This window comes from Myotis myotis, unplaced genomic scaffold, assembly GCF_014108235.1.
Source record: "Myotis myotis isolate mMyoMyo1 unplaced genomic scaffold, mMyoMyo1.p scaffold_m19_p_2, whole genome shotgun sequence".
NCBI lineage: Eukaryota > Metazoa > Chordata > Mammalia > Chiroptera > Vespertilionidae > Myotis > Myotis myotis.
This window is the reverse complement of record NW_023416324.1, coordinates 128989212-129061300: the sequence shown is the minus strand read 5'-3', so window position 1 is coordinate 129061300 and position 72089 is coordinate 128989212. Positions and strand designations below refer to the sequence as shown.

General features: G+C 38.9%; 2 protein-coding genes across 5 annotated transcripts in view; one reads left to right on the top strand and one right to left on the bottom strand.

Annotated features, from left to right (window-relative positions):
* Positions 1-4716, top strand: part of POU1F1 (POU class 1 homeobox 1) — a 16391-nt gene extending 11675 nt beyond the window's left edge. For both annotated transcript variants that reach the window (XM_036350736.1, XM_036350735.1), the window contains exons 4-6: positions 2630-2794; positions 3545-3605; positions 4506-4716. In XM_036350736.1, coding sequence (XP_036206629.1) covers positions 2630-2794; positions 3545-3605; positions 4506-4716 — 437 coding nt within the window. The remainder of the gene's footprint in view (positions 1-2629; positions 2795-3544; positions 3606-4505) is intronic.
* A 7204-nt stretch (positions 4717-11920) lies between these two features.
* CHMP2B (charged multivesicular body protein 2B) lies at positions 11921-50198 on the bottom strand. Of its 3 annotated transcripts, XM_036348016.1 has the most exons (7): positions 49923-50198; positions 49621-49681; positions 32898-32989; positions 24471-24665; positions 18923-19025; positions 13826-13932; positions 11921-13624 (listed from the first exon to the last, which is right to left on the bottom strand). In XM_036348016.1, exons 1-7 carry the CDS (start codon positions 49923-49925, stop codon positions 13514-13516), a joined length of 672 nt encoding a protein of 223 aa, XP_036203909.1. In that variant the 5' UTR covers positions 49926-50198; the 3' UTR covers positions 11921-13513. The 3 variants fall into 3 exon arrangements, with proteins under 3 accessions (XP_036203909.1, XP_036203910.1, XP_036203911.1); XM_036348017.1 differs by lacking the exon at positions 49621-49681 and having other exon boundaries at positions 49923-50197; XM_036348018.1 differs by lacking the exons at positions 32898-32989; positions 49621-49681 and having other exon boundaries at positions 49923-50196.
* Positions 50199-72089: the final 21891 nt, after the last annotated feature.

The following is a 72089-nucleotide window of genomic DNA, read 5'->3' as shown; positions in this document are numbered from 1 at the left end:
CCATCTCTACTGTGGATTTAATTAATCCAAGTGTGAAAATTCTACAAAAACCTGTATTTCCTTGTAAATTTTTGAGAGCCAAAATACATAGATTTTTAAATTAATGGCACTTATTTTCAACTTAACCACCTCAAATTAGTTTAGAAGTACCCAGTTTTCTCTACACAGTATTTTATTTGAACTTTTGAATAAATGATGCATTCATATTATTCAAAATCATAAAACAATATATATAAAACATATCCATTTTGCTTGATTTTCCTGTTTTTCAATGTTGTTAGTTTTTTGTGTATCCTTTTAGAGGTATTTATGCATATATAAGTCAATACATATTTTTATTTCTTCATACAGATTTTTTTTATTTAACTATTTTGGAGAGCTTTCCATATTAGTTTGTGGTTTTCTTTTTAAAGATTGATTATTTATTTATTTATTTATTTATTTATTTAAATTCTCACCCAAGGATATTTTTTCCATTGATTTCTAGAGATTAGGAGGGAGAGAGAGAGAGACACATCATTGGTTGCTTTCTACACTTGCCCCTACCAGGGCTACAGAACCAAGGTACATGCCCTGAACAGGGAATTGAAGTAGAGACCCTTTGGTCTGTGGGCCAACACTAACCACTGAACAAACTGGCCAGGGCTTTATTGATTTTTTCTTCTTTTTTTTAGAGCAAGAGAGGAAGGGGGAAGGAGAGAGAGAGAGAGAAGAAACATTGATGTGAGAGTGAAACATTGATTAATCAACTGCCTCCTGCACACCCCCTACCAGGGATGGAGCCTGAAACCTGGGCCTGTGCCCTAAACAGGAATCAAACTGGCAACCTTTTGGGATGACAAACAACCAACTGAGCCACTCCAGCCAGCTTTCTTTTTAACAAATGAATATGTCATATTTTACAATTTATTTCACCAGTCCTCTAGTGATGGTAAATTTATGTGGTCTCTGATATTATTCTGTTAAAAACAATACTACAGTCGTTAACTTCATAAATGTCATTTTGTACCTACACAAATATATGTGCAGGAAAAAGTGCTAAAAACAAAATTGCTTGATCAAAAAGTAGGAGTACTTGTAATTTTGATAGACGTTGTCAAACTTGTCTGTGTCGGCATTGTACCAAATTTACTGCCATCAAGAGTGTCCCTGGTAAGGGTCCCTCAGATCTCCATGAAAGCGGGGGTGCTTTGTTGCTGGTTTGTTTGTTTGCTTTTGTTTTCTCCTTAATGATATATCCTCAGTACTTAGAACAGTGACTGGCACATAGGATAGTTAAATAGTTATTGAAGGAAAAACTGCAGTTCATCTTTTAGATCTTTGCAAATCAAATGGCTCAGAGTTGGACCGCATGGCAGTTTCCGTCATGTGTTTGACAGTCGTTTGCAATTTTGTTTCTGTGAATTGTCTGTTCATAGCCTTTGCTTACTTTCTATTGAAAAGTGTTTTTAACAAAATAACTGAAACAACTAACCTTAATTTAAATTCATGAAATAGTGAATTTTTCAAAAAGGGTTTGAAAATGATAGTTCAAACGTCTGTAGTTGTGGAATGAACCACAGGTTATTTTGTAGTAATATTTATCCATGGGTGTCATATGTAACCACTTTATGCATATAGGTATATATATATATAGCCGTAGGCCCTGAATTAATATGTAGTTACAATATGCAATAAACATGGCAGCAGGCAATTTAAAACATTCATTTGCAGTTTGATATATCTATTGCTGTGAATGGGTCAAATTCAATATTGATGGTTCATAGTAACTTGAACTCTAAACATGTTCCAGACAATCAATGAGAATCTTTTGCCAGGAGATAGAAGCATTACCAAATGATGTAACAAATGTGCTTGGAGGTGTTTATAAAATGTTGGGTGATTAAAGTCTCATAATAGACATGTTTTTAGAAAAAGTAAGCATAATTTTTAGTTTTACTTGGTACCCTTCAACATATAATTCTTTTCACTCTTAATAGTTGAGATAAAAATATTTATGATAAAGCACCATTTATTTTATGCATTATATTCAATATACAATAGACTTTTAAGCATATCCATCAGATATTTAATAATAACAAAGAATACAAGAATTTTTAAGTATCTAATGCAGTGATGGCGAACCTATGACACGCGTGTCAGAGGTGACACGCGAACTCATTTTTTTGGTTGATTTTTCTTTGTTAAATGGCATTTAAACATATAAAATAAATATCAAAAATATAAGTCTTTGTTTTACTATGGTTGCAAATATCAAAAAATTCTATATGTGACACGGCACCAGAGTTAAGTTAGGGTTTTTCAAAATGCTGGCACACCGAGCTCAAAAGGTTCGCCATCACTGATCTAATGACTCATCTATCCAATCTGGCTAAAAATTGTGAATGGCAGATATTCCTATCTGAATGATTTTTACTTCTAGAAAAAATAATTAACTAGAAATAATATTTTTTTGAAGTACAGGGCAATTTTACACTGACCCTTACAAAAAAAATTATCATTTGCCAACAAATATATGCTTAAAAGTGGTATTGACCAATTGACAAAGATTCGCAGATGTATGCAGTCTTGCACCAGAAGAAATGATTCCTGACAGCTGAAGCTGATGGCCTTCCTGTTCCTTTCGCAGGGTACACCCAGACAAATGTTGGGGAAGCCCTGGCCGCTGTGCATGGCTCGGAATTCAGTCAAACAACTATCTGCCGATTTGAAAACCTGCAGCTCAGCTTCAAAAATGCATGCAAACTAAAAGCAATATTGTCTAAGTGGCTGGAGGAGGCTGAGCAAGTGGGAGGTACTAACGCTGCATCTCTGAAGGCTCTGGGACGTTTTAACCTAAAAACAGTGGCATCGATTGGTAGGAATAATGCTACAGCGAGAGGTTTGAGGTTTAGTTTTGTCTTTTTTTCTTTGAGATAAAGAATAACTGTCTTGTTTCATCACACTAAAAGGAAGGAAGGCTAATGCAAGTGCAGGAATAAATTTACTGCGATGGTAAACGGTGAGAGGATCAACTGCGTGAGGACGGCTTTCTGGACTGTGTGGCATAGATGAGAAGCGGTGAAATGAAAATTTTAAAACACATTCAGGCTTTTTTCTTACCTTTATGCTATGCTGTAGTGATTGTACATGCAATCGTTTTTATAACCTAATACTAGTGTAACCAGAGCATTTTCACACACGAGTCTTCCAAGTGAATAGCACAAGCAATTGTCAAATGAGCGATTTAATGTGAGAAAATGATCTACTTATACTAATATGTCAAGGCTGGATAAAGAGCAAGTTTTGAGAGCAAGAGTTCCAACAAAAGCAAATAAAGATATGATTTATAGACAATTGTCTTTGCAAAGTTAATATTTGTTTCTGTATTAACGTTGTTATCTAGGACTTGTAATACAAAATGTCATAGGTTGCAAAAAAAATTAAAAAATGTATGGTGATTTCATTTTGCATAGTTTTATAATGAACATTTGAAATCCAAATCTGACTTGTTGTTTTAAACCCTACTTGGTTTCTGTAATTATCCCTCTTTTCCCCATTACAGCTTTATACAATGAAAAAGTGGGAGTAAATGAAAGGAAAAGGAAACGGAGAACAACTATAAGGTATGCTTTTGAATATTAAATGTCTCTAGAGGAAGAAAAGGACATTTTACAAATGTAATAAGCTCTTAGCATAATATAGGTGCAACCTAACATATAAATTTAAGATGGATATAGCCAATTGAAAAATACAAAATATATTTTAAAAAGCAGATTTCAATAACTTAATAGTAAGAAGTGGAGAGCTATTCATTTTAAACATTTGTTGGAATACTATGTATTGTTTGATTCAAGAACACGTTTGCTCTACAAGTTTTGAATAAAACAGAAACTGAGCCATCATTTCTAAAAATAGTGACTATTTCTACTTTCCTGTTATATATAAGTCTTGCTCTGGCAATATGGCATTTGTGTTATTAAAAATAACAAAATTAGTAATCAGTATTTTAGAATCTTAAAGTCCAAGATGACTTCTTACAATTTAAACCAGAAAGATTGTTGTTGATTTTTTTGTAATCTCCATGAGGCTCACAGAGGAAATGCTAAAATGTCGGTTTTGTTTTGGTTGGTGAGTTGTTCACTGAACATTTCATCTATTGTAAATAACAAATGATTTCTGGGGGACCTTTAGAAACGCCTACAGAAGTGTTCCTTTCCATCTCAGGAAGTCAGTGCCCTCTTGTGGTGCAAAGCGGGATAAACATAGAAAGTCTGTCCCTCCACTTGTTTCTTCCCGTGACTGGTAATGAATGGTACCCTGCAAAAGACAAGTATCTAAAAATATGAAAAAAAAAAGCATACACCTATCTTTGTCGAAGAGTTTTAAAATGTTTTAAGAGTCTTTAAGTTTTATTTTCATGTTAATACTTATAAATTCAAACTAATTTAATTTTGATCTGCCAAAAACATAATCTTACCCTGTCTCTCCACCCCCACCGCCTGCTCCCCAACCCGGTCTCCCAGTATTGCTGCAAAAGGTGCCCTGGAGAGACACTTTGGAGAACAGAATAAACCCTCCTCTCAAGAGATCATGAGGATGGCTGAAGAACTGAACCTTGAGAAAGAAGTAGTAAGAGTTTGGTTTTGCAACCGAAGGCAGAGAGAAAAACGGGTGAAAACAAGTCTGAATCAGAGTTTATTTGCTATTTCCAAGGAAAATCTTGAGTGCAGATAAGATTTTCTATTGTGTAACTGCAAATTTTTCCATTTTTCGTTCTTTTCTGTTCTCCCAACACAAATAGAAATTTGTTATTTGGTTCACTTCAAAAATCATTCTATATCAATAACTTTGCAGAAGCTTTTCTTTTCTACATTCTTAAACTTCAATTTAAATTATTTTGATGAATTGTTTTATTTAAAAGAATTATTCTCAGAGGCCACATTGTATATTTTAAGAAAAAGATACTAGCAGAAGTAAAACAATGATTCCTTCTCTCCCAGTCTCTCTCTCCCTATCTATTTATCATCTATCTGAACACACACACACACACACAACACACCTACACATACATGCACACACGAGTGTACACACAAGTCTTTTAAATGTTCCTTTTCCAAAGACTGTATGTTAGCTTTTTAATGTTTCAGAGTAATGTCACATAGTTAAAGAATATCATCAGAGAAAATCCAATTAGATAATTCCTTAGCCAATGTCCTGCTTATCATCAGCTTTAATGGTTGGCTTGAATTCAAGTTTTTGCACTTAAGAGCTAGAGGTGCCTTAGAATTTTAATATTGCGTTTATGAATACAACTAGGGGCCCCGTGCACAAAAATTTGTGCACTCAGAGGGGTCCCTCAGCCCAGCCAATGCCCTGACCACCTGCTGGCTTAGGCTCGCTACCCGGGGGATTGGGCCTAAGCTGGCAGTCAGACATCCCTCTGGAAGCCCGGGAGCCCTCTGGGGATGTCCACTTGCCAGCGGGGAGCAGGCCTAACCTGCAGTCTGACATCCTTAGAGCTGCTGAGGAGGTGGGAGAGGCTCCCACCACCACCTCTGTACTGGTAGCCGTCAGCTTGGCTTGTGGCTGAGCAGAGCACCCCCTGTGGGAGCGCACTGACCACCAGGGGGCAGCTCCTGCATTGAGCGTCTGCCCACTGGTGGTCAGTGTGTGTCATAGTGACCAGTCATTCCTAGTTGTTCTGCTGTTAGGGTCAATTTGCATATTACTCTTTTATTATATAGGATATTATGACATCTCTGAAACTAACATGTTATGGCATGTTAGTACCCAAAAAAGTCTTTCAATAGAGATTTGTTGAAGCATTAATTTATGACCTTTGCATTATTCCTAGACATTGTTTTGATGCTTAGCTATAGAAAATATGCTTTATTGATTCTTGAGCCTCAAACTGCTATTCTGTAAGCTACACAGGTACAGGGGAGATGTCTGCTTGTTTGCTGTTGTTTCTCCAGCATCTTGGAAAGCATTTGCTTATAGTGGAATGCATTCTTTAATTTCATTGATTAATGATTTGTTCATCATTAAATGAAGGAGGGGTGTGCTGTTAATAATGATTACAAACATGAAGGGTGATTAAATTTAATAATGTGATTTATTTTTTAAATCTCATAACCCAAAAATCATCTGGGTCCTCATAAAAAGAGACTATCATTTTTTGTTTAACTTATTAGAATATAATTTATTATTAATAGTTTGATATATTGAGGTTTTGAATTCAGAGAACTGTAGCTCAAGAAACATTTAATCTATAAGAATGTACTGCTTTGAAAATCTCAAGTAGAAGCAAACTGTAATGTGATATCAATATGAAATAGTGACATTTTGCATTTTGAGTGTAAACCTACTGGCAATGTTTAATTTATTTTATATAGAAAAAATGGGAACAATTAAAGCAAGTTTTATTATTTAGAATGCTTATGAAATTATACTGTCTAGTCTCTTATTTTTGTGTGACATTAATAAAGACCAAATATTATATAGGTAGTCTATTTAGGTCATATATGTTTGTATACACATAATCACTGTCAATTGGATGATAAAACCTTTGATATATTAACAAAAAAAGTTTTCAGGGGCCTGATAATTTATGCTTAAGTACACAGCTAGCACCCAGAAAGTGTTCAATACAATCTATACTAATAAAAGCATAATATGTTAATTAGACTGAACGACCTTCCAGATATCATTCTGGACATCCTTCCAGAAAAGCCATCGTGGCAAAGGCCGAGGCAGAGGAGGTTAGGGGCGATCAGGCCAGCAGGGGAGCAGTTAGGGGTGATCAGGCCAGCAGGGGAGCAGTTAGGGGGTGATCAGGCCAGCAAGGGAGAAGTTAGGGTGATTAGGCTGGCAGGCAGAGGTGGTTAGGGGTGATCAGGTCAGCAGGGGAGCAGTTAGGGGCATCAGGCCGGCAGACAGAGGCAGTTAGGGGCGATTAGGCAGGTAGGCAGAGGAAGTTAGGGGTGATCAGATAGGTAGGCAGAGGGGTAAGGGGCAATCAGGCAGGCAGGCAGGGGAGTTAGGGGTGATCAGGCAGGCAGGTGAGAGGTTAAGAGCCAGTGGTCCTGGATTGCGAGAGGGATGTCCGACTACCTACAGGATTGGGCCTAAACCAGTAGTTGGACATCCCCTGACGGGTCCCAGATTAGAGAGGGTGCAGGCCGGGCTGAGGAAATCAACCCTTCCCCCCCCCACCCCCCTGCATGAATTTCATGCACTGGGCCTCTAGTATACATATAAAGGCTTTTCTTATTCAAGAGAAAATTTCAAATTATTCTGCTATGTAGATGTCTAAGTTCCTTCTCTTGACAGATCACCTGCATAAAACATAAATTGGGGAGGGGATTCTTTAGTTTGAAAAAGGCAGGGCGGGATGCACATATATACCTGCATATATATATATATATATATATATATATATATATATAATCTTTGAAACTTGCAAATAGAAACAAAATGTAATTCAATATAAATCTAGACAGTGACTTTTTTACACTTTAAGTATGAATCTACTGGGAATGTCTAATCTGACTTTGTATAACAAAAACAAGTATGTATATATGCTTAGATCAGCAGTTCTCAACCTGTGGGTTGCGACCCCTTTGGCAGTCGAATGACCCTTTCACAGGGGTCATCTAAGACCATCCTGCATATCAGATATTTACATTATGATTCATAACAGTAGCAACATTACAGTTATGAAGTAGCAATGAAAATAATTTTATGGTTGGGTCACAACATGAGGAACTGTATTTAAAGGGCGAGAAGGTTGAGAACCACTGGCTTAGATAATTATCACATATACTAGAGGCCCCATGCATGAAGATTCGTGCAAGAATGGGCCTTCCTTCCCCTGGCTCCTGGCACCACCTTCACTCTGGCCAGAGCCGCCTTTTTGCCTTCGTTCTGGCCCAGAGCCACCTTTCCACCTTCTCACACTGCCCAGAGGCCCGGAGCAGCTGGGGTGGTGCGGAACGCCTGCATCGTCACCATGGCGATGATGCAAGCATCCCACCCCACCCCTGGCTGCTTGGCACCTGCGTATGCAAATTAACCCACCATCTTTGTTGGGTCAATTTGCATACTCACTCCTGCTAGGCTGGTGGGTGTCATGGAGGTACAGTCAATTTGCATCTTTCTCTTTTATTAGTGTAGATAGGTTTATACCATATTATTCAATATTCATCCATAAGGTCACTCTTTTCAAGTTTAGATACAACTAGCATTGGGAACCAATTTTTCTCTCTAAAAGGAATTATTTTTAATCAGTATTTAATATTGAAATAGCAATTATTTTTTCTCTTTTTATCTTTATTGTTGGAAGTATTACATATGTCACCCTTTCCCTCCATAGACCCTTTCTAGCCTGCCCCCATCCCCAGGCCTTCACCACACCCTGTGTCCATGGATTATGCATATATGTATACAAGTTCTTTGGTTAATATCTTCCCACCCACCCACACTCCAGGGCCTTCCTTCTAAGATTCAACAGTTTGTTCCATGCTTCTATGTCCCTGCATCTATGTTGTTCACTAGTTATTTTGTTCATTACATTCCACAATTGAGTGAGATCATGTGATACTTGTCTTTCTCTGACTGGCTTATTTCACTTAGCATAATACTCTTTACTTAGCTAGTCAAAAATTAGTTTAGTAAATGCACTGCTATTTACTATCAACTCATTTGTATTACCTAGTTTTAGAATTATATTTTCTATATTGATATTTTTTAAAAATAAAAAAGTGTTAATGTCATTTAGAATCCTAAACTGTAATTAAATAACAATGTAAATTACTGTGTAGTATCTATGTGTTCCTTCTTTCAGGAGTCAATACCAAGAGCCTACTTTAGCCATACAGCCTTTTGATCTGATGTTCTTGTGAGCTCTTCCATGGAGATCCTTAGGATTTAGTAGAGTAGTCCATTAAAATGGAAACATTTATTTGTCATTTGTACTGATTGGTACATTCAACTTTACGGGGTAGAAGTGGCTGACAAACTCATTCACAGAATTGACCTTTTCATCTCTAATGGTGGAAAGATTTATTTAGTTAAAGAAATATGTTCAGTGTTTGGGGATGGGAGGAGTGTGTGTGTGTTTTCAAGTTCTTGGGAGGATGGTGGAGGCTGGGGAGGGGAGTGTGTATCTAAAGTCAGACTTCACAATCCTCAGGCTTCCTCTAAGGCAAATTCAATCCAATTGACTCTTGGAGGAATTAAGGTGAGTCCCTGTGGGACCCAGCTTGTACAGAGAGGAAATTGAAAGCTGATTTGTTGTTCTATGGCTGCAAACACCTATTCATGCAGAGTAATACCATCAAAGGAGAAAGTCATCATAGGTCTGTTTTCAGACCTGGACACACACCATTGTAGTTTGGGAGTGTCTGAAAGGAATACATATTTAAATTAGGCCTAGGCGATCAGGCTAGAAGTGTGGCTTCTGGGCTAGAAAGGAATGTGCATGTGGCCAAGGCGAGAGTGCAGGCTTCCCCTAAAGGTGTTCAGATGCAAATAATAAAATACATGTCACTGTGCAAGTCACATACTACACAGCCCTTGGCTGCCAGATTCCCCCTCCCATCTATAGGTCACAATATTAAGCCCCTTTCCACCAGGCCATGCCATAAGCAGGTACTCCCCTCAGGCATGGGTCTACAAACACAGTTCTCTGAGAGATGGTCATCTTAGGTTTTCAAAGAGTAGGTGCTATTGGTATTGACACCCTTGTACCACATTCTACTGCTGTGATACTCTGACATCTCCATCCACAAATATGCCACCACAGAAAGTGACACTGAGCTGCATCCTCTTTAGTAATACAAACCGGTATACTCTTGTGCTCTCTTTCCATGGGTAACCGCTTGTTTGAAAAAGTTGTTAAAGAAATACTTATGCCAAAAATGGGAAGTTAGGGAAAGTTTTAAAAGAAGTCAATATTTTCATCAAACTCAATGTATAAGAATCCTTTGAAAGGTTAATGTGGGGGTGCACAGGCAGGCCAAATAGCCATCTCAGATGGTGGATAAAAAAAGTTGAATTTGAGGAAAGGGGGTGGGGATGGGATATCCAAAGAGAAGGGCTGCACAGCACTGAGCCAAAGGGTCACTGGGTCGATAATGGCAGCAAAAATGTACTGAGGTCAGTGAAACAAGGAAGGGAATTGAAGAAGCAATAGGAGGGCAGCTGGGCTGCTTTGATTCAGAGAAGTCAGAGAAAAGGGGGCTTTGTAGACAGGTTCAGGGTTTAGCCCAGGATGAGCTGCCACTACCCATTGCTCCCCTGGTTTCAAGTCTCCTGGGGCCCCTTAAAGGTTGGAGGACATGTGCCTGTGGGGGAATGGCACAGGTGTGCTCCTTGGAGAGAGCATGCGCCCTGGGTCGTTTGTCCTGATCATATTTCTCTCTCTCTTGCAGGTGGAAATCTTAGGAAGGTCGCACAGGAGGGAGGGTCTTAATAGAATATCCATCAGCTTTCCAGGGTCCAGGTATCCACTGATTGGTTGGTGCCAAGGCAGGGGGGTCACTAGTCAATGTAGCAGGTCCAGAGGCAGCCAGGGTGCCATCGGTCTGATTTTGCTGCTTTTCTGGGCCAGGAGCTGAAATAAAGGGTGTCCCAAAATTCACACAAGAAGTAGTTTTGATAGAAAACACAGGTTTATAATTAAAAATTGTAAATTTTTTATTGATTCATAAAGTATATAGTATAGGGTTATGTATGGAATAGCATATCGGGTAAATGGCCTCCACGGCTTTGCTGGCACATACGCACTCTTTTGTTGAAATTTTCCATGACCGTTTTGCATAAATGTGGCTGAATTTCGATGAGGATCATTTTCATCTTGATGGCTTGGTTAATCGACAAAATTATCGCATTTGGGATTCAGAAAATCCACGAGTGACTGTTGAGAAACAAATGCATCCACAACGTGTCACTGTTTGGTGCGGATTTTGGGCTGGAGGCATCATCGGACCATTCTGCTTCGAAAATGCAGCTGCTCAGGCAGTAACAAAAGAGTGCGTATGTGCCAGCAAAGCCGTGGAGGCCATTTACCCAATATGCTATTCCATACATAACCCTATACTGTATACTTTATGAATCAATAAAAAATTTACAATTTCTAATTACAAACCTGTGTTTTCTATCAAAATTACTTCTTGCGTGCATTTTGGGACACCCTTTACAACTGAGGCCGAGATATTATCTGTAAGGAGGAAAAGGTCAGGGGTTCTAAACCACCTGACCATCAATATGAAAGATCAGGGGTTCAAACTGCATGACCAGTGATATGCTAGGGGAGGAGAGGTTACCCTGGGGGCGAGGTTCTTGTTTTCCAAGTTTGCCCCTTGCTAGGCATCCAGGGCTTTCTGTCCTGGTGAGTTTCTGCACCTCCTCCATGCTCTGTTCATTTCTAATGTCCTTGCTTCCTAATCTTAAGGGACCTAAAGGTTAAGTTTTTGTTTTAGTAAAGGGTACCTTGGTATTATAATTTTATAGTGCTTGTGAAAACTGCCATTGAGCATTTTATAAATTTAGCCAAATCATGACTCTACTTTCTCCTCTGGGTTCCCAGTCTCCCGTGGCAGCCACGTTTGACTGAAATAAAAGAAATCACTAAGACTTGTCTGTTTTAAAAATGTATTCTAAAATGTTTATCCTCTGGAAGTTCTAGGAAAGGAATGATCAGTTCAATTTCATGTGAAATCACATAATTCTTAGGCTTACAACATTCACAAACATCAATCCTATACCAACAGCTAACTTGTAAAAAGATAATTTTTTGTTAAAATATAAGTAGCAGAGTTCTCAAATTTTCTTTCCAGGAAAAAAATAAAAATCATTATTTTGAAAAATTACCGGATATGCATAAACTCTTTAACTTAGCAGAAGCCAAAAATAGAGTAAAAGAGATTTATAAAAGCATAATAGCAAAAAATCTTTATTGGGATTTTTTTTAACAAAATAATTTTTAAAAACAAAAGCCCCCACATGTAAACAAAAAAGTAAATTAAAGTTAGTTGGCATTATTATGTACATCCAAGAATCAAAACAGTTCTGGGTTAACATTCCATAATTCAGTAAAATCTTTTGATCCATTGATGCTCAGGGTAACTTTATTTAATCTACTAACAATGGAACCCATTTGTTGAACGTTATAAAATGGACTGTAGATTATAAACTATATTATTTAGCTTTTCATTCTTTCCACCAATGCATATGCCACATGTATACTAGTTCTAAAATGAATTATGTTGTCAATATTAGTCCAAAATGTCCATCATCCCAAATTAACCATGTTACACCTATGTAATCTGTTCCAGGGATTTTATGGTGGAATGTGCTAGAACTCATAATTACATCATTTTTCAAAACTAACCTAATTCTAAATTCTATCTCTATAATCTGCTACTTTTTAATTTCTTCTCACTTTCTATACATACTTTAAATACTAATGCAATTTTACCTTTAAAAATACTGCTAAGACATTAACACACATTTAGGCAGTAATTTCTGACAAAGTTGTAGTTTATTCACCAAGAAAAAAGTGCTAATGTTTATTTTAAAATTTACCTAGAGCATTTTCGTAGTGTTACTTAATTGAGAATGATGGTTTCAATTTAGAGGGTTCAATATACACATTAATACAGTTCAAAATTAGAGATTAAAGTATATGTCACATGGAAAAAATCTCCTCACTTCTTAGAAGACCAAAATATTCCATTCTATTACTACAAAATATTATTAATTCAGTGTCTGTTTTTGCTAACATATTCAATTCACTTCTATAAGCTTTACAAAAGACAGCCTGGACAGTTTTTGTAAGAGGTCTCAATTTTAGTTTAAAATGGATTTCTTTTCTGTCAGTTAAAATAATTTAAAGATGTGCACAATGTTTGTGCTGTTTAAGGCAGGTGCCAAGCACATTTTGAAAGATAATAAACTTATTAACTTGAATATCCTCCCGAAGGGGGAAAAAACAATAAAAGAAAAGCTCACGACAGTTTTTATTTAAGATGGTTGTTTAAATAGCACTCTTCTTTCAGACCATTTAAAAATAATTTGGCAACTAACTTGCTTATGATTATAACACATATCACTTACAAGGCAAGCAACAGATATAGAATTAATGACATACTTTTAATATTTTTACAAGACTTTTTAAGTTGGTGCCTAGTGGCATTTAACAAGATTTTTTTATTCAGTGTAAAAGGATTTATAACATAAACTACACAATTAATGAATATAATTTCTCTATGCCATGCAGAAAAGTCGTCAACTTTTTACACATCATCACTCCTAAACTGTTCTAATTAAAATCCAAACTGTTCCCATTTTGCATCATTGTCATTCTTTGGCAAAAAAATTCAAAATAGCCATGGGTTAGAAAACAACTGTTCACTCATGGTCTTCATTTTTGCAAAATAAATGTGTTTTGTAAAGGAATCGGCAATATGCCTGGTTTATAATTATAACTAAATAATTATAAATAAGCAAAGTATTATAGTTCTTTTGACTAGTCTACTCCTAAAGCTTTGAGTTGTCGTTCAATCTCTTCATCGGAGATCGTAGCCTTTGAAGTAGAGGCAGATGGTAAGCTTCGGGCAGCTGACGGAGCTTTGGCCATCTATATTAAAGAGAGAAAAGAAAAAAAGATGTGCCTCATTGAACATTTGGACTATGACATAAAGGATGTGCTGCAAAGAGGTTTAATTTCTTTTCCAAACGAATATAAAGACATGCATCTAATAGTAAAAGACAACTTAAAATAATTAAGTGACAAAAATAGTGGGAACTATTTCCAATTGAGAAAAGAAGAAGTTCATACCTTTCCAGAGATTTCAATTCCAATTTCATCAAGAACCTGATTCACAATATCTTGGCTTTCCTCTTCATCGTCAGAGCCATCAAAGATGTCATCAAGTGTATCATTGACTTGAAAGAATGGGGAGAAAAAAGCAATTACTTTCAGACTTCAGGCTACATTTACTTTTTAGAAGGCAGCCCAAATACACACACACACACACTGTTATATTACAGAAGGACAAACTTAGGTGAACCAACAATGACAAAAGTCACTTTCAAATGTCAATGAAGTTCATTGATGAATACATTTTGAGGCACTAAATCTGGAATAATGTTCATATCAACACAAATTATCCTAAAATAACACAAGTCTACTCTGATTTTTTAAAAATTCATCTTTAATAAACTAGGACTATCTGATATTCACAGGTACAGGATTAAAGTTTTTAAATAAGATTTCACAAATTGAATCTGTTCAGCTGGTAGCTGTTAAACCTGACCATGAAAGAATATGCAAGCATACAATATCCTGTAAATATTTGGGATTCAATTTACTTTTTTTATACCTATAATTATATTTTTACCTTTTTAAAATTTTCATTCAAGATGTATGTAGAATAGTCTAACAAAGTGTAAGATTTAATATTTTATTAAACTTGTCCAAAGAATGATGTCCAATTTAACCCTACAATGATTATTATTGCTATACCCTCTTCCACCTTTCTCCCTTCCCTTCCTAAAATATTTATGGAAAACCTTCTGTACAGAAGGCATTATGTTAGGAGCTATGGGAAAGGAATTTCTGAAAGCTTGGGAATATGTCACATTTATCTTTGAAACTAAGTGCCTGGAACGTGGTACAAATACAATTGATAGATAATGGAGAAAAATGAAGATCTTAGGTAGTTTGCACTTAATTAGAAAAAAGAAAAAGAAAAACGAATGATTATAAAAAGGGAAGAGATTATATCCAACTGGGAGGCAGTAACATGTGAGGTGGTCCTTGAAGGCTGCATAGGATATGACCAAACAGAAGCAGAGGGAATTCAATGAACAAAGACATGCTAGAAGGGAATAGGGATACATGCAAGAAAGAGTAGGTTCTTCTGTTTGGTTATTTAAGGTGCATGAATGGAAAATGGCTGTGAGGGAAACAATTAAGCAGCCAGCCTATCATCATTCTCCTGATCACCGGGGGATGTCCCCAAAGGAAAGGGGTCAGGTAACCTAGTCTGATCTCCCTGTACAAGTAAGCATGCTGCTCCTGGTAAACAGATATCTGCTAGCAAGAGAGTCCTTGCTCTCAGCAGGGTGCCCTTGGTTCAGGATGGCTATAGCAAATAAACCTATCATCTATGGGCTTATGAGCCATGACTCTCTAGCAAATGTCACATACGGTAAGTGACCATGTAAGGTATAAATTCAAGATGTTTCATATCTTAAATGTTTCCTTCAACATGAAACTTTAAGTATACCTCATTACATACATCATCTATCATTCTGGGTCAAAGAGTTTGTGTCTAATAAGAAAAGATCTCAGGAGTTATTTGAGATGTCCAGCCCTCTCCCTGTTTTGCATGTCCATTTTAATTGCTTGTATCCTTGACATCTTAATAAACCTTAATATTGTTTAAGATCTCTGATTTATATGAGCATGACTTGAGAATTTGACTTCTTGTGTTAGCTCAATAGTATAAAGTAAATTTGGAAAAGGCTAAAGAGCTTAAGGCATATATACTGAGTTTAACATTCAGTTTATTTGAATGTTAAACTCAATTCTACCATTTCGTACCTATGCAACTTCTTTACCTGTCTGGATCTCAGTATTCTCACTGGCAAAATAACAGAACTGGACCTGAAAATTGTTTGATTCATGACGTGGGGATTTTTATTGTAATCAGCAAGAAGCCACTGAAGAAGCACACTCACCTTACCTCTAGCTTCTATAAAAGTAATTTAGCAATTGTGATAGTCAAATGATAGGGAAGTAATACGGGGCGGGAGGCCGGGGGAGGGGCGGCAGTCCAGGTCAGAATTTATAAGGGTTTCAATGAAAAAAATGAAAGAAGGGGACAAATGAGAAAGACCAGGGATTTTTAATAAGGGATTAACAGAGAAAAATGTTTTCAGAAGTATAACAAAATTAATCAAGGACCTAATATTTTACAAAGGTCTTTTTTCCAAAACTGGAATGTGAACACGTTTTAGAGCAATACTGCATAGTAGAAACTATAATTTTAAAAAGATGTCCCTTTAAACTTTAAATTTATCTTTGGCTGAAAAAACTAATGTTGATATACTTTATTAGGTTATAGAAAAAAAATAACCACCAATAACTACTATCATTTCAGACTCACTCACAAAGTACTAACATACAAATAAATACAACTGTAAGATATATGAATTATAAGTATGAGCTTATTAATTCCCTTCACTATAGTTTAATGGAAAAGTTAATTCCTCTAATAAGATCTGCTCACACCTGTGCCATCACTGGAAACCAAATAAACATGTGAGATACTGTGATCACTATATAAATGACAATTCTCACAGTCATTAAAAATTCACTAATGATGTTTCAAAAAATCGTATTTTTCAAATAAACATTCAAAGAACTAAAGAATTTTTTGAACTATCAAAAATAGACATGCAGTATCATTAAATCCTAAAAGCAAAATAGATAATGTGAAATAGAATACTAGAACAATAGTGAGCTTAGTAACCTTGGTAATTTATTTAGATTCTAATTATACACTAAATGCTGTAAAATTAAAATGCTAGCTGAGCTAAACTGGCATATCCTTACACAGCTGTAAAAGAATTAGAAAGCATCTTTGAAAAACAATGATGCCAGTTTTGACATATGTAAGTAATAACTCAATGTTGACCAGGATGCTGTAAAGGGTCACTCATTCATTACTGATGAAATAGAGACTGGTATATTAGTAGTCTTTCTGAGAAGAATTTGGTAGTATGAACCAAAATCCTTATAAAAGTTAATATTCTAAGGAGATTTAAGAAACTTACACAAAAATAAAACATTTATGAAAGGATTATCAAATATATTAAACATTTTAAAACAATCTTATCAACCACTATAAGAATGATTCAATAAATTAGGGTTGATGTTATTTAATATTGATGTTGTGCAATATTAAAGCCATTTTATTTATTTATTTTAAATAATTTTATTGATTTTTTACAGAGAGGAAGGGAGAGGGATAGAGAGTTAGAAACATCGATGAGAGAGAAGCATCAATCAGCTGCCTTCTGTACACCCCCTTACTGGGGATGTGCCTGCAACCAAGGTACATGCCCTTGACCGGAATCAAACCTGGGACCCTTCAGTCCCCAGGCCGACGCTCTATCCAGTGAGCCAAACCAGCTAGGGCAAAGCCATTTTAAAAAAAGACATCAGAGAAGATTCAAGTTCATAAGCACGTTGTTATACTATTATGTTTTTAAAATGCTGGATAAGGTTCAAAATTACAAATGTAATATGATCTAATAACTATTATAAGGTAAGAAACGTACAACATTAACAGCAACTATATCTGAGTAATGTGAAGATAGATTTGGAGGTGACTGGATAAAGAAGGTAAAGAGATTAGCTAAAGAACATATATGAAGCCCTAGCTGGTTTGGCTCAGTGGATAGAGCATCGGCCTGCGGACCAAAGGGTCCTGAGTTTGCTTCGGGTCAAGGGTGTGTACCTTGGTTGCAGGCTCCTCCTTGGCCCGGGCCCTGGTCAGGGCACTTGCAAGAGGCAACCAATTGATGTGTTTTTCTCACATCAATATTTCTCTCTATATTTGCCTCTCTCTTCCATTCTCTCTAAAAATCAACGGAAAAATATCCTTGGGCAAGGATTAAAAAAAAAACAACAACAGCATATATGCATACCCCATGGACGAAGACAACAGTGAGGTGAAGGCCATGGGGGGGGGGGGGGGAACGTGCGGGTGGGTGGATGTGGGCAAAGGGTGGGGAAAAAGGGGGATACCTGCAATAATGTTAACATTAAAATTTTTTAATTAAAAAAATAAAAAGGATAGATTTTTAAAAAATGCTTTATTCCTTTGTAGTCTCCATAGTTCTACTATAATTTGCAATTGTTTTATATTAAAAAAGAAGAAAACCAACTATTAAATAACTTTGGGAGGGAAAAATAGAAGAATATAAAAGCTCCATTATCTCTACCTCCAATATAAATAGTATGAAAGAATCAATGCATATCTGAAACTACCCAATTTATATTAGAGTTATTTTATTTTATTTATTTATTTATTTTTTAAATATATTTTTATTGATTTTTTACAGAGAGGAAGGGAGAGAGATATAGAGTTAGAAACATCGATGAGAGAGAACCATCGATCAGCTGCCTCCTGCACACCCCCCACTGGGGATGTGCCCGCAACCAAGGTACGTGCCCTTGACCGGAATTGAACCTGGGACCCTTGAGTCCGCAGGCCAATGCTCTATCCACTGAGCCAAACCAGTTAGGGCTATATTAGAGTTATTTTACTTGCACTAATTTTATTTCCACTAATCAATAAAGTAAAGCAGCTGGGGCCAGTATGGCATAGAAATATGGCATAACATAGTTTATATTTTTCCTTCAGTTAAGCATTAATAGAACTTTGAGCCATATACATTGCCAATTTAAAAACACAATACTGTGACAATATGGACACCTGTTTAGTAGAAGGGTAATAAACCATTTCTTTTTGGGACAGATCCAAAGACTGAGAAACAGCGATCAGGCTATCAATCCCCAGAAGGAAAGTAGGGGAGGGCGGGGGTAAGGGGAAGAGATCAACCGAAGGACTTGTATAATGTATATAAGCCAAACCAATGGACATGGACAACAGGGGGATGGGAGCATAAGTGTGCGGGGCGAGGGGCGGGGGAGGTTGGGGGATAATGGGGGGGATGAGGACACATTTGTAATACCTTAACTAATAATAAAAAAAAAAAAAAAAAACTGAAAAAAAAATAAACCATTTCTTTTTTCAATATTTGTGCTTTCATGGATGAGAATATGAGACTGCTAGGAAACAGACTTAGCTAATTCAAACATGAGAAAACTATAAGTTTCATTCCTAACTATTAAACTTACTCATTTCTTCAGTCATTTCCATTTTCATGTTCTCCTTCTGGAAATTCTGCATTGTCTGTAATGTCTTTTGTGGATCCACCTTCTTGTTTACTGCCTGCATTGTCTTTAAAATATGAAGCAGTCCAAGTCAACTACATAATCATGAAAATTTTACTGTGGATAAGTCCTAAGAGAGCACATCAAATAGACACAGGCTTTGACAAGATACACTTTCTGCCATAATCAAACATAAAAATGTTAAGTATTCTAGAAAGAAATAAAATACTCAATTGGAAACCATCTGCTTAACATCTATATAATAAAGACTGGTGTGGAAAACCTCATCTGAACAGTGGGCAAAAAATTATGTAATAAAAAACACTGTCAATAAAAAATTCATTACTATTCAGATGAGAGAACTACATTTGACTATTATGTGGGAAGTAGGTAATGTCCAAATTAAAAATTATTTAATTTAATTTTTATAAATCATTAACTTAATATCTAAAGTAAAAAGGACCCCTGACTGGTTTGGCTCAGTGGATAGAGCGTCGGCCTGCGGACTCAAGGGTCCCAGGTTCGATTCCAGTCAAGGGCATGTACCTTGGTTGCCGGTACATCCCCAGTAGGGGGTGTGCAGGAGGCAGCTGATCGATGTTTCTCTCTCATCGATGTTTCTGACTCTCTATCCCTCTCCCTTCCTCTCTGTAAAAAATCAATAAAATATACATATATATATATATATATATATAAAATAAAGTAAAAAGGATACACTAGCATATGTACTTAATCCTTTAACACATTTTAAACCATGGTTTAAAGGAAGAAACAAACCACTGAGTTTTGCAAAAATATGTGAAAATAATTCTTTTACATTTTATGTTCACAACTTATTTCAGTAAAAGAGGTTAATGCCATCTAATATAGATACAATAGTTTATATACATATACAGTTTATAATATATCTGCATGTTATATAGTTAGTTCAGTATTAAAAGACACTATATAACATAAAGCATAACTGTTTCAAAGATGTGAAGCATACATTCTTTTCTCAGACAAGCAGTATGCAATGATGCAGCCCAAGTAATCTTGACACTATAAGTATGACACTATATCCCCCCTTCCCTACCAATCCACGCATACCTAATTCTCCAATGGCTTCCCATTGCTCTTAGTATTAAAAGCCAAAATCTGTAATTGGACTGTGAGACCAAATATTAATTGAACTCTACTTAATAAGCCAGTCTCATTTTGCACTACTGCCCTCTAGTCACACTGCTCTTTCACTTCCTTAAATGTGTCATGCTCTCTCCTGTCACGGGACCTTTGCATATGCTCCCTCTCACCTGGAATGCTTTCTCCATTTGCTTTTACTAACAACACTCCAGATTTCAGTTTATATACTACTTTCTTAAAGAAGTAGCTCTTGACATCCCAGATTAGAATATGTACGTTGGTTACATCCTACTAGGTACACATGAAGTTTTATACTTATCCGTGTAAATTAGAATACTTTACTTGCAACTTACATTATTATTGTAAACTAGAGGCCCAGTGCACAAAAATTTGTGCACTTGGGGGGGAGGAGGGGTCCCTCAGCCCGGCCTGTGCCCACTCGCAGTCTGGGACCCCTCGGGAGATAATGACCTGCTGGCTTAGGCCTGCTTCCGGGTGGCAGAGGGCAGGCCCAATCCCTAGGTGCAGCCCCTGGTCGGGCTCAGAGCAGGGCCGATTGGGGAGTTGGGGCACCGTCCCATGTCATGCACAGAGCAGGGTGAATCGGGAGGTTGCGATGCCACCGTCAGTCACGCTCAGGGTAGGGCCGATTGGGGGGTTGGGGCACCGCCCCGTCACGCACAGAGCAGGGCCAATCAGGGGGTTGGGGCGCTGCACCGTCACGCGCAGAGCAGGGCCCATCAGGGGGTTGGGGCTCTGTAACCTCTCACGCACAGAGCAGGGCCCATCCGGGGGTTGAGGAGCTCCCCCCTGTCACACTCAGGGCAGGGCTGATGGGGAGGTTATGGCTCTATCCCATCACACACAGAGCAGGGCCCGTGGGGTGGGGGTGGGGGCGCCGCCACTCTCACACTCAGGGCAGGGCCAATGGGGAGGTTATGGCTCTACCCCGTCACACACAGAGCAGGGCCGATGAGGGGGTTGGGGCGCCGCCCCCTGTCACACACAGAGCAGGGCCGATCAGGGGGTTGGGGCGCCACACCCTGTCACACACAGAGCAGGGCCTATCAGGGGGTTGGGGCACCGCACCCTGTCACACTCAGAGCCGCAGGGCGATCATGGGGTTGGGGAGCTCCCCCTATCAGGCACAGAACAAGGCTGATCAAGGGGTTGGGGCGCCTTCCCCTGTCACGAACAGAGCAGGGTGGATAGGGAGGTTGTGGCCCCGCCCCCTGTCACACACAGAGCCGCAGGGTGATCAGGGGGTTTGGGCGCTGGCCCGTCATGCTGATCCAGGTCTGGGAGGCCTTCGCAGCTCCATTGATCCCGGTGCTGGGAGGCATATTACCCTTTTACTATATAGGATAGAGGCCTGGTGCACAGGTGGGGACGGCTGGTTTGCCCTGAAGGGTGTCCTGGATCAGGGTGGGGGTCCCCACTGGGGTGCCTGTCCAGCCTGGATGAGGGGATGATGGCTGTTTGCAGTTGGTTACACACCCTTTAGGGTGGGGGGTCCCCACTGGGGTGCCTGGCCAGTCTGGGTGAGGGGCTGAGGGCTGTTTTCAGGCTGGCAGGTGACTGAAGCTCCCAACCGCTCCTTTTTTTCTTTTTTCTTTTTTTATTCTGGCCAGCTTTAGCTCTGGCTCCAGCTCTGAGGCCTCTGCTGCTGAAAGCAGGTATCTGGTTTGTTTGGGTTCTATAATGGAAATAGTTTCAATTCCAGCTCTGAGACCCCGGCTGGCTGAAAGCAGGTTTCTGGGGTTTTGTTTAGCTTCTATATTTGTAACAATGTTTCAAACTGCAAGCTCAGAGGCCGGCAGTGCCAGGCGGGGAACGTTGGAGTCCTCCGTCACTGAAGCAAGCAAGCCTCATGTTCGCTTCAAGCTGCCTGGCTGCCTGCCGCCATCTTGGCTGGCAGTTAATTTGCATATCGCCCTGATTAGCCAATGGGATGGGTAGTGGACGTATGGCTAATTACCATGCTTCTCTTTTATTAGATAGGATAACACTAACAAGAATAATTATAATAATAGAGCAGTTAATGCCTATATAACTTATGTGTCAGACACTGTTCTAAGCACTTTATATGTACTAATATTTAGAGTTAAATGACATTTAAATCGGAAAAATCTTTATGTGCCAGGTTCTACCATTTTCCCTATATTGCTAATGGGGAATGAAGGCACAGAAAGGTGAAATAACTTGACCTGGTCACACAGCTGTTAATTGGAAGTGAGATCTGAACCCAAGTAATTTGGCTCCAGAAGTTAGGTTCCTAATCACTGCACTAAACTACCTCTTAAATTGGCTGCTTTTTAAATAGACTGTAATCTACTACAGGTGAAGCTCATGCCTGGTTTTGTTTTCCATTTCATCTCCATTACTTGGTATAGTTCTTCCCTTTAGGATCTAAACCAGCCATGGGCAAACTACGGCCCACGAGCCGGATCCGGCCCATTTGAAATGAAGAAAACTAAAAAAAAAAGAAGACCGTAACCTTTTATGTAATGATGTTTACTTTGAATTTATATTAGTTCACACAAACACTCTATCCATGCTTTTGTTCCAGCCCTCCGGTCCAGTTTAAGAACCCATGGCGGCCCTCGAGTCAAAAAGTTTGCCTACCCCTGATCTAAACCAATACTTGCTGAGTTAACACATTTCTAAGAAATTTAAGTGAAAATTCCAATTCAGACATCCTCATTATTTTTGGATTCCATATTTTTGAACTTGCCTCCTCACTATCATTTATTTGTAACCTCAAGTCAAACTTTTAGTTTTGTGCTCATTTGTGGGCATGCAGAGAGCACCAAAAGTTTTAGTCGCCCAACCTGCACATTTTCAGCTGAGGTCGAACAGGCGGCATTCTGCATTCTTGTCTCAGCTATTCTGAACAAGTGGCCTTTTTGTTGCTTATTTGTTGCCACATTCTTGTGCCTTTGCTGGTGATTTTGCTGTTTAAAATTGTCCCCAAGTATAATACTAAAGTGCCATTTAGTGTTCCTAAGTGCTACAAGGCCGTGATGTGCTTATGGAGAAAACACACTTTGTTAAATTAGCTTTGTTCACACATGAGTAGTGTTATTGCCATGAGTTCAATGTTAATGAATCAACAATTAAATATGGTTTCTTTCAACAGAAACACACACAAAACAAATTTAGGTATACACTGGTTGACAAAAATGTTGTATAACCAAAGGCTCACAAGAACCTAACCCTACATTTCTCTTCAGAGCAATAGTTTGATATTCACTAATTCAGTGTTCCCAACATTGTAGAACATTAACTATTGCAAATAATGAGAATCAAAAGTATATACCATTTTCCTCATATGAACCTTACTTTCTCTTCTCCCTGGCTTTTCCCGCTTTGCTCTTCATATTCATACTCCTTCTTCCCTATATTTAACAACTAGTGATGTAAGTCTTTTGGATGATTCTATTCAAAGATCTGTGCAATTCACTGAAGGTCAGCACAGACTGATGAGTAGGGGCAGTTTCCTTTTCAGACATATCTTAACACCCTCCCCACAACTGAACTGTAAGATCTGTGAGAGAAGAGTCTTTGTCTTAAACTTCTTGTTCCTTACAGTCCTTCACATGCATCAAGCAGCTCATTATTTACTAAAAAATCAAAAGGCTCAGTCCTTTCAGGTTTACAGTAAAAACATCTATAATAATAGAACCGTAATATGCTAGTTAGATGGGATGTCCTTCCTGACGAAGCCAGGGCTGTGAGGGAAGCCCGGGTCCCAAGTGCCTGCCAGCAGACGGAGGGAAGCCCGGGTCCCGGGTGCCAGAGGGAAGCTGGTGCCGGCAGCAGGGGGAAGGAAGGCCTACTCTTCCACAAATTTCATGCATTGGGCCTCTAGTTTTTAATATAAAAACTGAAAATTAAACATAAGTTCCTATTACAATTAATTGATAAATCCTTCTAATAGTATTCATGTGTCCTTCTGACACATACATGAAAATGAATCACGAGGAAATTACTACTCTAAAGTAATCAAAACGTATAGCTCAATGAAATAAGCTCACAAATCTCTGACAGTTTAAGAGATAAAAGCAAACACTGTTTTCAGTCAGTTTAAAAAATTTAGAAGCTACATGTGACCTTGAAACAGTGAAAATGTCCTAAAAAAAGAAATTTTATAAAATTTATTAAATCTAGGTGGCCCTCTTAGTGCAGTAGGCAGCACGTCAGTCTCATAAATCAATAAAGAATCTAGAAGTAGTTTTCTGGATTATCTAATATTATAACTCATTTTGCTAAAAATTACAGATTCTATACTACATATGTGACAGGAAGTGTTTTAAAATATGATTTGAATCTTGATATTTAAGTATATTAGATTAACTCCAAGTCTATGGATATAAAGGCTTCTACTTACCTTTGCTGTAGTAGACATTGCACCAGCCATCTTCATCTGGGAGTTCATCACTTTTGTTTGTGTGGACATAGAAGTGACTTTTGAACTTACAGCAAAAGTTCTTGTTTTCTGTTTCCGTAATTGTACAAGCTGTTTGGCTAAAACTCTGCAAGCTTCTTTATTACCAATTTTGGCCATCTTCTTAATTTCTAATTCCTAAGAGAGGAAATAAAAAGAGGGGAATAGAATCATTGAGGGGTAGGCCTCAAGATTTATTTCAAAAGAACAGGTCAAATATATACATGGGTGGACAAAAGTAGCTTTAGAGTTGTTCATATGGAAGATACAATAACTAATAAAGAATACTACAAGTATAAACTGTTTCACATACTCACAATGTAAACCTACTTTTGCCCACCCCTGTAAAATACACCCTTTCTCCCTGATCATGAATTGAGGCAGAGGCTGTCATAAAGTCATAGAAAGAAAAGAGTAATTTGAGAGGGCAACTTAGTCCACATGTTTCTATAGGGAAGAACCAGTGCCTTCATCTACAAATACAAAGCTGGTCTACAAAACAGTATGCACATAGAGCCCAGCAGAAAATTTAAAAAACTCAACCCAAAAGTAGGAAGGAAAGAAGAAGAAAAAAACAAATAAAGGGTTTGGTGGGACATAGCAAAAAAGAGCACGGTGATAGATTTAAAGCTAATAATGTAAACATATTAAGTGAAAAGGTCCATCTAATAAATAAAAGGCAGGTTTTCAGATTGGATAAGACCCAAATATATGCTAGCTTAGAAACAAATTTTAATTAACAACACACAAAGCTAAGTAAAATAATAGAAAATACATATTATATATAAATACTTATTACAATCTGGAAATCTGGAGTGGCTACATTAATATCACATAAAGCAAACAAAACTTGAGAAAAAGCAATATTACTAGAAATAAAAAGGGGCATTTCAAAATGATAAAGGAATCAATACGTAAAGATACAAAACACATAAAAGTCTATGTAATAACAATGCTTAAAAATATATGAAGCAAAACTGATAGAAGTGAAATGAGAAGCAAACAAATATACAATTAGCTTGGGGAATATCAACAAGTATATTGCTGTAACTGTTATAACTAATGGGCAGAAAATCTGTAATACAGAAGATTTACAAAAAACACTATTACTAACTTGACCTAACCAACACTCACAGAAAACTTCAAAACAGCAGAATACTCATTTACAAGCGTACACTGAAAAAAAAGAAGCAACAAAATACAGCATATTCTACATCAGAAAACAAGGCTCAATAAATTTAAGAGGGTTGAATTGATACGAAGTATGTTCTCTCACCACAATAAAATTAAACTAAAGATCAGTAAGGAAAATAAGAAAGTCACAAATGAGCAGAAATTAATGATTCTAAATAAGTCATAGATTTTAAAAAAAATGGAGGAAATGAAATAATATTTTGAACTTAATAAAATGAAAACAGCACATATCAAAATGTGTGGACTATAGTAAAAGAGATTCTTAGAAATTTACAGCATTAAAGGTTATATTAAAAAAGGTGAAGGGATTAAGAAGTACTAATTGGGAGTTACAAAATGGTCATGGGGATGTAGAGTACACCATAAGAAATATAATTAATAATATTGTAATAACTGTGTATAGTGCCACAGGGGTACTGGAATTATCACTCTGTAAGTTATATAAATGCCTAACCACTATGCTGTGCATGTGAAACTAATATAATATTGAATGTCAACTGTAATTGAAATAAAAATAGGTATAAAAATTAATTAAACAAAATAGTAAAGGCAAAAATATTATGTTAAAAATGTCTAAAGCATTAACATACAAAAAAGAATATATAACAAAGTAAACAAAAGAAAGGAAATAATATAAAGAAGAAATTTATAAACTGGAGAAGTAAAAAAATTGCAGAAAGTTAATGAAATCAAAAGCAGGTATTTTTTTGGTGTGTGTGTTTTTGCAAAAAAATAATCCAATTGATATACTATTAGCCAGACAGATGAGGGAAAACAACCGGAGAGAGAACAGCCCTAGCCAGTTTGGCTCAATGCACAGAGTGTCGTCCTATGAACAGAAGGGTCCCAGGTTTGATTCTAGTCAAGGGCATGTACCTCAGAAGCAGGCTTCTCCTTGGCCTGGGCCCTGATCAGGGCGCACACTGGAGGCAACCAATAGATAGGTTTCTCTCACATCGATGTTTCTTTCTGTCTTTCCCTCTCTCTTTCACTCTCTCTAAAAATCAATGGAAAAATATCCTCGGGTGAGGATTAAAAAAAAAAAAAGGACAGAGAACACACGAGTTATAAGTATTGGGAATGTAAACAGGGGCATCATTTCATATCCAAACGATGTTAAAGGACAATACGAGAATATTATGAACAATAGTATGTGATCACATTTTAAAAGTTGGTAGAAATGGACAAATTAGAGACACAAACCAAAGCTCAGTCAAAAAGACAGAGAACCTGATCTATAGTTTTTAAATGAACTTGTAGTTTAAAACCTATCCATAAGAAAACGTCACTCCCAATGGGTTTGATGATAAATCCTAACAAACTCTTTAGTAAAAGAGAAAGTAAGGGGATATTTGCCAACTCATGCTTTACCATCAGCATTACTCTGATGTCAAAACTAAATAAAGATACTTCTCAGAGGGAAGGCTGGCCTGGGTGGGTGGGTGGAAAGAGATCAACCAAAAACATATATGCATATAAGTGTCCCAGTGCATGGATTTGTGCACATTGAAAGGAAATTAATTAGAAGAAATATTTTAATATCGCTATCCGCCCTTTCTCTATAACAGAAATGTCAACCAAATTCAGGATCGACAATGAGAGATCGAAACACATGCGTGCGATTGGCGCCAGTGAGAGCTTTATATGCATCACACATGTGCAAGTCAACTTAGCCTTTTATAGATATAGAATAAACTTGTTTAATTAGACCTACTTTCTGATTTAGCTAAACTTTTTCCAGCCCAGTGAAGCACCCCAACTTCTCTTTCAGGTAATTGTCAGCAACACAGCAGTAAATATTAACACGAAGCAGATTATTATAGATTATGCAGGGAGAACAAAGGGTGAAATAATTAACTGTAGCAGTGTTCAACTATATTCTGCGCAGTGAGAAAACCAGAAGTCATTTTCAAGTTCCACCATTTCTTACTTCTTTTCAGTCAGGTCAAGTTTCTAAACTTTCTAAATCTCCGTTTTCTGGCTAATGAAAAGAAAATAGGATTCTACAGAGTCTCCTATCTATCTACTCCAGGACTTCTATGAGGATCAAATGTGAAAATGCTTCACAGACATTTGGTTAAGCTGTAAAATGTTTGCACCTGGCTATAAAGCAAGTCGAGTTCCTTGGCTGAAGGAACTCCAAGGAGGCTAGTGGTTTGGGAGAGGAAGTTGGCACTGCTACGTGTTGTCATTACCTGGCGCCCATAGCAACCATTTCTGGGCTGGGCTGGCTGTGGGTCACATTTTGTGCCATGGGGTTGTGACAGCATTGGCTGCAATTTAGTGGGGTATCCCACTTGGGGTAAGCTGAGTATTGGTTTGTTGGTGCCAGGTCTGTGGTGCTGTTTATTTTTAAACTAGAGGCTCAGTGCACAAAAATTTGTGCACTCGAGGGGGGGGTCCCTCTGCCCGGCCTGTGCCCTCTCGCAGTCTGGGACCCCTCGGGGAATGACCCCTGCTGGCTTAGGCCTGCTCCCCAGGGGATTGGGCCTAAGCGCCAGCCAGACATCCCTCTGGCAGCCCGGGAGCCCTCGGGGATGTCCACTTGCCTGCGGGGAGCAGGCCTAAGCTACAGTCGGACATCCTTAGCATTGCTGAGGTGGGAGAGGCTCCCATGACCACCGCTGTACTGGCAGCCATCAGCCTGGCTTGTGACTGAGCAGAGCTCCCCCTGTGAGAGCACACTGACCACCAGGGGGCAGCTCCTGCATTGAGCGTCTGCCCCCTGGTGGTCAGTGTGTGTCATAGTGACCAGTCATTCTGCTGTTAGGGTCAATTTGCATATTACCCTTTTATTATATAGGATAGAGGCCTGATGCATGGGTGGAGGCCAGCTGGTTTGCCCTGAAGGGTGTCCCGGATCAGGGTGGGGGTTCCTCTGGGGTGCCTGGCCAGCCTGGGTGAGGGGCTGAGGGCCGTTTTCAGACTGGCCACCCCCCTTCAGGGTGGGGGTCCCCGTTGGAGTGCCTGGCCAGCCTGGGTGAGGGGCTGAGGGCTGTTTTCAGGCTGGCCAACTCTCTTCAGGGTGGGGGTCCTGCTGGGGTGCCTGGCCAGTCTGGGTGAGGGGCTAATGGCTGTTTGCAGACTGGTCAAGGCCCCCAGTGGGGACCCTCACCCGATGAGAGTGTGGCCATCCTGGGTGAGGGGCTGATGGCTGTTTGCAGGCTGGCCATGGCCCGCAGCCACCCAAGCTCCCAGTGGAGGCTGGCTGGAAGCAGGGATTTATTTATCTTCTATAATTGAAACTTTGTTGCCTTGAGTGGAGGCCACAGCCAGCCAGGGCAGGCAGGGAGCTTGGCTTCCTCCATCGTCAGGGCAACCAAGCCTCCTGCTTGTTCCAGCTCTGCAGCTGCTGGCTGCCAACTTGGTTGGGTTAATTTGCATGTAGTCGCTCTGATTGGCTGGTGGGCGTGGCTTGGTATGTAGCAGAGGTGCGGTCAATTTGCATGTTTCTCTTTTATTAGATTAGATGGCCAGTGCATCATGGCCGCTCCTGCATTGAGTGTCTGCCCCCTGGTGGTCAGTGCGCATCATAGCTACCAGTCGGATGGACACTTAGCCTTTTATACATATAGATATGCATAACCCATGGACACAGATAATAGGGTAGAGAAGGCCAGGGGCTGGTGATGGGGCAGGCTAAAGCAAGTCAATGGGGCAAAAAAGGAGATATATGTAATATTTTCAGCAATAAAGATTAGAAAAAAACTACATAAAAAGACAACTGCAAATGAATATGTTTCAGGAACACAAATGCAAGTATTCTTAATAAAGGTTCAGCAAACTGAAACAAAGTTAATATATATATACACACACATATATATATACATACATAAACATATACATATATACATACATACATAAACATATACATATATATACATGTATATGTATGTGTGTGTGTATAAATATATATATATATATATGCATATATATATATATTTATACACACACACACACACACACACACACCCCTCATTACCAATGGCATTTATCTCAGGAGCAAAAGCTTGATTCAACTTTGGAAAATCAAAGCAATTCACTAAATTAATACACTAAAGAGAAACTATGTGATAATCATCTCAATAGATGCAAAAAATAAAAATAAGAAACATTTGACAAAATTTATTCCTGATAAAAAGTTTCAGCAAAATAGATAAAAAGGAACTTCACCTGAGAAAGGAAGTCTACAAAAATCCTAGTTGTAATATCATACTTTACGGTGAAAGACTAAATATTTCCTCCTAAGATCAGTAAATATGAGGATGACTGCTATAATCACTTCTATTTAACATTAAGAGTTTTAGCCAGTGTAATAAGGTATATCTTTAAAAAAAAGGCATCAAGATTGGAAAGGAAGATAAAAAGTTTAATTTATCCATAGATGACATGATTGTGTAGAAATCTAATAGGTTATACATAAAGGTTACTACAATAAGAGAGTTTAGGAAGATTACAGATCAATACTGAAAATATTAATGTGTTTCTTTCCACATAACAGCAACAAAAAACCAGAAATTTAATTTGTTTTTAAAATATCTAGCGTCAAAAATATGAAATAGTTAGGGATAAACCTGATAAGAGAAGTGTAGAGCCTAATTACAAGTACAAACACTGTTGAGAAAATTGAAAGATCTAAATCAGGGGTAGGCAAACTTTTTGACTCGAGGGCCACAATGGGTTCTTAAACTGGACTGGAGGGCCGGAACAAAAGCATGGATGGAGTGTTTGTGTGAACTAATATAAATTCAAAGTAAACATCATTACATAAAAGGGTACGGTCTTTTTTTTCAATAGTTTTATTCATTTCAAACGGGCCATAGTTTGCCCACGGCTAATCTAAATAAATGAAGAGATACAACATGTTCATGGATTGTAAGACTCAATAGTATTAAGATGTCAAGTCTTCCCAAATTAGTTTACCTATTCAATGTAATCCCAATCAAAACAGAACTTTTATGTAGAAATTTACAATTTTATTTGAAAGTTCATTTGGAAATGCAAAGCACCTAAAATAGCCAAAACAATTTTGAAAACAGAAGTACAAAGTTGAAGAGTTAACACTATATATAACTTTAAAACTTACTATAAAGATACACTAATAAAAAGTGTAATATTGGCTTAAGAATAGTCACAGATTAATGGAATAGCATAGAGTCCAGAATTAGGCCCACATGTATTAGGACAATTGATTTTCTACAAAGATGATAAGGTATTTGAACAGGGAAAGACGTTATCAACAAATGATGTTGGAATAACTTAATTTCCATATGCAAGAGTGAATCTCTACCCTACCTCACAACATAGTGATTTAATTCAATGCAGTTCACAGTTCTAAATCTAAGAACTAAACTTTAATACTTCCAGGGGAAAATATAAGAGAAAATATTAGTAACTTTGGGTTAGGCAAAGATTTCTTAGGACACTAATAGTACTAATAACAGAAAAACAATAAATTATACTTGATAAAAATAAAAACATCTGCTTTTCAAAAAATACTATTTTTTTTTAATATATTTTATTGATTTTTTACAGAGAGGAAGGGAGAGAGATAGTTAGAAACATCGATGGGAGAGAAACATCGATCAGCCGCCTCCTGCACATCTCCCACTGGGGATGTGCCCGCAACCCAGTTACATGCCCTTGACCGGAATCGAACCTGGGACCTTTCAGTCCGCAGGCCGACGCTCTATCCACTGAGCCAAACCGGTTTCGGCTCAAAAAATACTATTAAGAAAATGTAAGACCAGGCCAAGAACTGGGGAGAATATTTGCAAAGATATATTTAATAAAGTACTTGTGTCCAAAATATATAAAGAATTCTTACAACTAAATAATTAGAAAACAACTTTAAAAAAATGTGTAAAATATTTCAGTAGACCCTTTGGCAAAGATGATATGTAAAAGGCAAACAGGCACATGACAAGATGCTGAACACCATTAGCGATTAGGAAATCCAATTTAAAATGACAATCTGCTACACACCACTATAATGGCTACAGGGGAAAAGACTGTTAACTTCAACTCTTGGCCAGGATGTGAAACAGCTTTACTTGCATATATAGCTGGTGGGAACAGAAAACATCACAGCCATTTAGTAGAACTGTTGAGTGTTCTTATACAGTTAAATATACATTTAATCTATGACCCAGCAATCCCACTTCCAGGAATATACCCAAGAGAAATGAAAACATATGTTCACAAAAAGATTTCAATTGGATGTTTATAGCAACTTTATTCAAAATAGCCAAAATCTAGAAATAACCCAAATGTCCATTGGCGTGTGAACAGATAAACAAAATTGTGAAACATCCACACAATAGAATAACATTCATCAATAAAAGGAATTAATCCAGATACATGCAACAAAATTGATCAATCTCACAAGTTATGAGTGAAAGAAGCCATATGAAATAAAGAATTCATATTCTATGATTCCATTTACATAAAGTTCTAGAAAATGTAAACTAATCTGCAGTGACAGATCAGTGTTTGCCTGACTGAGGAAGAGGAAGACAGGGAGGGATGGGTAGGAAGGATTACAAAGGGAATAAGGAAATTTAGGGATGAAGGATATGGTCATTACCTAGATTGTAGTTAATAAGTATGTCAAAATGTATCAAACTGTATTCTTTGAATATGTACAGTCTATTGCATGTCAATTATACTTTATGCTGTTTATTAAAATATTTTAAGCAACATATATTTAAAAACATAACAAAATAGTTAAAGATAGTCGATCTATTTTTAAAAATACACTCATTATCACAGACACAATGATACTTAAAATATCAAATAAGTTCAAATATCAAGTAAGACACCTATGAGTGTTTTGTAACCCTCTCTTGTTTTTGAAGACTACATTATCTTTGTTATTAGCTGAGAAGAATTTGGCTCTGTTATGAGCAATATTTTCTTCCTAGGCATTCATAACTTTTACAAACTGAAGAATACTTTGATTTTATAATAGCAGAATACACAGAATCCTGATAAGTCAGCAGAATGACACAATAAACAAAGGCAAGCAGAAAGAGCAGAAAGGTGTTCAATGCCATTTATTAGTAAAGCAAATCTCTTAGCACCTACCATCTGTCTTTTTCCTAGTTAGCTAATTATTCCAACAATAATTTCCAAATTTGTTTGAAAAGTTAAACTGAAATTTAATGTTCTACTTACCAGCTGTTTTTCTTGTCTCTCTAAAGCTGCTCGATCTCTGCTTATAGCTCTCTGTGTACCTCGTAACTCTCGATTCTGTTCCTTTATTACATCTGAGAGAACCACACACAAAAGAAAAACTAAATGTATGGGTTGTAAAATTTTCTTTAATACCATTTAAAAAACTGGGCTCAGAGATCTCAGTGAAAAATACACATTGATTTATTTGATAATAAATTTTTTCTTTCAGTTCAGTGCACTAAAAACATCAAATATTCAAACTTGAATTATATTGATTATATACAGAATTATAAAAATGAGTGCACTGTGCTCTAGTATGAGGTTTAGCCAAAAGTACACATAAATCATGGTAAAATATTCCTGTAGAGAACTGATTAGTATACAATGTTTTATACGGCACATGTATATGTCACACATACACACACATCCTTTCCATCTTTCCCTACTCCAGTATTATATGAACTTCCAGAAAGAAATAAGGTTATGTTTACTAAAGGTTTTTTTCTGCACTAAATCACCATAATAGAGTGAAGCAGCAGATGCTCCAATGAATCCCATCTCTGCCACTTGATCATTATTTGTTGGTAAAGTTAGTTAGCACTCTAAATCTCAGGTTTCTGATAAAATAGGGATTGTTGTTAAGAGTAAATAACATACACAATGCCCTGAAATTTATCTTAATTCATCAGTCTTACCCTTTGAAGAATTAAAGTATTTATCTAGGCCCGATGGATGATAATTAGGGTTAATTATTACTAAACTAGAGGCCCGATGCACAACATTTGTGCACTGGTGTGTGTGTGGGGGGGGGGGGGGCAGGGGAACGGTGTCCTTCAGCCCAGCCTGCGCCCTCTCGTAGTCTAGCACTGCCGTGGAGGCAGGAGAGGCTCCTGCCACCACTGCTGTGCTTGCCAGCTGTAAGCTCTCTGGCAAGCCTGGCTTCTGGCTGAGTGGCACTCCCCCTGTGGGAGCACACTGACCACCAGGGGACAGCTCCTGCATTGAGCATCAGACCCTTAGTGGTCAGTGTGTGTCATATCTACCGGTCGTTCCGCTGTTTATTTGCATATTAGCCTTTTATTACATAGGACAGTGATTTTTTTCAAAGGATCACAGATATGGATGGTAATTCTTACCAAAACTGATCTATCATTGTCAGGAATCTTATAACTATTTTACATATATTATACAATATAATATTCATAATAATGCTAGGGAGTTGATTTTCTATTATTTTGTATATAACAAAGTTGAGTATTAGGAAGTTTAAAAACTTGCCTAAGGTCACAGGGGATAAGCAGTAATGCCAGATTTGGACGTAAGTGTTCTGTCTCCAGAACCAGTGATCTTAATCACTTCACTAGAGAAAATTTTTATTGAAGAGATATATTTAAAAACAATAACAACAGAAATAATAGTTTTATCAGCAAATAGTGATGGGAAACTGGATGAAAAAGGATGAAACCAGACTCCTGCGACACACCACATATAGAAATTAACTAAAAAAAAAAAAAGATTAATGATCCAAATTTAAGAGTTAAAATCATAGGACTCTTAGATGAATACACAGGAGTAAATCTGCATGATCTGGTATTTGGCCATGGGTTCTTAAATACAACAGACACTAAAAGCATAAGCAACAAAAGAAAAAATAGATAAATGGGACTTTGTAAAAATTAAAACTTGCGTGTATCAGAGGACATTATCAAGTAAAAAGACAATCTACAGAATGGGACAAAATATATGCATATTATATATATGGTAAGAGTCTATTTTCCAGAATTTATAAAGAACTCTTACAATTCAAAAACAAAGACAAACAACCCCCTTAAAATTGGGTGAAGGATTTAAATAGACATCTCTCTGAAAATACACAAAAGGCCAATAAACACATGAAAAAGATAGTCGATAGCAATCATTAGCTATTAGGAAAATGAGATACCAGTTCACATCCACCATAATGGCTATAATCAAAAACAAAAAGGGAAAACGGCAAGTATTGGTGAAGATATAGAGATTGGTACCCTGTACATTGCTTATAGGAATGTAAATTATTTCAGCCCCTGTGGATAACAGTTTGGTGGTTCCTCAAAAAGTTAAAAAACATAAAATTATCATATGACCCAACAATTCCACTCCTAGGTATTTACCCAAAAGAATTCAAACAGGTACTTAAACTAATACTTCTACATAAATGTTCACAGAAGTACTATTCACAATAGCCAAAAGGTGGAAACAACCCGTATATCCATGAACAGATGAATGAATAAACAAATTGTGATATATATGTATAATGGTATATTATCTATACACTAGAGGCCCAGTGCACAAAATTCATGCATTGGTGGGGGGAGAGGAGGGGACTCAGTCCGGCCTGTGCCCTCTTGCAGTCTGGGGGCTCTCAGGGATATCCAGGAGCCCTCGCTCCTTACCGCCTGCCTGCTCGCTGCTCCTTACCACTCTGCTCTCTGTTCCTTAGTGCTGCCATGGAGGTGGGAGAGGCTCCCACCACCACCACTGCACTCGCCAGCCGTGAGCCGGCTTCTGGCTGAACAGCACTCCACCTGTGGGAGCGCACTGACCACCAGGGGGCAGCTCCTGCATTTGCATTCCACACCCTGTACGACAGAAACTTTGCAGAGTGCCCCCTCGCACTCTGGGACCCCTTGGGGGATGTCAAAGAGCCCATTTCGGCCTGATCCCCGCAGGCCAGGCCAAGAGACCCCACCTGCTGGAGGGACCCCACTTACTTTGCAGAAGCCAGGGAGGGATCAAGGGAGGTTGGCTCCAGGGTGTGTCTGGCCTGTCTCTCCCAGTCCCGCCCCGCCAGTCACCTTCTAATTAATTTTCTTTCAATGTGTACGAATCTGTGTACCGGGTCACTAGTTTAGTTATAAAAAGACACAAAGTACTGATAGTTTTATAACATAGATAAACCTCAAAAATGCTATGCTAAGTGAAAGAAGCCAGATATAAATGGTCACATTTTATGATTATACCCATATGGAATACCCAGAATAGAGAAATTCATAAATACAGAAAAACATATTGGTATTTGCCAGGGTTGGGGAGAGTGGGAATGATGAGTCACTGCTTAATGGGTGCAGGACTTGATTCTAAAGTGATGAAAATGTTTTGGAACTACAGGTAATGGTCATACACCACTGTGAATGTATTAAATGCTACTGACCTTTTCACTTTAAAATGGTTAACATTATGTGAATTTCACCTCAACTAACAGAGCAACAAAGCCAGCAACCACTATCCTTTGTAATGATGGAGCATCACAACTCATGTTCTACACCAGTGGACCAGTGGTTCTCAACCTTCCCAATGCCACGACCCTTTAATACAGTTCCTCATGTTGTGGTGACCCCCAACCATAAAATTATTTTCATTGCTACCTCATAACTCTAATTTTGCTACTGTTATGAATTGTAATGTAAATATCTGATATGCAGGATGTATTTTCATTGTTACAAATTGAACATAATTAAAGCATAGTGATTAATCACAAAAACAATATGTAATTATATATGTGTTTTCCGATGGTCTGAGGCGACCCCTGTGAAAGGGTCGTTTGACCCCCAAAGGGGTCGCGACCCACAGGTTGAGAACCGCTATTCTACACATTTCTGTGTAGAGTGTAACTTATGAGAATAAAAATAATATTGAGTAGTAGACAGTATAGCAAGTGCTTCACAATAACCCCAAAAGGTAATTAGATACTATTTTCACACTTATTTCAGAGAAGGACATATCTGGTGAGATAATCTGCCCAAGGGAGAAAAAGTGCTAGAATTCATATGTCTGATATCATGGCCTAGGATTTTAACTACTGTATTATGCTGCTGTGATGCTTTTTGGGTAAACAAGAAATAAAGTTATCAGAGACATAATCCTTATAAATATAGAACCATATCAATAAAAATATACAGTATTTCAAACTAAATGAAAAACATTAGTCATTATATAAAACTAATCAATTACAATGACTTTCTAAATAAAAGTTAAAATAAAATGCCAGAGCTCCTATATCCTACATACAAGATATCCATTTCCCCTTCTTTGCTTACTCTGCTTTTCAGCTAAGTTATATCAGCAAATATCTCGTGCTGAAGGTTTACTAAGAACACATTTTATATGTTCCTTATACATAGAGATATAAAGCCATACTATATCTTTAAGGGAGATGAAGAGGCACATGTCTCTCCCCCCAACCTCTTTCTTCTGGATGGGAAATGCACAATTCATTCAACAAAAAGAGGGACATTCTGTAGACAAATATACTTGGGAAATGTTGAAGTTGAAAGAAATAAACATATTTCTTTACTTCAAACTTCTAAGTATGCTTAACATGAATATGCATTGTAAATCCGTAAGGGAAGAATAATATATTATAGATTACTTTCCACATTTATTAAACCAAGGATCCTTTTTAAGAAATCTCCATTAACATTTCCTAGATACTAATGTTTCACGGAGCATTGGCTGAAATCCTATTCTAAAACAATATGATTTATTAGTTTGCTAGTGCTGTCATTAAAAACCCCACAGTCTAGGTGGCTTAAACAACAGGAATTTATTTTATCAGTTCTGGAGGCTGGAAGGCCAAGATCAAGGTGTTGGCAGATGATTGCTATTGAGGTCTCTCTTGTTGGCTTGTATTTAACTGACTTCTTGCTGTATCCTCAAAAGGCCTTTTCTCTGTGTGCCCATCCCTGGTATCTCTTTCTCGTATAAAGATACCCGTTCTACTGGATTAGGGCTCAGCTTCATTACCTCATGGAATCTCAATTATCTCTTTAAAAAGGCCCTATCTCCAAATATAGTCACAAAGGGGTTAGGGGTCCAACCTATAGACTAAACAAAACAGCAAAGAAAGCTCTCATTTCTTTTTCTTTCAAAAAAATCATAAGCCTTTCAGCCTTAATATTCAAACACTCACAGTTTTGTTCAATTTTTCCTTATTGGTATGAAAACATTTACCATTTACCCTAGTGTTTCAATAAAAATATGCTCTAAATTTAAAACTGTGAAATTACAAATGAACTTTTGAAATATAACCCCTTTGTGTACTAAAAACCCCTTAGTTTTTAGTATAAGACAAAGTATTGAAATAGTGAGGATGGTCTAAAGCAGTGGCTCCCAACCTTTTTTTGGCCCATGCCCCACCTAAGCATCTCTAAAATCCTGATGTCTCCCCCTCCACGACATATAATTCTTATTATTCAAATAGTGAACTCCCATTAAACCTAAAAGGCCATTAACTTGGTCTAAATCTTCCAAAGAACATGGCATCCATGAAAATAAAAATAAAAGAATGAAAGGACAGTTGAAATACTGAGGAAGAAGTCACTAAGAAACTGTTAAAAAAATAATAATATTAAGTGATATGAAAAAATAGCAAAGTTTCAAAACATATAATAGAGAAATGAAATGCATAAATACATCACATATTTATATACTGTATATGAGGCCCCTAGAACCACAAGAAAAGCAAAAAATTCACTGTTAATAACTCATTTTCAAATTGCCCCTCTTAAAAATCAAATTGTCCCCCTGTGAGGCATGTGCCCCACATTGGGAACCACTGGTCTAAGGTTACAATAGTACTAAGCAATAAAAGTATCCACCATATTAATAAATTTAATAAGTTAAATTGTGGCCAGATCATTGACACAGGTGCAAAGCAACTGCTGAAGCCTGGATTGCTCAGATCTAGAATTCTAATACGTACTTTTTCATTTCTAGGATGTGTATGTATTTATGTGTGTGTGTGTGTGTGTATCTCCTGAGTTCCTGGAACAGAGCTCACATAATCCTTGGAATTTCCTGAGTGATAGAAATGTCTTTTGACTCAGGAAGGGGCGGGGGGTGGGGGGGCTTAGACAGGTCAGGATGGGGCTGGTTACCAGATCAAATACTTGATTAGAGGATGGGAACTTTCAGTCTCACCCCTCAGGAGAGGGGAATGAGTGAAGACTGGGTTATTAAAACTCTTGAACAAAGAGACTGGTAGAGCTTCTGGGTTGGTAAACAAATGGACAGGCTGGGAAGATGGCATGCCCAGAGAGAGCATGGAAGCTCTTTCTCCCACCCTCTCAATACCTTCCTTCCATTTGACCAATTATTCTTGAGTTTTCTCCGTATAACAAACCAGTAATAGTAAGTAAAGCACTTTCCTGAGTTCTGAGAGTTTTTCTAATGATTCTCAAATGTGAGGAGGGAGTTGCGGTGACACCTGAATTTATAACAAGTTGGTCAGAAGTAATGGTAGCAACCTGGGACTTGTTACTGGAATATTAAGTGAGGACAGTCTTGTGGGACTGAGCCCTTAACCTGTAGAGTCTGTGCTAACTCCAGATAGATAGTGTTACAATTTAACTGAATTGTTGGATACACCCAGTTAGTGTCAAAGAATCAGAGTAAAGGTTATAGATATCTTTGTTGAAAAACCAAGTATTATGAAGTGGGCAAAGTGGGGTGGAAATGGGGGACATCTGTAATAGTGTCAGTAATAAAAACAAAACAGTTTCATGACATGAAATTTTAACAAAACAAAATTCAATCAAATAGTTTTACTTCCCCTTTCTTAATTTTATGTAAATATGTGTACCATAACTGTCACTGTATATTAGAGAAGGAAAATAAAGAAAATTAACTACTGCAAATTCCACAGCCTATTGTTAATAGACCTATTAATATTTAAACATTTCTAAGCTATAAACTGAAAGCATATAATGTTATACACTAAAACACAGTCATAATATTTTAAAACACATTATGGTAAGTAGAAAAAGGTAGTAAAATATTTTCATATGAAATGATAGGTATATCCTATAAAACAAACAAATTGCTCTTTAATTTTTAAAAAATAATCTCTATACTAAACCCACATTTAATGATTTTGTTTTCTAGATAATTCAGAAGGAATAACATGAGGAAAGGTTTTAAGGCACTTTCAATGTTTTTAAGGCCAAGTTTATTTTCCATTATATTTATTTATTTATTTTTTAAATATATTTTATTGATTTTTTACAGAGAGGAAGGGAGAGAGATAGTTAGAAACATCGATGAGAGAGAAACATCGATCAGCTGCATCCTGCACATCTCCCACTGGGAATGTGCCTGCAACCCAGGTACATGCCCTTGACCGGAATCGAACCTGGGACCCTTCAGTCCGCAGGCCGATGCTCTATCCACTGAGCCAAACCGGTTTCGGTTATATTTATTTCTTAACAGGTCTGATTTCTTTCCCAAATTACAAGCTCTTTAAGAGGAGGGAATGCATGTATTTTATTTATTTATCCATTTGTATTTCCACCTTACTTCATGCCAACTATTATCCCAATATGTTAATTAACAGTGACCTAAAGGAGTATAAACATATATACTGAAATGTAAAATAATTAAACATATTCCTTTAAAATGTATAATAAAATATACTGGCTATCAAGGAAAAAGGCTGATATTAATAGTAAAATCTGAACTATGACAGATATTGTTCTACAACAGAAAAAAATGGAGCATTTAAGTAATCAATGCTTTCCCCTCTTTTCACTGAGTCCGGACAATGACAGCAACATGTACAGGGTACTGCTGACATCTAGGAGCTTGGCTCCTGTCCATCCTGCTCCCCTGCTGACCCTTTGCTTCCCTTCCCAGGTAAAAGAGCATGCCCTGAATCCTTACACTCCAGCACTTCATCTACACCTTGTGGGCTGTTGTGAAGCACTTCACAGTACGTCGTAATAGAAAACTTAAACTGCAAATGTCAAAAGGACACCTATGGTGTGTTCTCTCTGTCACCATTTGATGAGGTAAAAAGGGTCTGGGGCTGTCCCTACCACCACCCTCTCTGACCTATACCCAGCACAACACTTAGAGAAAACCACACAGGCCACTCTTGGCAATAAAAGCCTGTCTCAAGCCTTTAAGACTATTAGTACTGAACCAGATAACACATGCATGCACTAGAGTAATTAGGTCTTAGATTTTATTTAAATTTTGGACGTAGGAAGACATAGACAGATAAGGTCCTTCTGCTTTCTTTGACTCCAAGTCAGTAAGGTCTATCTGCTTACAGAAAAGGAAAAAAGAAAGCTGAAAATTCAAAACAAATCTAAAAGGGCCTCCCTAGTGAGGTCTGAGGCCAAGGCCCAACTTGAATTATGGCTGTCCTTTTAGACCATGCTCATTTACATACAATTTGCACATTTGAGGATTAAAGAAAAAAAAAGTAATTATCAACTGTAAATACGGACATTCATTAATCTGCGGAGAATATTGTTTTAAGTGCCTATCTTATGAGGGGGGGGGGCTGTCTCAAGCTTGCAGGGCAGTTCAGGATTACTGTCTCATGAGCATGAGGCACGACATGCAGATTGTACCACTCAGTGGGATGTCAGCTGGTCTACTAGACAGCATCTACTCTACCATATACTGGGTGTTGTCCTTTAAAGTCATGATAGACTTTTAAATCTAATATATCATATTTTCTGCTTTTAAATGCATTCTTTAGGAAAAATCATTTTGATTTATGCAACTTTACTTCTATCAATTATCTTGAATCTAACCATCACATGCATTGAGATAGGAGCACAAAATGTTCCATATCCTGCTTTACCATTTCTGTTAATTGGCTTTTGGTACCCAGATCCCAAGAGGGGAGGGAACTCCCCCTTCAGATTGATCTGCAAGCTCTGCATCAGCTGGTACCACTGGAAATAGTGGGTATAGTGGCGCTCGTATAGTGGGATAATGAGTATTTGAGAAACCCTGATCATGACAGTAAAAACAAGAGCCAAGAGGGTGAGTTCAGCAAAAGCAGGCATGGTGGAGCTCACCAAAGAACAATAGGGTAGAAAGTAGTCCTGACTATGTGGGGATGTGCAATCTTCTTCTGTAGATGGGGGGCGGGGCGCTGCAAAAATGTTACCAGCTCAAAGGGTAAGGGGTAAGAAAGGTCAGAACCTACAAAATGCTGGCTCTAGGAACCAAATTTATTCAAAGCCAGAAGGAAAATGACAATGAGAGAGTAGGTGAGGAGAAATTAGAATTTCATATGCAAAGTAAATTCGTTTCTCAGGCTTTGGAAATGGTATCTCAGAAATCAGGGAGAAATGCTATCAACTTAATGAACCAGTTTTGATACATGGTCAAAAAAAGAAAAAAGAAAAACAACTACGGAAAACAGAAAGGACAGTGGAAGATCATGCCAACAGCTTTACTCTACATATGGTCCAGGTAGCCAAGGATCCACTTAAGAACCAGGCTGAAGTTGGAAAACTCAGCAGAACTTGCTTGGAAAGACAACACTAAAGAGAGGACAGGAGAATGTAGCCCTATGGTGGCATAGAAGGAAGTAAAAAGGAATGAGTTGTATTTTTACCTTACCAGTAAACTCTCAAAAGTCACTCAAGCCCTGAGGAATTCATTGAAACGAATTTATTGCTATTATTAAAATACTAGAGGCCTGGTGCACAAAAATTTGTGCACTCTGGGGGGAGGGGGGTCCCTCAGCCCGGCCTGTGCCCTCTCGCAGTCTGGGACCCCTCGGGAGATAACAACCTGCTGGCTTAGGCCTGCTCCCGGGTGGCAGAGGGCAAGCCCAATCCCTAGGTGCAGCCCCTGGTCGGGCTCAGAGCAGGGCCGATTGGGGAGTTGGGGCGCCGCCCCCTGTCATGCACAGAGCAGGGCGATCAGGAGGTTGTGATGCCACCCTCAGTCATGCTCAGAGTAGGGCCGATTGGGGGGTTGGGGCACCTGCCTCTGTCACACTCAAGGCAGGGTCAATGGGGAGGTTGCGGCACCACCACCTGTCACGCACAGAGCAGGGCCAATTAGGGGTTTGGGGCGCTGCCCCCTGTCAGGCACAGAGCAGGGCCGATCAGGGGGTTGGGGCGCCGCCACTCTCACACTCAGGGCAGGGCTGATGAGGAGGTTATGGCTCTACCCCATCACACACAGAGCAGGGCCCATGGGGGAGGGGGGGAGTTGGGGCGCCGCACCTTGTCACACACAAAGCAGGGCCGATCAGCGGTTTGGGGCGCCTTCCCCTGTCACGAACAGAGCAGGGTGGATAGGGAGGTTGTGGCCCCGCCACTGTCACACACAGAGCCGCAGGACGATCAGGGGGTTTGGGCGCTGCCCCCTGTCACGTTGATCCCAGTGCCGGGAGGCCTCGTGGCTCCGCTGATCCCGGTGCTGGGAGGCATATTACCCTTTTACTATATAGGATAGAGGCCTGGTGCACGGGTGGGTGCCGGCTGGTTTGCCCTGAAGGGTGTCCTGGATCAGGGTGGGGGCCCCCACTGGGGTGCCTGGCCAGCCTGGGTGAGGGGATGATGGCTGTTTGCAGCTGGTCACACATCCTTCAGGCTGGGGGTCCCCACTGGGGTGCCTGGCCAGCCTGGGTGAGGGGATGATGCCTGTTTGCAGCTGGTCACACACCCTTCAGGGTGGGGGTCCCCACTGGGGTGCCTGGCCAGTCTGGGTGAGGGGCTGAGGGCTGTTTTCAGGCTGAGGGTGACTGAAGCTCCCAACCACTCCTTTTTTTTTTTTTCTTTTTTATTCTGGGCCAGCTTTAGCTCTGAGGCTTGGCTCCAGCTCTTAGGCCTCTGCTGCTGAAAGTAGGTTTCTGGCCTTTGCTTACAATGTTGCAATCCTGCTGGCTGAAGCCCGGAGGACTAAAGCTGGGGTTTTATTTAGCTTCTATATTTATTACATAGTTGCTTAGAGTTGCAGCTCAGAGGCCTGCAGCAGCAGGCGGGGAACGTTGGAGTCCTCCATCACTGAAGCAAGCAAGCCTCATGGTAGTTTCAAGCTGCTTGGCTGCCGGCTGCCATCTTGGCTGGCAGTTAATTTGCATATCGCCCTGACTAGCCAATGGGAAGGGTAGCAGTCATACGCTAATTACCATGTTTCTCTTTTATTAGATAGGATCAGTTTTTGGTGAGCTGAAGGGAAGTATTTAGATGGGCCAACTATAGGTTACATTTGGTTCTTAAAGACACAGGCTCTGGCCCTGCCTTCAAGAACAGCTTCAGAAAATGGCCCAAGTTCATTTTTCAACTTAAATAAATAGGGAAATGAGAGGGAAAGATCATGTGCCTCACAGATACCTGGGCTTGAAGGTAGGTAATAGTAGCATGAAAAGAAATACCAGTCTTTGGTATCATGATAGGGATGGAGAAATACACAGGGAAACATTTTCTAGAAATATCCATTCTAAAAGCATGGAGACCTTTGCTCAGAAAAAATGCTAGGAAGACTGTACTGTGCTCCTGAATCCCACAAGTAATAACAATAATAATAATAATAATAATAATAATAGTATTTTAGTATGCCAAGAAGTAGGAGCCAAGTAGAAAGTCCAATCTGAGTTTTTAAATACTCAAAATAATAAGCATTAAGGGAACACCCATCATCCTAGGTGAACGATTTAAAGGCTGTGAAGCTATAGCAAAGAAAAACAGGTGACACAGTAAAGTGCAGGATAAATGGGATATGAATGACAATAAGGATTTGAAGGAATGCAGAGGAAGATCATATGTGTCAAATATTTAAGAAGCAAAAGAAGCAGACTTGGTAATTAACTGAAGGCAGAGGACAAAATCAAGAACTCCCAAACACTGGAGGAGGAGAACCAGGAAAGGAAGTGGCTTAAAGGAGATGGTGATGATTTCTGTTGGGGATCTCTTTAATTCACACACTTTGAGACATCTAGGTAGAAATACTCAGCAAACTACTGCATGTTTTGATCTAACTCTTAGAAAAATATACCTAGAAAACCAAATTTGGGATACATCAAGATTTAGGTTAAAATTAAAATAATAAGAGTCTGAATAAGATCATGCAGATAGAGAATGTACAATTAGCATAATGGTAGCCCAAGGTGGAATCAACAGAACACTAACATTTAAGGAGTAAGTTAGAGGAAGGAAGGAAGGGAGAAGGGAGGGAGGGAGGGAGGGGTGGGAGGGAGAAAGGGAAAAAAAAGAAAACAAAAACCTGAAAGGAGAAAGAAAAAGAGGAATGTGAGGAAAATTATGTCATGGGAGCCAAGAGGTTTTAAGGAAGAAATTTTTACCAGATTCAAATGTAAAACATAGGCCTAAGAGATGATCATTAACAAATGGCTATTGGATTTGGTGATCTATCAGTAACTGATGATCTTAACAAAATCTCATTTCATGAGATGTAAGGCAAACTGCTGTAAAATGGGGAGCATCTGAGAAATAAAGAGGTGGAGATAGGAGCCATCACTATTCCTGCAAGAGGTTAAGACGAAGAACAAAAAGAGGTAGGACAATGCCGCCTAAGAAATACTGGGTCAAGAGAGAATCAGGAAAAGGAGAGTTGTTTCCAGTTCTATCGTCATTAGATACTAAAGTTCTACCACTCACTCTGAGAGAACAGTCTGGCTCACAGACAAAAGGTAACATTACATGATAACTAACAAAAGTTGAGAATTCCAATTACTTAGCAAGAACAGCAAAATTAAACTGTGCCATAGGATTATCTATTAAAAAAAAATAACATTGATAATATTCAAAAAGATTAGGCCCTGGCTCTGCCACTTAGTAGTTGTGTAGCTTTGGACAAATTACTTCATCCTTTGCCTCTCAATTTCCTCATCTTCAAAGTGGGGATAATAACAGTACTTACAGGTGTTGTGAGAATTATAATAAGATGCTGCATACAAAATGCTAACTTGGTGCTGGCTTAGTGTAGGACCTCAAATTTGTCAATATCTATCCTTATCTAATAATAGAGAAACATGGTAATTAACCGTAACTTCACTACCCTTCCCATTGGCTAATCAGCGAGATATGCAAATTAACCGCCAACCAAGATGGCGGCCGACAGCCAGGCAGCTGAAGCAAACAGGAGGCTTGCTTTCTCCAGCGAAGGAGGAAGCCAAGGTTCCCCACCTGCCGCTGCTGGGCTCTGAGCTTGCACTCTAAGAAACAATGTTGCAATTATAGAAGCTAAACAAACCCCAGAAACCTGCTTTCAGCTGTCAGAGCTGGAGCTGCAACAGTGTTTCAATTACAGAAGCCAAACAAACCCAGATACCTGCTTTCAGCAGCCAAGGTCTCAGAGCTGGAGCCGAGCCTCAGAGCTAAAGCCGGCTCTCAGCTCCAGTGACAGCCACAGAAGGTAAATAAATCCCAGAATAAAAAAGAAAAAGAAAAAAAGGAGAGGTTGGGAGCTTCAGTCACCCACCAGCCTGAAAACAGCCCTCAGCCCCTCACCCAGACTGGCCAGGCACCCCAGTGGGGACCCCCACCATGAAGGGGGTGCGACAGCTGCAAACAGCCATCATCCCCTCATCCAGGCTGGCCAGGCACCCAAGAGGGACCCCCACCCTGATCCGGGACACCATTCAGGGCAAACAGCCGGCCCCCACACATGCACCAGGCCTCTATCCTATATAATAAAAGGGTAATATGCAAACTGACCCTAACAGCAGAACCACTGGGAATGACTGGTCACTATGACACACACTAACCACCAAGAGGCTGACGTTCAATGCAGGAGCTGCCCTCTGGTGGTCAGTGCGCTCTCACAGGGGGGAGCTCTGCTCAGCCACAAGCCAGGCTGATGGCTGCCAGCACAGCAGTGGTGGTGGGAGCCTCTCCTGCCTCCTCAGCAGCACTAAGGATGTCCGACTGCAGTTTAGGCCTGCTTCCTGCTGGCAAGTGGACATCCCCGGAGGGCTGTCAGGCTGCCAGAGGGATGTTTGATTGCCATCTTAGGCCCAATCCCCCGGGGAGCGGGCCTAAGCCAGCAGGTGGTCATCCCCTGTGAAGTCCCAGAATGCGAGAGGGCACAGGCTGGGCTGAGAGACACCCCTCCCCCCCAAGCGCATAAATTTTTGTGCACCGGGCCTCTAGTATATATATAAAAGCCTAAGCAACTGAATGATCGAATGACCAGTCGACCGGTCGCTATGATGCGCACTGACCACCAGAGGGCAGACGCTCAACACAGGAACTGCCCCCGGTGGTCAGTGCGCTCCCACAGCGGGAGTGCTGCTCAGCTGACTGAGGGGCGCCAGACACCAGGCTCAGGGCTGGCGAGGGCTGTTGCAGCGGCACGAATCTCTCCCGCTTTTGCGGCAGCACTACTGAGCTGCAGCGACAGGTGCCGCAGGGCCGGGATGCTCGGGCTCCTCCCTGGCCGCCTGCTGCTTTGCACAATACTACATCCCCCAAGGGGTCCCGGATTGCGAGAGGGCAGAGGCCAGGCTGAGGGACCTCGCTGGTGCACAAATCCATGCACTGGGCCTCTAGTTTAGTATAACAGACAAAAACTACATAGTGCATAAAGAACTCCACTTTTTAAGAGGATATTAAGTTGTGCATTTATGACAAGTCCTCATGGCATTCTGATTTACAGGTTCATAATTAGCTCCAATAAATAGGTCACCATTCATCTACTTAAGGAAAAACAACACACTGTAAACACTTTACCCTAATAAATTTGCATATATCTTATAAATCAGGAAAAGGAAAAACAAGGAATCAATTGTAATTTCAAATCCAAAAGAATCTTTCTCTTATATGGCACTGAGGTACAGGTCTCATTAATTTCTATAACAAAATATACAGTGCAGGGACTTGTTCATCTCTGTGTCAAGAATGAATTAAACATAACTCTGAATAGTAATAAGTGCTGTATGTTGTCTCCCTTTTTAATTTACATGTGCAGTAATCTTTAATGATATAGCATGCAACTCTTCCAGCCAATCCAAGGAGACAAAAAGATTCAATTATTTTCCAGATCTATAAGCAGTTACATACTTCCTTATATATCAGAATTTCATTACTGCTGAAACAGATAAAAAGACAGCAAACAGTAAAAGATCTTATGATCAGTAGTCAACAAGTCCAAAAATATGGGAGAAATGCATAAAAATACATTTCATAATATATAGCCTCATTACTGCTAAGAATACCATCACCTTTTAAACAAACAAAAAACCAACTATTTAATAAAACAAGGAGTAAAATCCTCAGTAAAGCTCTGCATCAAAATTATAAAAGTATAGTTCTAGAATTAAGATGTCATCAAGTGATTTGAATTGACATGATAATTTAAAAAAAAAAACATCAAGTATGTAGTTTGGTAGTTATAGTAGATGCAGATGATGGGCAAATTTACATTCAGAAATTTCATATACAGATCTTTAAGTCAGTACATAGTTTCTAGCAAAAATCTTTAAGACTTTCTCCCCCACCCCCAAATAAGTCCAATTAGCAAAAACATTATTTCTTGGATGAATTAACCCAACTGCAAGTGAGTATACACTTAAACACCCTCAGTGCACACCCTCATTGTCTTTATTTTTATTCAGCTCTATACTTCAAGCACAATAGTCATCAGATTGCTAAAAGCACCCGGAAGCACAGCCATGAGAATACAGAACTGACATTTGACAGATATTAAGCAATTAAAGCTAACAAGTTTGGCTTTTAATGTTAAATTTTTTTAAAAAAAATTAATTTTTAACACCACAGTAAGAAAGATGCAACCCCTTTCCTCTGCTTAGTAAAATTCTCACTATATAAAACTGAAACAAAGAAATAAACCTTTTTTTCCCTACCCTGGAGTACTATATAATACCTGAACATCACAATAGTAGTATTGGAACACTGAAAAAATAAAGTGCCACGTTAAAGATTAAATAAATAACATTCTCAGGAGTAACACACATAAGCCCACTTCACATCATTGTATTGCATCCTAAGGCAACTTGGTAGTTATTCTGGTATTGTAAATGGTTAATAAAAAGTCTCAGTTAATTAAAAAATCTAGAAATTAAAAAAATATATATATCTTTTCACCGACTTATGGTAAGTAAAAATTTATTATTAGGGGTAAGATGACATTACATGTTGAAGTGAAGGGTAGAGTGGCAGAGTAAAAATGATGTCTTTGTTATGCTCCCCAAAATAATTTTGCTTGGATTGGCATAGTCCATACCAAGAATGAAGGAGTTACCCAGGTCTGGGCTGAGCATCCTGTTTGTACCAATCACTGTCTAGCTGCTGCTGCTCCTTTTGTGGCAGAGTTAGACCCTTACAAAGAAGTGATTCTTTGGTTGAACCAGCGGCAACCTAGACTCAATATGCAATGAGAAACACATGAATGAATTTGATTCCTGGTGGCCGTTAATGAAAGTATCAAGACTATCCATAATCAGTGTGATATGAACATACATGACAAACACTGCTTATACACACCAATTTGCACATTCCTGTACATCCACTTTTCTTTCTCTTTGGATAACACTGAGCTAAACGTTTGAAACAATGAAAGTACCTTAAAATGTAAACTTCTATGTAGATAACAGACACCACATCTCTTACTTTAGGTAGCAGAAGATAAACACAAGGGAGAAAAATCCATTATGAAACTAAATCCAGGCACTTCCCTTGGGTTCCTTTTCTTTTTTCTGTTGCTGTCAGTCAAGAACTGTTTCACATCTGTACGGATGGGGTGTTCTTAGGACAAGACCAACCCAGACCCAAGTTCATCTTGATAACTGGAGCCCGTTTACCTTCCCCTCCGCCCCCCCCCCCCCCCCCACACACACACCCCTTCCCCTTCCGCAGGTACAAGTTTCTGGTCTGCATGCCTAGAAGTAGTACAAATCCAAACTGGAGAAGGAGCCAAACGGACGAAACTAACGAGAAATTCATTAAATCACCAAGTCTAGTGACACTCAGGGGCCAGCAGCATCCTGCCGCCTCCAAAGGCTCCGGATTCGGCTAAAGGAAAAAACAGGGCGGGGGTCGGTGTCACCAGGAGGGAGCCAGGCTGCCCAGGGGTGAGGCTGGGTGCGCGTCCGAGGAGAGGAGGAAGCAGAAAAGTGACGCACCAGGGCGGTCACCTGTGGGGCCACGGAGCCAGCCCCGCCCCCAGGGGCTGCCGCGAGCACCGCGGCCCGAAGCCCCCAAACCCGCCGGGCAAACACTGCGCCGGGCCCCCCCGGGCCGGCCCGGAACTCACCATCCACGGTTTTCTTCTTGAAGAAGGACGCCATGGTCAGGCACCGCTCCCAGGCGGCCCGGTTCGGCCCGGCCCGGTGCGCGACCGGGAGAGGACAGGGGAAAGGACAGGCCCTGGGAGGGTTCGGGGAGGCGAGGCCGGAGGACCGGAGGACCGGAGGAGAGGGCAGGGTCTCCAGGCAGGACCGCAGAGGGCGGTATCCGCGCAGCCTCCCGCCGCCGACTCGCCAGCGCTCAGGTGACTGCGAACTAAGACACTTTTTGAGAAGTCACTTCTGGGCGGCGCCTGCGCGCTGTCCGCCGCGCCTGCGCACTGAGGCGCCTGAAGCCGCCGCCGCTGCCCTCACCTCGGCTGCCGCCCGGTCCTCCCGCGTTCCGGGTCCGGGCGCCGCGACCCCGCGGGTGCTTGCGGAGGTAGCGGATCGTGGGGGCCGCGGGCCGGCTCGGGGGCCTTCTTGTACGCGGGCCCCGTGCTGAGCGCCGGCAGAGAGGAGCCTTGCTCAGCCCCTGCCCCTTCGCCGGGAAGGAGGGGTCCCCGCCGTCCTGGGACCCGCGTGGGTGGTCCGGAACCGGGGGATTTACGGTCGTCCCGCAGCTGTCATGTCAACACCGCGCTAAGGGCAGGCCCGGCGGCCACGCTGCGGTGCGCGCCGCGGTGTCCGCTCCGGAGGGAGCGCGCGCTCCCTTCCGCCCCAGCTGCTCAGCCGCCCCCGCCGGGCCGGGACGAAGCGCCGGCCGGCGGCCCTGGGCGCACGGCTCGGACCCGGGTCGCCTCCGGTGATGCGGCTTCTAGGCTGGGCGAGGGCGGGGAGGAAGGAACTGGGGAGCAACTTTCTCAATGCAACACTTTCATGTTCTCAACTGGAAACATGAACAACAAAACACCGTCAACCCTATTTTAAAAAAATATATCGTTTGCTCAAGAAAAACTCATGGCTATAATGTGAACCTATTAGAATGCCATATAACGGTACATTGTTTTTGTTGTGGGGGGGAAAAAAGGCACCCCCCCCATCATGTTAAAGTAATTTAAAGAATCCTTGTGTATATAAATATGGGAAATACAATCTTTGGATCAGGTCTTTCGGGTCATTGTTTTACTTCATTGTGTGTGTGTGTGTTGATGTGTACACATATTTCAGTTTAATGTATTATTTCACTATTTAGAATCTTATTTGCTTTGAACTTTCCCCTCCCAATGTATTTATTAGTGCTTTGAGCAACACTGCCTTCCACAGGATAAAAATAATAATGGCCTATATTTTTACGTAGATGTGTTTTCTGTTAGGAAAGACACTCCAATAATCGTGTCAATATTAGCAGTCACCTCTAGCTATATGAATCGTGTCTCAAGGATTTTTAAGTATTGGTGGTATTCAGACTTCCCTTCCCAATCTCCCCTACCCATGTCCCTGCCCCCCCCCCCCCCCCCCCACTTAGGTATGAAAGCCTTCAGGGTCACTGACAACCCTGCGGTTCCTATTAAAATTTACCTAAGAGTTTGCTCATAAAAACTTGCTCAGAATGACAATAATAGGCAAGGTGAACCTGCATTACTCCTCAGGTCATTCCAGATACTATGGGAAGGTGAAGAAGTGAGGAAACAGGGAAAACGCTGAGGGGACTTCGTCTGGGCACCCAAGACCTGGTCTTTCCTGGAGTCAGCTCTGGCAGAAAGGCGGTTTCCCTGGCTGCCTGCTGTAATGGATGGCACTGAGCTGTGCTTGAATGCTTGAGCAGCGATGAGCTGTTTGAGTGTGGTAATCAGACTCCTCCCTGCTGCAGTCACCCTTGTTTTATTGCTCCTACAGAGTCCCCCCCACTGACCCAATTGTAACAGTTGGGAAAATGCCAACATACTTAACAGCAACCATATGGAAGACCCTCCAAAAGTGCACAGCAGGAGCTAAAGACAGGGCTTGTTCATTACAATAAAGATAAAATAGAAATATGTGGTGTGTAAACCCAGCACTCTAGGAGCTTGGTTCTCCCATAGTTGGAAATAGGCTGACATTTAAGCTGATATGCCCAAGACTGTCGGCCAAACTCCAGTGCTGCATCTTTGATATGTACATCACTTCTTATGTGAAAGGCATGTACATTTAAATATAACTGAGATTTAAGACACCAAGAAGCCATAAACTACAAACAATATATTTTTTATTTGTTTAAAATCACCATTTGCCCATACAAACTCACTAAATCAACAAGACACATATAAGCATAGTGGAAAGAGAAAACATTGTAATGTCACTCTTTTTAAATCTCATTAAGAAATAATTAACTAATATACTATGATCACATCATTATGATCCAATACTCTTCTTCCAAATGGCTCAGACAGTGGAAAATACTTATTGCATACCTAATGACACATACCATGCTATTCTGTGGACATAGCAGTGAAAACACAAACACAGTTTCTTCCCCCTTTTTTCTCTTACCCACCTTCCTAACAGGCTTTTCATCTTTTCTCATTTACTTGTTACAATTCTTACACCAATTCCAAGGTGTTTTTTTTTTTATCTCCCCACACCAAATAATCTCAGACACTAGTAGAGTGTTGTAGAATTCAAATCAATTCTGACACTATCTACCTGGAGATGGTTTCAGATTCCGCAGGTTAAAGGAAAAGTCCCAAAAGACCCCCGACTTCAGATGCCAATAGCAAGTCCAGGTTGTCACCTGACAGATCGGCTATAAATCCGAGGTTCCCATCACCCCATCCTTGGTTTTCATTAATTTGTTAGGTCAGTTCATAGAACTCAGGAACCCACTTTACTCACTAGATTACTGGCTTATTACGAAAGATATTAAAGGGTAAAAATCAACAGCCAGAAAAAGAGATACATAGGGCAAGGTCCTGAATGCAGAGTTTCTGTTTCCCTTGGAATTTGCAGCCCAGGCATGATGGCGCATGAAGCCTTCTGGTTCTCCTACCTGGAAGCTCCGAGAGCCCTCTTTTTTGGGTTTTCATTACATTGCACAAGTGATTAAATCATTAGCCAGTGGGGTCTTAACTGAATTGCAGTTGCTCTCCCTTCTCCAGCGGATGGGGAGATGGGACTGAGAATCCTAACCCTCTTATCATGTGGTTGGTTCCCCAGGTGACCAGTCCCCATCCTTAGGTACTTTACAAAGTCCCCTGAGGTATGGTTGAAAGGGGTTTGTTATGAATTCAAGGCACCCTTATAGCTCCCATAACTTAAGAAATTCCAAGAATTTTAGGAGCTCTGCTAGAAATGGGGACAAAGACCAAATGTATATTTCTTATTGTAAATCACAATATTACACTTATCCATCACAGAGAAGCAGGCTTTGGCTTAGTGTAAGAAAAAAAAAAGTTTTAGTTATAAAATCACTAAATCACAGGGATGTAATGTACAACTTGGGGACTATAGTCAATAATACTGTATTAACCCTGGATAGTGACAGATGATAATTAGACTTATTGTGGTGACCTTTTCACAATGTATATAAATATTGAATCACTTTGTTGTATGCCTGAAACTCATATAATATTGTATGTCAATTAAAATAATAATATTATTAATATAATAATACTTTTGAAAAGAAAGAAAAAGCGCTCTTAAAACCAGAGCTATTCTTAAATGGGATGTGTGCTACGTGAGATAGTGAGCTCCTTGTCAAGAAAGAGTTCAAGTAGGAGCAGGTTGTTGTAGACAGGATTCCTTTGATCTCACTCGTTTGTGGGATATAATGAACAACATAAACTGATGAACAAAATAGATCCAGAGACGTGGAAGCATCGAACAGACTGTACAGCCTCAGAGGGAAGGCAGGGAGGAGGTAAGAGATCAACCAAAGGACGTGTATGCATGCATATAAGCATAACCAATGGACAAAGACAGTAGGAGGGTGAGGGCATTTGCTGGGGGAGGGAGTGGGCCAGGAGAGGTCAATGGGGGAAAAATGAGACATATGTAATACCTTGAACAATAAAGATTTTTTTAAAAAAAAGAGTCAAAGGCTTGATTGGAAGGTTTCTAAGGTTCCTTTAAAGTCTGGAATTTTATTATGATTATATATATAGCTCAGGCCAAATACCTTGGTGTATAGCCTTTCACACCCTACAGATAATACTATCAAATCACATTGGCTTCATCTTTAAAGATATGATAAAGCCAAAAAGATATAGCATTTCACCATTTTGAATTGTCCTGATTTAGTAACCATCTCTCATTTGGATCATTCTTTCTCGCCTCTCATGCTTCCATTCTTTCCCCACTCCACTCTGGTGAGGAGAGCAATCCTGTTAAATGTGAACCAGATCATGTTATTCTGTTTCTCAAAAAAAAAAAAAAATCAACATATTGTCTATACTTATGTCTGGACCACACACACCTGTGTGCACACTCACACACACACACATCTGTTCTCCAGATTAAACTTCTGTTGTTCATCAATTAAATGTCCAAATTTTTACCATCCAGGTTGCTCACCTAATTATGTCCCTTCATTATGTGTCTCAGGTGGAACATAACTGTTAAGATTTTATCACAGAAGTATGCCTTCTATTACCTTCCTTGTTCTGTACACTATTTCTGACAGCACTCTCTTTGATTGTATTATCATATTCTTTGAATCATCTAAATGTTTAGTCAAGTAAAATTTTTACAGTTTTAAAAAATATATAAATTCCTACTCAGTCTTCCCCTTTCTTTAGTTGATTGATAGACAATTTTAACTCAAACACAGAACTTGTCATGCATCACTAGAGACATCCATTCGTTTTTGTATTGATTAATTTATAAGCACTTTTTTTTTTGGTTAATCCTCATCAAAGGATATTGTTTCCATTGATTTTTAGAGAGAGTGGAAGAGTGGGAAAAGGGTGGGAGAGAGGGAGAGAGAGAAAGAGAGAGAGAGAGAGAGAGAGAGAGAGAGAGAGAGAGAGATGTCAATGTGAAAGAGACACATTGATTAATTGCCTCCTGCATGTTCCCCAACCTGGATGGGAACAAACCTGCAACTCAGATACATGCATACATTCCCTTGACAAGAATTGAACCTTTGACCCTTGCTTGTGCAGGCCAGGGCTCTAACCATTGAGCAACGCCGACTAGGGAAAGTTATAAGCACACTTGAGACATTGTAGCTCTATGGATTCATTCATAGTGAATCATCAAGGACAGCAAAATGTGTGGACTGTCTAAGGTGCTACTTCCAACATTCACTCACAGTGGAATACAAGGTTTGACTTCAGGAAACCATAAGCTAGAGAAAGATCTCCTGTTGTGCCTTTCCTCCCTGGCTCCCAACTCTTCTGAGTGCCCTACATCTACACTTCTTCATACTTCCAACTTCTCCAAATCCAGAGCAGAGAGGCAGCACTTACTCTACCTGACTCAAGTATAACACTCAAATGAGATGATCTCAAACTCCTGGACAATTTTTGTACATTTCAAGCTAAATCATGTATGCAACATTTCCCCATGTTTCAGCATGCTCAGCATGTTTTAGTGTTAAAATTTAGATTTTTTACTACAGTTTCTGCATTCATGCTCCAGAAATTCACCTCATGTCTCTCTTTGTCAAATCTTGCTTTTAAAGATATAGCCATAAAGCATGAATCAGACTAGTCAGACATTTAGTCAATGAAAAAACTAAATGAGTACCCTAAATGTGTGTGGCTGCACATCATTGGTTTTATAGTCTAAAAGAGTTCATGTGTTATTTGGAATATGTAACAATATGATCCTTTTGGAAAAATAAACTAAACTTTGCCCTGAATTCCTCACAGTGTTAATAGTAGTTGCACATGAGTAAATCAAGACAGAGCTTGTGCCCTCTGGCGCAACAGAACATATGTATATGTTCGCTTTTTATTCCAATAAGGGCTCTAGAGTGCAGAACTACTAGCATACAAAATAAAAATAAACCTCAATACATGGGTAATGGATTTGGTTCTTCAATAAAAGCAACCTTAATAGCTATCTTATTTCTATTTCAAATGAATAAGAATAAAGATATGCCCTGCATGTTAGATTTTGCTAAATTACTAAGTATGAATAATTTACTAAAACAATGGCATTGCATTTTCTATAGAAAAAAAGTGGCCCTTTTATAATGATATCTATTTCAAGCTGCATTTAATTGGCCTTTTCCCCATTGCTTTATTAAGTCATGTAACAAATACTTACAGAGCACTTCCTATATGAAATATGTGATTCTAATTAGTAATTTTTGTGGGAGCAAAAATAAGCTAAAGAAGTTAAAGTCAGGTAAAGTCATTAGAGGTATATAAAAATTAAGTAACAAGGCACACTATATGGCTGTAAAACTTGGGATCACTAATAAAATTGCGTAAGTCATTGACTTTATGACTATAAACTTGATGCTTTTAGATAGTTGGACTGACTCCAATATATAGCATTTAGAAAAAATTCTCACTTTAAAAATGTCTCCTCTTCAACTTGTTTCTCTTATGTGCGAGGAAGTGATTCAGAAGCTTAAGATGCCTAAGAATGGATGAAAAATATAAACAATCTTGAAAATAATTTTATATATTTTTGATGCAAAAATATACAAATCTCCAAAATGTATAAATCTGAACTGATTGATAATAGTAATGATAAATAATACCTGAATGTATATATTATTCAGACTCTGGGAGAATATTGTATTATTTTCACAATTTAATATTAGAATTGCTTACCTTCAATCTTTTGATTTCTCCTTGATTTGTGGGAATTATAATTTAGGCTACAAACCATCATTTCAAAACAGAATAAAAAGATTAAAATTTTACTATTACCTTTATATTATAAATAAAGACCTGTGCATTCAGTTTGCTGAAATTTTGTTGATACTGTGTATTTAGGCCAGTTTTGGGGGGGTAACATTTACAAAGTTTTTATGACAATACCATCAATAATCACGTTTAGTGATTGCCTATTCTATACATGGTGTAAAGAGATATAAAGGTGAATTAAGGTAGGATCTGTGCCTATTAAGAATACTCTATTTTGGATGATGATGACTAGCTCACAAGCAAAGTAACTTCTATTACAGGCTTAAATTTGTCATGCACAATAGCAGGTTGATTTGTTATGTCAGAAGAGACTTCATAGGTTAAAACAGTTTTTCTGACAACAGCTGCTACCATTGGAGATGTGGAGGGCACAATTCTGAGGTTCGTTGGCATAGGATACTGAATTGTAAGGGAGCCTGTTCAGAAGTTGTTTTCTCCTGATCTCTTCCTTGGAAGTCTGCCCTTGCTCTTACTACCAGAAGGATGTTGTGTGAGTGTCCTAATGCTGCCATAACCAGGGATCATAAACTTGGTGACTTAAAACAATTCAAATGTATTATTAAAAGCTATGGAGGCCAGAAATCCAAAATGGGTCTCACTGGATTAAAATTTAACTATCATCAGGGCTGTATTCCTCCTGGAAGCTCAGAGGGCAAATCTGCTTTGTGCCTTTCCAGGTTTTAGAGGCTGCCTGGGGTCTTTGGCTCCTTGCTCTTCCTCCATCTTCAAAGCCAGCAATGTGGCATCCTCAAATCTGTCTTTGACTCCCACGCTTCTGCCCTTCCTCCATATTTAAAGTCACTGCTACACTGGGCCCGCCTCATCTTAAAGTCAGCTGATGAGCAGCCTTTATTTCATCTGCAATCTTAACTCCCCTTTGCCATGTTCCACAGGTCCCAGGCATTAGAATGTGGACATCTTTGGGAGATAGCATTCTGCTTACCTCAGGGGAGACTTTTAAAACAAGGTATCATTGGTTCTACAAAATATTGGCTTATTCCATTTGTGGATTGTTTTCCCCATGGCACCTAACACCTCCCATATGTTACAAAAAGCACTGTTGATCTTACTGATATGAATATGCTATTCTTTGCTACTGTTGGGCATCATGGTTACCTGTGTTCAAAATGCTAACCTATCCAGCCTTCATTTGGCAAGAGTCTTCTTGATGTTTTTTCACATCAGCACTAACAGATTTCTAGAAAAGAAAGTAAAATATACATGGACAAATCCTGACATGAAATTTTTCATTGAAATAGACTTGGTTTAATACTTTGTTTCAAATTCAGTCCTATCAACATAGTACATTAGTATTTAATAAAAAAATTTAATTGATATTTAATTTTTGACTCAAGCTTCATTCAAAGAATTGACCATCAACATATTTAATTTTTTAAATAACTGACTGCCTTTTTCTTTTATCTGCTACATATATCTGACACATAGGGCCCAATAAATATTTGTTATATTAAGTCAACAATATTCAATTAACATTTACCTTAGAATTTAAATACATTTCAAACATACATATTTGAAAACTATCACTCAATTTTATTATAAGGACAAACTATTCAGAGCTAGATTACAGTGCTTGATAATTTTATTGTCATTCATTTCTACATTTGCTCATTCACTTATGCTACAATCTAGAGGTGAAAGAGATCTGAGAGGTTATCTATTATAAACTCTTCATTTTACAAATAGACATATCAGAACCCATGACAAAGTGTTACTGAACCTCACTGTTGGTCCCTGGAAGTTCTACAACGAGGAACCTAGATGACCCAACTCTCAAACCAATACTTGACCTGTCCTATAGATCTGCCTTAATAAAAACAAATAAAAAAGCACACAAAAACACAGAATAAAGAAGTGGAGAGTATATCTGAAAGGTACTCTTTGAGAAATCTGCAGTCATGGCTGATACATTTAAACATTTTGACTTATGATTAAATGACAAGATATTCCCACCACCTTCATTGGCCAGGATATAATTATGTTTATAGTTTATAGAGGCTGGTTGTAAAATATGAGAGGGAAAATCTTTGGATAAGCTTCTCATTCTCTTAGGTACATTTGAGCTAGGAAATGTTTCCTTTCAGCAAATTATTTCTGCAATTTAATATAGAGATTCAGTTGAGAACCCATTAATATTTTTATAAAGATATTCTGATTTTAATAAAGAAAAATATATTATTTTAGTTTAGAAGCATGAATGGGCAGATATAGAATCAGTCCCTGAAAGGAATGATACAAAAATGGAATTGAGATTTTTTTGAACTTTTTATTATTTTTTAATTGATTTAGGGAGAGAAAAAAGAGAGGAAGGGAGAGAAAGAGAGAGAGAGTAAGAGACTGAAAGAGAGAGAGAGAGAAACATCAGTGTTAGAGAAAAACATCCCCACAGGCATCTTGATAGGTAATTGAATGCTCCAACCTACTGAGCCACACTGGCCCTATCTACAGTCTGCTAAGGAAATTAGGAAGCTGTGATATTTACAAAACTGTGACAGCAGTTCCCATGAACAAGTCAGGATGCACACAAGCATCTAGATCATCACTCAATTTCTAAGCCATCAGAAACAGTTCTTTTTTAAAAAAAATGTAATTGCTTTTAGAGAGGAAGGGAGAGGGAGAAAGAGATAGAAACATTAATAATGAGAGAGAATCATTGATCAGCTGCCTCCTGCATGCCCCCACTGGGGTCATCGAGCCAGCAACCTGGCATGTGCCCTGACCTCCTGGTTCATAGGTCGAAGCTCAACCATTGAGCCACAATGGCTGGGCTCAGAAACAGTTCTTAATTCTCATAGTCACCTCAAGCCCAGCCTAAGGTTATCCTGATTTGGGTTGGTGGGGTAGAGATTGAGAGAAAGTACTAGTATTTCTGTGGGGTACATTCTGCATTGCAGAAGCAAAAAGCATAACAATGTAAAGGGCAAATGTTTTAACTCAATTAACATTACAGAGATGCCATATCTTAAAGGATATGTATTAAATTGAAGAATAAATTACAAGAGGTTTTATGACAAAAGATTGCCTAGTGACAAGGAAGACTTTTAAAAATATAATCAGAAGTGTTGGTCAGATAAATAAAATGAATATACATATAAATTGTGGTTAATCTTAGTTATTTTAGCGATAACTGACATTACCAGGGAGGGCTTTCTTTTTGTACATTATGCCCATTACCCATTACATAGTAAAGCAGATCAAAGAGCACGGTTGTGTTACCAAGGGAGGTTGGGGACTCTCTCCTTGGGGGTCATAAATACAGTTTTCCATCTGCTGGAAACTGTTTAGGTAAAACATGCCTGAAGTAAGGGGCTGGATCAGATGATCTCTGGGGGTCTCTTCCAGCCTTTTGAGTCTTCGAGAGACATTTCTAATCAGCATGTTAATGAGTGCTTTAAATTTGTATTCTGGTTTCCTTGAAGATAATTACCAGAAACACTAAGTGGAGAATAGCATTTCTAAATGCCTGTTTAAAAGAAGAAAAAGAAGGAAGAAGAAGAAGGAAAAAAAGCAAGGATTCTGTTTAAAAAGAAAAATAGAGGCAATAAAATTGACCCACTTGATATCAGAGAAGGCAATTACCTGAGAAGGTAGCATGGTTCGATGGTCTCGGCAACGTCTGAGAAAGTCCGAGGCCACGGCCTTCTCCCTGTTCTTGCGATGTCTTGCTGTGTGACCCAGGGCAAGTCACTTGACCTGAGTTTCTGCATCTGAAAACACAGGAGCCCAGGAGTTGTGCTTGATTACCTGGCGGATAGCAAGCTATGGGAATTAAATGAAGAATGGAATTTCATTTTTGGCTTCCTCACTGCTGCCTGATGACAGATGGGAATCATATGAATTGGGTGAGCCCGGGTGCTTCATTGACTTACAGAAAAAAGGTCTGAATAACATGGATGGTAAACTAAACTTTGAAAACCCTTTCAGAAATTTTAACTTGAATAGTAAAGTTAAAACTAATTTTAAATTTAATAGATTATGTAGATATTAAGTATAATCAACATTTATTTTGACTTCTGCATTATAGAAAATTAATTGTGATTTTCCTCCATATTCAATTAATCTAGTTACTCCAAAATTACCCCCGAAGAAAAGGAATAGGAAAAATACAGACTAGGTTAGGGGGATATCTTTCCTCCCTTACCTAGACTTAGAAGGAGAAAAACCTTTTTTTTTAAATATTGATGGATAGCTGCTTTATAAATAATATAAAACGTTTATCAGTTCACATTATTTTTCTCTCTCTGTCTTTCCTTTCTTTACCAGTAGTAAAATAAGGTTAGTGTGACTTTTTATATTTCTTGACATAAATGTGATTTGTCCTAAGCTAGCAGGTTTCCAAACCTGGCGCATGCTTAGCTTCATGCTATTTTCAACAACACTTTTTTTTTTTTTTTTCACCAGAGAGCAGTACTTGCTTTAATAAACATGCCCTAAGTAAGAAATCAAATGAGGAAGAAATTAAAGTTATGCATAACGCAGAATGTAATGTTTTCCAAAATCAGCTAAAATTTATGTTTCTGATGCAATCTTCAAAGAAGGCAAATAACAAATTTTAAAAATATATAAGATGATATGAGAATGAATTGACATTATGTTTACGACCAAACTTAGAAAACGGAAACTTCTATACCAGGTAAGATCTCTGATTACTACTACTAACATTATCTCTATTTTAACATATTACATTTTTGCATTAAAGTGAAAGAGCCAAACACATTCTGAAAAAGCTGGCATCTTGATTAGAGATTGCGATTATATGCAGCCTTTTGTTCGGAAACATTAAAGAGAGGGCAGGCATATCACAGGAAATACTGCTGTACACGAGGTTTGGGGAATCATAAATTCTGGTTCCGACTCAGCTATTCAGCTTTCAGATGGCATTATACCTTAGTCCCACCATCTGTACAGTATGAATAATCTGATTTCACTAGCTCACAGGTGTGTTGTAAAGAAAAGACAAAAAAAGTAATTCTGAACATACAACCATGCTCAGAGTCCAGACTGTAAGGAAAACAAATGGTTAAGAGATACAAAGCAAATGGGTTGAACTTTCCAATGACACTCTATCACACTTAACCTGATTTAAAAAAAACACACAGCAATACACATTTTCTAACAATGTTTACCGACCAAAATTTTCATATAACTTAATTTTATTCACAAAATATGCATGATTTGGACTTAGAATTTTGCTTCAAAGTCTATGAGGGATAACAAAGGAGAAAGCACACCTTGACGCTAGATGTTTCTGTATCTCTTTCTTGAGGGGATTAGCTAATGGTAGACTCTCACTATAAACCCTGCGTAGTTTCTAATTTTAAATCACACCTTTAATTGAAGGATTGAAAAATAGACTATGTCTGAAGAGCAGGGACTGGGACAATTGTTAGGAGGCAAAGGAATGCCTTTTTATTCCAGGTATTGACATCTATTAAATGAAACAAGTAAGTGGCCTTCTAAATTTTAAATCCTAGTCCTAGCTGGTTTTGCTCAGTGGACAGAGCATCAGCCTGCAAACTGAGGGTGCCCCGGTTGGATTCTAACCAAGGGTAAGTACCTGAGTTGCAGGCTTGCCCGGGTCCGGGCCGTGTGGGTGGCAACCAATCCTTGTGTATCTCTCACATTGATGACTCTCTCTGTCTCTCCCTCTCCCTCCCACTTCCTCTAAAAATCAATGGAAAAATATTGTCGAGTGAGGATTTAAAAAAATTAAATTTGAATTCCAAGGATACCAAATCTTTATACCCAATTTGGTCAGATGTCTACCCCTGCATATTCAGGTACATTCAGAATAGAGAGGTTAGAGTGCCCATGTGGTCACTAAACTCCCATTTTTGCTTAATAACAGACTATCACCAGATATAAGAAAAATCATGTGATCCAAGAAAGCACGCCAGGTGGTGACTTCTAAAAGCATGTTACTAAATTTTAGTAATCCTTTGGTATATGAGAGAAAGATAACACTTGCACTTTCTTCACTTCGTGCTTAAGAGAACATTTCCTACCATCTATTGCCCAGTAAACACCTTTGTGTCTTAACTCCTTTACTCTCCTAGAAAAAAAGAAAACCCAAGTTTGGAAATGCAGAGTTGGAAGTTGTGTTTTCAAATTTCTTTCTTTATGTGACTTTCTGGTAGTATTTTGCTTTCAACATAGCAGTTTCTCTTACCAACTTTCCTGAGCTTCTTCCTTTTATGAAATTTGGGCTTCTTACAAGAAAAATGAAATAAACAATGCTAATTAAGTTAAGCGCTCTGGTTCAATGTAAGGAAAGTCAGGAGGAAAGAGAATTTCAAGGATGGGTAGTAGTCAAAATTATTAAAATCATACACAGTGGAGGGGAGAAAGGCCATTTTATTTTGTGATGATCATTAGTGACCTTCAGAAATACAGTTTCATTAGTGTAGAAACAGGAGGTCAAAATACTTTGAAGAGCAAGTGATGGCAAGGAAGGAAGTGAAGTCAGCAAGTATAAAATACACTTTAAAATTCTGAGTTAAATAAAAAGGAGTAGATTGTTGCCAAGACACTTCAAATAGAACCTCCAGGAAAACTCTTTAATTTCTGGACCCAAACATGCTTATAGAAGAAGGTGAGAAATGTGTTTATGTTTTGTCCAGGGCCTCCAGTATTTCATGCCCTATCAGCCTTGAATGGGTGCCCACAAGCACCTTTACCTTTTTAATCACTCATCGCTTTTCTCTTTTTCTTAATCCTTATTCTCACCTTCAAGGGATCAAGGTCAATAGCGTATCTTGCAGTCAACAACTAATATTGTTTTGGGGTTTCATTCTGTCCTCGGTTTAGAATAGATTAGAGCATCTGGATTCTTTTGACAGCAACATCTAAAAAGCAAACATTTCTCTATAACTTTATAATGTAGACCACCTTAAAGGAAGGACATGTTAAAGGGAACAGAAAACATCTTCCCATGAATATACGTGTAACAACATGAGAGCTCCCAGTGGAGATGTACAGATGAAAGACAATGGCCCATTATTTATCAAACTGATTTGAAGACTACCTACATCACCTGGAGTACTTATCTCTGTCACAGATTTGTCAGGCATAGAGCAAAAGAGAGTTTATCTTTGGAAAGGAAAAGGGATGTCTTTGCCTCTGAGTTTAAACAAAGGGGAAGGAGCTGGATGAGCTTTATGGAAAAGTGGACAAGTGCTCACATAAATAGCTTACTTATCACACCTCCCATTTCCCTAAGTAATGTAGAAAGTGGGGTTATGTACTGAGCAAGAAGTAAATGATTGGAATTGTGAGTGGAGAAAACATAAAGACTTTTTTGAATGGTAACTGTGCTGAATTCCTTAGGAATCAACCACGCTTTGTTGTTTATAAAGCACCCCACACCCTTCAACATTATAACAGCTCATGGCAACTTAAAATCAATGCTGGCTCAGTCTTGATATAACTTCTATTTTGGCTACATATGGGAGCTTGCTTATGGCAATTCATATTTTCACTTAAATTGAGTTATGTGCATTGTTGCAAATGTCATAAAAAGATTTCTCTATGATTCAACATTGAAATAATAGGTTATTTTGTACTCTGAGAAACATGGAAACAAGAGCAGTGGAGCATGAATTTGATATTGATGAACCCAGTATTCATCAGAGGGGGATGAACACGATTCTGTAATTTCTTGCAGAAAAAACAACCAAAAGCTTTCATGAGATCCAATAATATAAGCTATGCAAATATTTATTAATGAGATGTTTGTAGCATAGGATTATCTTTAAGGTATTTGACATCCTTTGGTCAGAAAATTTCAGTGAATTGAACAGAGATCCTTCACTTACAGCAACAAGTGATTCAGTTGAATACAACCGAATAAATACAAGTGTAGTCAGATAAGCTGAGGAATCCTGGAGTTCTTTGAATGCCCCCAAATTATATTGTCAATACAAAAGCACCAAAAAGATGAAGATCATGAACATGGATGAAAAAAGGCAATGTATCACCATGAAGCTGCACATGACTACCAATGGCCAAGTGTTTCCTTCATGTTGAATTCTAACCTCAAAAATATATATTTCTAAAGAATACCTCCTCAGAATGTTATTCTGTGTTTGTGTGCACATGAATGGGTGCACATGTGCATACACGCACACATACAGACTATATACCCACACAGATGGTGAAGAATGGCTGAACCGATTAACTGCATAAATGTGTTCTAAAGGAGACACTTAGAAATTTTTCTTCACAAGTGTCAATATTTTACTTCTTGATTCTAGTTAGTGGAAATGCACTTGACTAGTTTAAAAATAAGCTTACCCCAAACTATAATGACTTAGTTGTCTATCCTACCATTTGAAGGGATAGCTACAACCTCATAATTTTCAAGCAACCAACAATTTAAGCACCATTTAATGAAGGGCCTGAGCCCATATTGAAAGAAATCTCTCTATTGATACCTGCTAGAAAATTTGATAAAGTGCTAGAGATCAAAAACTGCCAAATCGAAGTCAAAAGTCTATATAAAAATCTTGAAGAAAATAGTGAAGATGTAAGAAATAACTATGCATCAACAACATACTTAGCACAGACGATGATAATTAGTATGAAAACATGGTTATTGATGAATAAAAAGTTTCAAAATAGTGGGCTCAAAGTGAATATATTTTAGAAATTCTATGACCAATAAATTGAGATAGAAAAGTGATACAGTTTGCTAGTATATTTATATGTATGCATAAAATAATATTTAATAACTTTTGCATGTCTAAATAAGTCTAAACGAGCTTTTTAAATAAACATGAAAAACTTAAAAATATAAGTTCTAGAAAAGCATTATGTCATAGTTTAATTGGCAGAATTTTTTTCTTCTCATTCACATGTAACATAATGGTGCTTCTGGGGATTGATGGCATCTTAGATTAAATAAAGTACTGCAACAGGAATTTTATACTGTTATATCTATGGACTTTCTTCCTATGCACTCTCATTCATTCATGCATTTGTGCAACCTATTATAAGTAACAACTTTGTTCTAGGAATTGCACTAAAAAGTAGGGATAAAAAGGCTAATGAGGCATAGTTTTATGATTAATGTGTTCACAGTCTAGTTGGGGATAAAAATAGAAATAAATTACACTATAAGGTGATAAGCACTATTGTAAAGGTATATACAAAATGTCAGTGGTAATGAAGCATCCCAGAATATTCAACAAATAGTGTGAAGAACAGGGTGACAGAAACACTGGTAGCAGAAGAACTTAGATGGGTAAATTGGAACCAGAATTTGAAGTATCTTGTCTGCAATGATGAGATTGTAGTGATGGGAATCACTGAAGAATTTTTCCCAGGATATGATGCATTTGATTTTTAAATTTCTTTTTATCATGGTAAAATATAAGTGAGATAAAATTGACCATTTTAACCATTTTTAAGTGTACAGTTCAGTAGTAGCAAGTACACTCACGTTGTGTGGCCAACATTTGATTTTTGAGAGGATAATTCTGTGGCAGATAAACTGGAGTGCAAACCACTAGAAAAAAAGATGAATTGAACATTTCAATTGATATAATAGGGCCATAATTAGAATCCGAGACTAGTATATTAGGACAATTAAAATAAAGTTTCCAGGAGGATTATCTGAGGGAAATACAAATGAGTTCTGTTGTAGACATGTTATGTATATGAGACATCTGTGGGAAGCCATCCAGTACACAGTTGGGCAAATAAGTTCAGAGTTCAGAGATGTGGAGCTAGAGCCATTAGCCTGGTTGAAGTGAACTCTCCTAAGGAACATGCAGGGAACTGAAGAAAACAGTTTCAAGGATGAAGCCTTGATGAGACTCAGCATTAAGAGCTCACTAAGAAAAAGTCAATAAAGGATAGCATAAAAGAAATAGCAACAGGAGCTAAGATAAAAGGCCACTGTAAGTAAGAAAAGTTTTTCAAGGGGCGGGAATATTGAAAAGCATCAAATACGCATATACAAACAGGATAAAGCTTTTAAAATAGTTAGATTTGACAATCAGGAGGTCTTTGGTGACTCTAGCAAGGGAAGTTCCTTAGCATTGTTGATATTATGGGGAGAAACTGGATTATAGTGGGTTAAAGAAGAACAACAGAAACAACAGGAATCTGAAAGAATAAGAGTAATGATAGATAATAGTTATGAAACACTTACACAATGCCAGGCATTGTGCGAGCATTATGTAACATTATGCCATTTACTTCCCCTACTAGCTTTTCACAGTAGGTATTAAAATTTTAAAGACTTAGAGAAGTTACTATAACTTGCCCAACAATATATAGCTTTTTAAAGCCAGGTCACACTACTTTATATTCCACTAGAGGCCTGGTGCATGAAATAGGGCACTTGGCGGGGGGAGGGTGGTCCCTCAGCCTGGCCTGAACCCTCTTGCAATCTGAAACCCTCGGAGGATGTCCAACTGCTGGCTTAGGCCCATGGGGAGCAGGCTTAAGGCGGCAGTTGGACATCCTTAGCACTGCTGTGGAGGCAAGAGAGGCTCCCGCCACCGCTGCTGCACTTGCCAGACTTCTGGCTGAGTGGTGCTCCCACTGTGGGAGCTCACGACCACCAGGGGGAAGCTCCTGTGTTGAGCATCTGCCCCCTGGTGGTCAGTGCACATCATAGCTACTGGTCATTTGGCCGCTTGGTCTATTTGCATATTAGCCTTTTATTATATAGGATTGATGAGAAGTAAATGGAAAATTAGGATATTTACAAATGTAAGTATAAAGTATTCTTTCAAGAAGTTTGACCAAGTGGAGGAAAGGAGATAAGCTTGGAATTGGAGGAGGTAGTAATATAATATTGAAATAAGTTTTTTGAGGGTAATGGGCATGGGAGGTGGAATTGTTTTAGATTGAAGAAGACTTGAATTATTTTAATTAGGTAAGTAAAACAGAGTTTCAATAATGCAAAAGAGAAAGAGGATAATTAGTAGAATGAGAGCCCAAAGAAGGAAAGAGAATAAAAGTTCCAGTTCATGGGTCAGAGGTTTACTCTGGGAATAAGAGGAATCTGATCTCAAAGACAGAATAAAAGAAGCATGTTTAGCATTCTATATAGATAACTGAATATGGCAGGGAAGTTATGAATTTTTTGACTGACATGTATCTTTTCTAACAGTGTAGGATATAGCTGGGCATTTAAAGAGTATAATAAACATCTACACCAAATGCCTGAAGGAATTGGAAAAGAGAATTTTAACAGTAAACACTTTAATGGTAAGGTTTAAATTAGAAGCCATAACTTTGTGTGGATGCCAATATACATTGCTACTTGATTCACTTTTACCAGTGTGTTAGGCATTGATAATAAAAGAGAACTGAAGGTTGTTCCTGTATTGCTCCATGGACAATGACTGGTTCAGAGGGGGAAATAGAAAGATGAGAAAATGAGATAATTCAGGAACGTGGTGAAAATGTTATTATGGTGAAATCAGCACAGAGCTGCTAGAGAAGGGTGGGGCTAATCATAGCATTTCCAGTTGGGATTAAAGCAGAAGTTTAGTGTAGAAAAAGAGACTGATAAATATGAAATAATATATGGTTGTAGGAAGAATAGCTTATTTTCAGAGTTTAAGCTTTCAGAAGCACTCCCAAGAGTCGACCACCTCCACTATTCCATCTTGAAAGAATTTTGCATAAAGGAGAAGAGGGAAATCACCAAATTAAAATCATGTTAGTAAAGTAAATAGGGATTTTAAGTAATTTGAGTTTTACCCCTAGTTGAGCAAATTTTCCAGCAATATCATTCAATGGTGGCTGTCAAAAGTACAATTCTGAAAGAAAAGTGATTCTCAGAAATACACTAGCAACAAAAACACAGAAATTCCTATGCCTACATAGGATTTCATGAAAATAAAAATTAGCTCTTTTTCTCACAACTCTCTGACCCCAGGTTCTGGTTAATGTGGTTACTGCTTCTGCTCTACTTCTAGAAACCTTCAATTCCCTCAAGGTTAAAACTTGAATCTATGAGAACGAAACCTTCCTCAAGGGTCAATTTTTGTATTCATGATCAGTCACTGATGATTGGCAATTATTTTTTAGGCAATTTGCTCATGTTTTGTATCTCTTTATTACTAACATCATGCTTAAGCATTTGCATAGTATAAATTTGCATAATGTTCTCCATCAGCATTTATGTGACATTTTATTATTTCATCTCTTGTATTGTCTTCTTCACCCTTTGTTTTTAATTGTTACATGGTAACAAGCAAAGTTTACTTCAATGACAAAGGCTCCCTAAAATAGAGTGTAAACAAATACCCATGCCTACTACTGTACTGTTTTACTATTTAAATAATGTTCTGGGTAATAAGGCAAGAGATTTCTTTCTGAATAGTTCATCCTATATAATAAAAACCCAGTGACTGAAATGGCAGAACGACCAGAGATCAGAATGACCGTGGCCAGTCCCTCCCCCCAGCGTGACCCCCACCGTGATCAGGGGTGTGGCTGGCCTGCAAACTGCCTGTGGCCCCTTGCCCTGACAAGCCCAGCTCCCCAGTGGGAACCTCCACCCCAATCTGGGGCCCCCATCAGGGCAGGCCAGTCAGCCCCTACCTGTGCACTGGGCCTCTATCCTATATAATAAAAGGGTAATATGCAAATTGACCCTAATGGCAGAATGACCAGAGCAACCACTTAACCAGTCACTATGAGGCATACTGACCACCTCTCAGTTCCTTTCCCTGGCTGACAGGCTCCAATTGTCCGATGGTGAACAGGGAAATGGGGGTGGGTGGTGGGGCAGGGGATGCAGGTAGCACCAGGCCAAGGCTCCCACCCTGCTGGTTGCCCCACACACAGAGGGTGACCTGTGGTGGGGGTGGGGCCGGTGAGCAAGTGGAAATGGCTCACCTCTTGGTCCCTTCCCCTGGATGTCAGGCTCTGATTGCCTGATGACAAACGGGGAAGCAGGGGTGGGTGGTAGCGGGGTGCAGGGCTGGCTGCAGGCAGCTGGGGAAGATGGCTCTGATTACAGGCCAGGCCTAGGGACCATACCCGTGCACAAATTTCATCCACCAGGCCTCGTGTGTGTGTGTGTGTGTGTGTGTGTGTGTGTGTGTGTGTGTATTTTTTTCTAATCCTCATCCAAGGATATGCTTAAAGAGAAAGAGAGAGAGAGAGAGAGGGAGAGAGAGAGAGAGAAGAGAGAAACATTGACAGGCTGCCTTCCATATGTACCCCAAACAGGGATTGAACCAACAACCCAATCATGTGCCCTGACTGGGAATTGAACCGGCAACCTTTTGGTGCACAGGATGATGCTCAACCAACTGAGCCACTCTGGCAGGCTCAAGTTCATATTTTTTGTTTTAATCAAGCATATAGAAACTACCTGAATACTGAAATCTATGTATAACCAGCTAACCTGTATTTATACATTTTCATTAAAGGTAGCTTACTTTATGATAATTAATATGCAGCAATATGGGCTTTTATCATTCTGACCCTGTTCAAATGCTACTTATTACAAAATCTTTCCTGAGTTCCCAGGTACAGTTAATTACTTCCTTGTCTGTGTTCTGAAACAACTCTGCTCATATATGTCATTCATCACTGTTTACAGGTCTAAATCTTTCTTTAGACTTTTACCCATTTGAAGATGGAGGCAGTCTTATTTACCTTTGAATCTACAAACACAATAAATGTGTGACTCAGATTTTATGTAATTCAAAAACATTTTTTAATTACATAGGATTTAACAAGCTTTTAAACATTTTTGTTACAGTATAAACTTTATAAAAATTGTACAGTTCCTAAGTGTTCAACTTGATGAGTCATTAAGTGTTCCCAGCTTTTGTCATGAAATGATCCACCAGAATCATTCTGTTACTTGTCAGAGAGGCCCCTCAGTCCTATCCTCAAGGCCTCTCAGAGTTACTGTTCCTTCCCCTCGTCCAAAAGGAACCACATACAGATGTTAACGTTATAGATTATTTTTGTAGTAAATACTATGAAACAACTTTATTTAGTTTTTGTGGTTCCATGTAACTTTGGGATAAATGAATTTGTACCTTTTTATTTTATTCTCTTTATTTTATGTATGTATGAATAAAACACAAATGATGACAAGTTCAAGACCTACAGTAATTCAAATTAAACAATACCAATAAAAGTGTCAAGTAGTGTTAATAATGCTTATCTAATTTGAACACAGACTGAGTATATATACAAAATACTAAAAAATAACTGACAATTGTTTATCTTTCAGAAACAGAGAAACAGATATTTTTACATTATATCTGAGCCAACAAGCAGTTTCAAAGTTAAAAATGGAACGGTTGTTATGGACTGCATGTTCCTGTGTCCCCCACCCCCCAAACTCATATGTTGAAGCCCTAACCCCTGTGGTGGCATTTGGGGGTAGGGACTCCATGAGGTAATTAGGTTTGGATGAGGTTGAGGATTTAGGTCCTCATGGGGGGATTAGTGCTCTTATAAGAACAGACACCAGAGAAAACTTGCTTTCACTCTCTCACTTTGTACATGCAGAGGAGGTCAGGTGAGTTGCACAGTGAGAAGGCTGCCATCCAAAACCAGAAAAAGATCTCTCACCAGAACCTGACCACACTGGCATCCGGCTCGCAAACTTCCACTTACAGAACTACAAGAAATAATTTCTGTTGTTTAAACAGCTCAGTCTATGGTATTTTGTTATGGCAGCCCAGACAGACTAAGACAATGGTATTTAACAATTTTCCCAGTTTTTGAATCTTAAGCTTCTCATAGATTCTTAATATTTCAATTTCCAAGAATGCAAATAAGAAATGTACATGAAGCTCAGCTCTATCTTGCCATAGCTAGAATCAAATTTTGCAACTGAGACTTTGTTGACGGTTCCTTTTTCCAATGTCAATGATGTAAATAAACACTGCCAAATTTAGAGTGTCTTCTATTTAGAGCAGTGGTTCTCAATTAGAAAGCTCTCCCCAACCTGCAGGAGATTATATTTTGGTTACCAGAACTCAGGATGTGCAGGTGGGATGGAGTGTACAATGCTAATAAAATCTAATGGATAGAAGCCAGGGATGCTGCTAAATACCCCACAATATAGGGAATGGTCCCCTGTAACAAGTAATAATAATAATTATTTTTAATCCTCACCCTAAGATCTTTTTCCAATTGATTTCTAGAGAGAGTGTAAGCATGTGAGGGAGGGAGAGAGAGAGAGAGAGAGAGAGAGAGAGAGAGAGAGAGAGAGAGAAAGAGAGAAACATTGAGGTGAGAAAGACGCATTGATTAGTTGCCTCCTGCACACACCACTAGTGGGGTGGGGGACCTGCAACCGAGGTACATGTCATTGACCAGCAATCAAACCTGAGACACTTCAGTGTGTGGGCCAACTCTCTAATCACTGAGCAAAACTGG

Excerpts from the sequence above, each read along its gene's own strand:
- CHMP2B (XM_036348016.1), bottom strand. Across the intron at positions 13,933-18,922 it reads GGAAATGACTGAAGAAATGA|TCAATGATACACTTGATGAC; the intron begins GTAAGTTTAATA and ends CATTCTTTCAAG. Across the intron at positions 13,625-13,825 it reads GAATTGAAATCTCTGGAAAG|ATGGCCAAAGCTCCGTCAGC; the intron begins GTATGAACTTCT and ends TCTTTAATATAG.